A 71704-nucleotide genomic window follows, 5' to 3' on the forward strand; every position below is an offset into this window, starting at 1 on the left:
GTGAAAGGAGCTTCCAGATCTACTGTCTGTGTAATCCTGTTGGTCCACCTGTCAGTCACGCATGGCTGCGTCTTGGCTCCGTTCCTCTGGCTTTCACTCAACACACTGAATCACATTACAGGAGAACATGAACATGGAAAGATACTGAGAGATTTCATTAGGAAAAACTGCCACTGATGTTAAAGTCTCGTCTCCTGTTGTATTCTGTTATATTCAGTTCTGTTTGACTCTGTTCCATCAGGTGATTGGTGGCAGTGACTGAAAGGGAAAACTCAGCGTTTCTGGTCATATTCATCAAGTTCACTGAACAAAGAAGTGAAACTGCAAGCGATGGGAAATGAGAGAGAGTGAGAGAGAAAGGGGTAATGCATGTCACAAGGGCACTGAAGGACAACGGAGAGACTGATAGAAAGAAAGTGAGATAAGAAATTCGTTTTTTATTCAGACAGCAGTTTTTTTTCCTGACTCAATTTATGTTTTAGGGGCATTTCTTTTTTTATCGCTTTCACGGTCATTTTATTTAATCATCAAATAATTATACTACTGGATCACATCTCGGTAATTCAATTCTAAATTTATACTAATAACACTTACTTAATATTTAAATTACAATATTTACTGCACTCACAACTAAAAGTTATAAACTCTGCACATAAAGACGGGGAGGACAGATGAAGCAACGTGCAGACTGGGATATCTGGCAATAGAAGACAACTTAAAGAAATCTAGTTTCCACATATTGTCACCGTCTACATCGTATAGGTGTCATAAGTTGACTAAGTTTCACAGCGGTCTCCTGGAAGTCTTGTGTTTGTTTGACCCATCCATCCATCCATCCATCCATCCATCCTTCCATCCTTCCATCCTGACCTCCTCCCTGTGTGTTTTTTGTCGCTCTTTATACGTCACCTGATTTCCTTTGAGGCCGCCCTGCACATCCTGGCTCATGATTACGAGGATTATAAACACATTATTAGTGCATTACTTTTAGCAGGTATAAGTACGAAGAGTGGATGAGAATAGTCGTCAAAGTGTGATGCTACTGAACAAACTTCATCGGTACTGTCAGTCAGGTTAAGTGTGATCAGACAAGCAATGAGATGATTGTCTTTTAATAGCACCATATGAAGAGAGTTTCCGAACACTGCATACACGCCGGTTCATTTGCTTTACAGAACTCCATTTTTCTCCTCCACATGCAACCCTTACCATTCAACCAAACTCCATTCTCAATTAGTCCTACGTTTCGAGGAAAACATATTTCCTCCCGGTTTACGGTCACAGTTTAAAACATGTTTTTAATGTTTTAAATTGAACTAAAACGAAACAAAGAATGCAACACATCTCCCGCCTTCCCTGAGCGGATTCTCTCACTATTAATACTACGTCATTTGCTCCGACCGTCGAATAACGCAGCGGGTTGGATTACACTGGAGTTAGTTGAAAGCCCAGTTCGTCGCATACTGTTGCTACGCCGAGGGGGCGCTGACCAAACAGCGGTATTTGACGAGTTGGGAGTGAGAACAGGTTGTTCATGAAGCCTCTGTGGTGTGGTCTTGTTTCATAAATAAAGGTGCAACTCAACCCGTTCCACACAACTTGATTGGTTGATACCTTTATTCATCCTCTTATGCTCAGAAAAATCAACCTTGCAAAAGAATGTCGCTTTTTTTTTGCAAAATATTCACGTTCATATTCACAAAAACAACAGTTGTAAAATAATATACTGACGTGCAAATTAATCACACGTTTGGCGCGGCTGTTTTGTGATCAAAGAGAGCTCCATTCTTCTCACCTAGAATCCAGTGGAGTGAATCACTCGCTCATTCCTCTCTCATGAATCCTCCACCGCGGCCAACAGGACAGTCAATGTGACTACGTACATGTCAACTCAACAAAGTGACGTGAGCAGGGATCTTTTTTTTTTTCTGCAGCTGTGGACCGAGGAATTCTTCTACTGTTGAGGGTCACAGCGACTTCCTCCTATTGAAACGGTAGCAGCATGTAACACACACACACACACACACACATAAACAGAGCACTGTGAAAGCCCTGTGACCTCTTGCCTTCCTGTGGAGCCCAATGGAAACTAGTGACCAGTCCACAGCTGGACAACAGTGACTTCAACTTCACACTAACGGCTGTTGGAGAAACAACTGTGATGTTCAACTCTACTCACGTTATAATACATGTTTCAAAGTTACATTTAACAGTCACAAAATGAATCCTTTAACCTTTCCTTTGGTGCCACTACGAGGCCTAAATCCACACTTGTACATAAGAAATATCAAAAAGTGTTCAGTAACACACATAAACACTCAGACCGTTAAGGTAAACATGGACAGAGAGACAATGGCAATGCAAACACGCACACACATCGCCAGATTAGGGGATACTTGGAGGAAGTGATGGGTTGTTGCTAGGGAAACCAGAGGAAGGACTGGAGAGACCTGATTAAGGATTGGCTAGATGAGATTAAGTGTTTCTGTTGCAGTGGTTTTCCAGATGTGAGCAGGGAGGAAATCCTTTTATGGAAATGACGTTCGATGTAAGAATCTATCGTCATGTGTTGAAGATAGCAGACGGCCAGCTGACCGGCCTGTGACCGTAAATGTCACAACAATGAACTCACAGAGTGTTCAGGTCTGTGACACATTTCCTTTTGTACACAGCGCAACAATGAAGTGACCTCACTCGGAACATCAAAGTGTAATTTGAACCACCAAAGCTTTCAACTCAATTTTCCATTTTTTTTTGTCAGCTAGTGGCAGCGACGGAAAAGTTTGATAAAGTACCTCAAAAACTCAACTTGACTCACATGAAATCTGCTGTGGATATTCATTGTTTTAGAGATGACCAGGCCTTCCCTCCAGGTCCCCAAACTGGCCATTGTGTACACAACAAATGTCAAAAGGTTACCATGAAACTACTGAGTATATTTATGCTCCCCAGAGGATCAACACTTTCAATTTTGGACTGAATTCTTAAGCTGAAGTTATACATAGTGCATCCACGAGTATGCGTGGGTCCGCTAGGGCAGTGGTTCCCAACCTATTTCATTCGGGGACCATTTCGTAAATGGACAACCCCTGATCTAAGTGACATATTTTATGGATATTTCATATTATATTCAATGCATAACAATAACAATTACAGAACAACTGATAAACTGTACAATTAACCCAAATAGAGGATGCAGTAACTGCAGGACGTTTGTGTAAAACAAGTACATTTTGAGATGTTACTTTTAGGGACATTTAATACAATTTGTTTGTATTGTGTATTTTGTTTAATTGTTAACAATCATACATATTTAATAAGCTTCTTTTCTTTTTTTTTTTACATATTCAGTGTTTTCTTCACCCTGACGCTTGGCCATTGTTTTATCAGCTCTTTAGTTGTTTTAACTGCGTACTTTTCTAATGCAGGACGAGGCTGTTTAGCAGAGAGGGAAGGCTCTTTGAATAGAACTTGTGTTCAGGTCTACACTGTGACCTTATCCTGTTTACATCTTATACTGTATAATAATACAAACTTTACTTTTCTTCACAGAATGAGACACTGAGATATAAGCCAACCATAAAATAAACCAAGTCTGTATTTGTTGCCCCTTAAGATCAAGGTAGGTTGGGAACCAGTGCGCTAGGGCCTCGTCACCAGAGGGTGTATGCGAAGACTCCGTACGGACGTCCGCGTACTGCAAATTTGCGCAGCCACTGCAGTACAAGTGGTATTGTAGCAATCTATTGCACATGTGTGAAGCGCGTCCTCCAAGTGGACAACAGAACTACTACGCGGCATCCGTGGTGTCCGCAACTGTCCATGCACGCGTCCTAAGAAGCAGATTGCCATGGAAGCTGCACGCTCATTTATGGTACGTGTCCGGGCCGTTTTTTATCGTGAGGGGACGCGCTGCTTCCCAGCATTGAACGCTTGGTGGGCCGCCACTAGACACAACACACTAGGCATCTGATTGGACGAACGCTTTCCCTCCGTGGGCTGCTGCTCTCAGCTTTCAAACCGAAAACAACATGGAGGCTCGTTTGGAAACTTTCTTCTTTTATTTCATGAAAATAGTTCACTGAAATGTGTTTCTGAAAACATCTGAGGCGAGAAATAATCCGTACAGTTGATGAATCTGTCTTTATTTTGGATCGACAACGTTTATTTTAAAAGATTCTCGGGAGTTTGGAGAGGCGGCGAGTCGCGTCGGATGCTCGTGATTTACGTAAAGTAGACTAGACCTCAACTTTATGCAAATGAGGAACGACCATCCTGATGCTCCATCTCTCGAGTTGCGCTGCCACGCTACCAGAATGCATTGCACGGCTGCTTACATAGACAATGAATGGGAAGCGTGGAAGGGACGGATCCTGTAGACACGTACCATAATTTAGCCACAGCAGATATGACTGCTCATGGTAACTCAGATCCTCTTCTGTTTGGAGGAGAAACACTCATCATGAGGACGTTTCACTGGAAGACCTACCAGCTGATCACATCAAAGTTAGAATAAGTCAAAGCAAGGAGTGACTGAACAGACGGATTTGTGTTACAGTGAAAGAGATTTCTTTACTTGCATTCAGCTGGTGAAATAAGAATAAATTATATTTTTTGAAACAGTATTGTGAAACCCCCGAGGACCATCTAGGAGTATTTAGTGATTGTACCTGCATGTCAATTTGGATGAATATATGCATGTTTGTGTGAAAAGTGGTTAGTTGCAGCCGGCGGGAGAGCACTGAGCCGGAGACGCATTGCCTTCCTATTTGCATGTTATGTTCCAGTCGTTCTTATCTCTCCCTCCTCTGCTCTGTGTGCTTTTGTTGATTTGTGTGCATCAGACGCTTCAATAAATATTTTTTCGCTCTTTGCAAACACGCAACTTCCAATTTTCTTTCTGTTGTTTCTCTTTTCCGAGCCCCCTTTTTTTCCTCTAACACTTTCTGACACGGATTTGTTGATAGTTACCCTGAATAATAAGGTTCTGGTGGCATGTTAGCATGAGGTTGCGTGTGCACTAGCATATCTTTGTGTGTTTGGCAGGAGGCAACAAGGGCAGTAAGAGCAGAGTGGGGTTTTATGATGAAATTCAGAGGCAATTTGAAGTCTCCAATCATTGAACCAGAAAGTGAGAAAAATAGGGAAAGGGGGGAAAGAGAGAGAGGTGGGATGAGAGGAAAAAGGTGGGAAGAGAGAAAAGGAAGGAGGGTAAGAGGAAACAAGAGATTGCATGAAAGAGAGAAAGGTAGAGAGAATTAATGGCTTCATCATACAGTAAACTAAGAGACAACATGAAAGCATCGCCTCGGTCTATTTATCATAAAAAAACACTGTGTGTGTCTCTGATTGCACTGTTGCATCTCTCGCAAGCTTCTTCTGTGTGTTTATGTCTGTCAGTCTGTGTAATTACTCTCATTCCTCTCCACACAACAGCTCTATAGCTGCAGGTTTTTGCCAAGTTGACATTCAAGCGCTGGTGATAAACAACTCAGTCAGATTTGTTTGGCCCCCGCTCGGCATTCGGCGTGCTTCTAGGGAGGGCATTTTGAATCGCACGAAAAAAACACACCAATAAAGACGAAGAAAAAGGCACGCAGGGGAGAGACGACGGTCCTGGAGTCTGGGCACTAGTTAGCAGCGTTTGGCAAGGAGTGAGGAGAGGTTGCATCATCAGAGAGACGGAGAGAGGGGAGATCACCTGCTGAAAACATCAAAACAGTTTAACCTTGATGCTCTCCGTATCACAGCTGCAGAACCGCGTGTCAAAGGGAATCTCACAGTATGGTGACCTTGAAAATGAAATCATTTACATTTTTGAACTCATTTCAGAGACTAATCCAGAGGGACGTACAGTGATCCCAACAGCACAATACGCTTCCCAGACAGTCAAAACGAGAATATTCCTGTCTGTAGACGAATGATTAAAAAAGGTAATAAATAGTATGTGGTAGAAGGGAACACAAAGCACTCATAAATATAAAAGAAGACAAAGGAATGTTTGAAATATAGTGTGGATAATAAAAAACTAAAAACATACTTCATATATATTGTTTTCTGTATAAATGTGAAGTGTCACACAGACGTAGAATTCATCTAAAGATGCTCCATTTTCAAACCAAAAGAGAGGGAGGAATAACAAAAGGAAGCGTGCAGAGCATGTTTATTTCTCCCTCTTCTGCCTCAGGCGGTTTAAACTGAACACATTTTCTGTTGCACTGTGAGTTCATTTGAATTCACTCATTTGAAAATCGAGGGGCTCATTCTTTTCACCTTGTTTGCTGAGCGCTGCCCAAAATTCAAACAAATGGAGGGGGGGGGGATAAAAACGCCGGTTTCACGGTTTTTGCATTTTAATGCTCTATGCTGCAATGTGAGTTGGTTTTCTATTGCCTCATTTTGGAAGTCAAGCATCACTCCCTTTGCCTGTAAACAAAGTGTTGAGCTGCGCTGCTCACTGGTGCAGCCGTAAGATGCTGCAAGTGCCACGGAAAGAATGTTTAAACATCTATATATACATTATATATACATTTGATTAAAGCAATATGGTGATAGCAGAGGTATGGATGGTGAGGATTGGCATCTCACACTATTGTTAGTACTTGTGATTTATAAAACTATGACCACATTTCCCGTAAATCCTGAGGTGTTCTCACACAGACGTTTTTATCAGGTGAAACTCTGAAAGGGCACTGGATTTATTATGACAGCTGATATACTCCCATATTCCATTCCCTCCAATGAAAATTACTCATACAGTATATTATGCCTCCTGGTTTGCTTCTAAACTGTGTGGCCAGTTGGACATAAACACAAATAGTGGACAACAGACTTTATGATGAGAGGACCTGCACATAGAAATAGATTTTCAAGGCAAAATTTGACCCCTTCCTGATTTAAAAATGTTGTCACGTTTGTCATTCAATGTGTCTTGTTAACAGTTTTACAGACATCTCTTTTGTTAAAGTGCTGCTTTAACAAAGAGATGTCTGTAAAACTGTTCACACTAATCAATCGAACTGGACTTTGGGGACAAGTGTGCTCGGATCCGGTCCCGGGTCCCTAATGTGAAGGCACCTCAGTTAACTAAGAATTCTTCACGAACAGTGTTCCTCTGGATGAAAGCTTTGTGTTAGTTGGACCCATCCACCTCTCCTTCCGCCGCCCTTTGTGTCTCTTTTGCTCTTTAAACTACATCACCACAGCACTTACTTTGAGCTGCGGATGGTTTTACATTGTAGTTAATGGAAAACCCGGTGAATCTCATACCGGCGCTAAAGGGGGTCCTTGTGCAGCGTCTGTATCTGACGCCCTGGGAATGAGAACGAGCTGAATTAGCAACAAGACTGACTCGCTTTGTAAAATATAGCTTTCGCAGAAGAAAAAGAACAGTTCCCTCTTTTTGTTTTGTTGTTAGATTAGGCAGCACAGACTATTGAATAAATAAAATAAACCATCAAAAGCCCGTTCTTCTGAACCTCTCTCTTATATGTTCTCATGTCTCTGTCAGTTTCTATGTGTCTGGGAGTATCTTTGCATGTCTGTGTCTCTCTCTGTATGAACTGTGGTTTGGTACTAGTCTGTCTATCTGGTTCTGCCTCCGTCCATGTGTGTGTGTATACTGTGTGTGAGCGAGTCTCTCCAGTCCTGCTATTTTCTCCAACTTGATATGAATGAGGAGTGACTGTGTTAAAAGCATTAACATTTTCAAACCCCGAATCACTAATGGGGATGTTGTTGGGGAGGAGAGGCATTCGGCAGAGCGCTGCATTATTTAGCATCCACTAGTTAGCATCCTCAAAGAAACACACACAAGCACATGCACACGCACACACACACACAAACACACACACACTTGTAAATGTGTTTTTTTCACACTTTTTGATATATGAAATACCGAGATGAGAGCTAGGCAGAGCACATTAAACCACACAATCACAAAATGTCTCCATAATGAGGAAGAAATACACATACGCTCAGATTTCTTTTCACAACGTGCACACACACACACACACACACACACACACACACACACACACACACACACACACACACAGATATACTCTCTGGCTCAGACCTCAGATATACAAACACACCCAAAGACACACAGAGAGAGACACCCCGAGACATCTCGTCATTGATTCAACCTCTGATAGGTTTCGGCCACAGAGCGGAGGGAGTGATGAAAGACAGGAGCAATAAGAGACAGACAGGTGGGAGAGACAAGGGGAGACGGGGGAGTGAAACAAGACGAGGCAGCGGGGAGGAGAGCCACTTTCGGAAAATTTGTAGGTCGTTATCTCTGGATTTTAATAGGGGGTGTTTCATAGGAATCCTGTGTGCATGCATGTGACTAAAAGAGAACGTTTCCTCCTCCTCCTCCTCCTCCTCCTCCTCTCACCCACCTCTTTACTTCTTTACCTCCATATTTCTCTCCAATGTTCAACACTTACTCCTTTCTAATAAAGTCTTAAAGCTGCCTTTTAGACAGCATTTATCTGCCTGCTTTTGAGCCATGCTAGCGGCGTCGTCCACCACTTTGGTCCAGACTTAAATATCCAACACGTTCTCATCCCGACTCATCACATACCGCCCCTTGGCGTCTCTTTAGGATAAGGCGACTAAACCACAGTCAGGTTTAAGAAAGAACTACATGGTTGGGCTTAAAACTACTACGTTTGTACAGTGAAAATGACACTGAATGTTGTGGACACGGGACACGAATGTACAGCTGATTGTAACGTGAACAGCGGTCTCCTGGATGATGATGATGATGATGGATAGTCATCCAGCTAAAGCAATAGCTTGTTTCCAGACCTCTGAATCGATGCCCACTTCTCAAATTTTCACTCCAGAAAGTTTTTTATTCTGAAATATTTGCAGGACAGTGTTGTAGAACATGCAGTGACTTGCACGGTTCCATGAATGAATGAAGTACGGGTTTTTAATTGTGGATTATCACTATTATTTACAAATTACCACATGCTTATCAACCTTTTTCTGTCTAAAATAAATATAAATGACATTTATAATGAAATGAAATGACCATTATGAAAGGCAAACTCTATGTAGAAAGAAAGGGCTGACAGCAGCAGCAGAAACGCTGCTGGTGTGGATGCCACACGCGTGAGATACGCAACAGTTCAGCGAGGCAGTTGATGTTCCCTGTGTGGCCTGGGCTTTAGGAAACTGTCTGACGGACGACAACTCTTTGGGACTGACGGTACCAACGAGTCATGTGACAAAATAAGTCAACTCCTCTGTTAGTTTCACACGGGATGCCTCTAATGGTGAGGGGCGCTGCCCAGTCGGCGGTATTTGTCGAGTTTGGAGTGAGAATGGGCCGGATGTTGGTGGCTGATTTGACTCAGTACATGTTGTTTTGTATTCTACTAACCACATGATTTTATTTGAAGTAAAATCTGACGCATTCTGAGCGCTTTGCACTCTGAAAATGTTGTGAAAATTGAGTCATGGCGAACAAAGAGAAACGTCTCCCATGACCTCAGATTAAAATAATAATTAAAAAGAAAAACGTCATTTCAGTTTTTACCAGCTTAAATTGTTGCGACACACAGATCCGGAGAGATGGGACATTAACCCCTATACTGTGTGCACGTGTGTGTATGACTATATAATGCTTGCTTATATGTGTGTGTGTGTGTGTGTGTGCGTGTTGTGTAAATAGACAAAGATCCCTGAGGACAAATGATGAGGAGATGATATCTTGTGAAGTGTGCCCTTTAAAAATAGCAGGGTCGCTGTCAACATTACTCGGCTCTGGATGCGCTCTATGTTTCTGTGTGTGTGTGTGTGTGTGTGTGTGTGTACATTCCTGCATGCCACCATGATCTATGTGTGCACTGATGTGTTTGTATGTGTGTGTGTGTGTTTGTGTTCGTGAGCACAAGCCTTCCGCCGCGGCTTTTGTTTGCGTTTTCTGCATGTGTGTAGACAAGTAACAGCTATTAGGATCTGTCATCATGCATGACTGAGTTCTACATGACCTGTGTGTGTGTGTGTGTGTGTGTGTGTGTGCTCTAATAAACGTGTGTGTCCGCCGCAGAGAGAGGTATGAGGTGCATTTAAGCAGAGCTCCTATGACTGATGTACATGGTAATGTGGAATACCGCCTCAGGGTGACACAGACAGAGAAAGAGAGAGCGAGAGACAAAGATAGGGGGTTGGGGGGGTAATAAAATAAAAGAGGTAGATGATGAAACAAAGGAGCAGTATGAAACAAATAATATCAGCATTTACAGTATATAACATACATTTGCTCTGTAAGAAAGCCAGCTGTATCTCCAAAGACCCCACCCACCCTGGACATGTACTGTTTGCTCCCCTTCCCTCCGGAAGGAGATACAGGACAATTAAAACACACACCAACAGACTACGAAACAGCTTTTACCCACAGGCTGTCAAGTGTGTAGAACCCCCCCCCCCCCAAAGGCTGAGGACACTAGCTGCTGAACCATAATTTGCACTTTATGATGATGATCCACTTATTTATTGTTCTACTTGTGACTGAATGTTTTAATGTTTGTTTTTCACTGCAAAGAGCTGCTAAACTGTTTTTCGTTGTTTTCAATGACAATGACAATAAAGTATCTATCTATACATTTACCATTTCACTACTGCCAAATTAAAATCTAGTATCTTCGGCAACTAAGAAAACATGCATTTAGTTGCCACCTTTTAATTCAGGGTTCTTGTTTACTACATTTTGTGGATGCAGGAGATGATTTCGCCGCCACACGTCACTACTGACTGATGCATTCAACTACTCTGATATCATTTTCAGTCAGTTCTAAAGGCCTCACTATGCTTAAAGCAAAGCGCTTTTGGGACTTTTGGAGACTCTTGCAGTGTCTGAGAACCTCTTATCACTGACTACGCTTACATGCAAATATTCCACAATGACGCCGGGACACTCTGGGAACGTCAGGAGCGCATGGCGGCTGCGTGATTCACGCATCGGGTGTTCGCACCAGCTGCTTGTCTGCTGCGTTTTAGCTGCTTTCTTTGTACATAGAGTTTGTCTTTCATAATGCCCATTTAATTTCATTACACATCACTTATATTTATTTTAGACAGAGAAATGTTAAGAAACGTGTGGTATTTTGTAAATAATAGTAATAATCCACCATTAAAACACGGTACTATATTCATTCATGGAGCTCTCCAAGTCACTGCATGTTCTACAACACTGTCCTGCACATAGTTCAGAATAAAAGCCTCGTGTTAACAAATGAAGGAATTCTGTCCATAGAAAAAAAAACGCTGGAGGGCTTTTATTTTTAAATGAAAGCAGGAAGTGTTGATTTAAAAATAAGTCTTTACTTTTTTTCATCTCCGTAACATATTCTACAGATAGACATTGAAACTGTTGTAATGTTGCTGATATGATGTCAATATACTGTCAATAGATCACCTTCACTGTCTGTTGTTGCTGTGAACCGCGCGGCTCGCGGTAAAAATAGGCGAGATCTCGAATCTCACGCTGCTCCCGTGGGCCGTGTGGCCGCTCTAACCTGTCAACATGGATGCCGAAATAAAAAAACAACAGGTTCCGCCACGCCAAACTGTTTGTTGTGATAAAGCCGGGCGCCCACAGTTTGCCCGAGGCAGCCAGCAGTCTTCTGTACACCAGAGATCTTTCCCTCCTGTGGATGGAGCGTCCTGATGGGCCATAACATCTTAAAGGCATTTGGTTTATCTTTTGTCATTATTCAACCTCACCGAAAGAAGAAGAGTTTGATGTTAGCTGGTTTTTGACGCTCTGTTGTGTTTTGTGTCATTTTATCTGAGAATGAAATAAGGAAAAATACAATGGAGGTACAAAGGAACATCTGTATTGATGTCTATGGAGATCTCTGGCACATCTGTATCAGACTGATGTTGTAGCTGTTGGTTAGTCTCATTAGTTTGCTAACACTCCCCGCGGTGACTCTGTGACTCTGTACAACTCAGTCTCACTGCAGATTGAGATACAGTCACGAAGTGTAATCCATTTGATTCGTGTACATAGATATGAATTTCCCTTTTTTTCATGACGACTTTTAACAACGTATTTTTCATGTGTTTTTATTTCCGCTCCAGTCTTTCCAAAATAAAACTTCTTAGTTAGGCTGAGGAAAAGATAGAATAACACCGGAAGTGCCGTAACTTAAGTACGGAAATTAAGTTACAAAAGCTACTTAAAGGCAGGGTTGACGATGTTCTCCAGTATTCACTATCTGTTCTATTGGTTGAAATGGTCTTTACACCCCGACAGCGATCCATTACTGATGAACTCTGAAAAAGGACCGGAAAAGAGTCGTAACCTGTAGCTGCTGTAATCCTGTAAAAACGTCTACCGATCACTGCTTCGCGGTCCGCTTGGAAAGAACCAATCAGACGCCACCCTGCTCGTACTCTACCCTTGGCGTGCACCAGACTGAACTCAAAGCGCGTCGCCGCCGCACGTTTCCTGGAGAATGGAAAAGAAAGTTCAGCCCTGCAGTAGCACTGCCGCGGTTACTTGTCATGAGGTAGCGTTGTTGAGTTGAGGTCCTCTCTCCGCTCTGTGTCTGTGAAGTAGTTACGATGCGGCGGTGCTCGTCCATGTGTGTGCAAATTCGTGTCTATGTAAACGAATCAATACATCAAATTTTGTGACCATTTCAGGAACTGCTGTGCGACTGGGCTGCCTGAGCTAGGGTCAAAGGTTCCTGATCATTTTCCATCACCACAACTGGACCCATTGACAGAGAGATTGCTAACGCTAACTCAACCCCCTCCTGAGTATAATGTGGGACTAAATGTGACACTTAGTGGGAATCACTCGGAAAGAGGAACCTAATTATTCCAACTTGCTTGCTTTCATTTCCTGAGTGGAATACAAATGTACCAGTGTGATGTGTCCTCTAATCACAAGCATGATATTGGCTATTTCAATACATCTGCTCAAGTGTATATATATATATTGAATTGGTTATATATAATCCCAGTATGTTTGACCTAAATGCACAACAACAACTGCTGCGGATGAGGAAAGAAAACGCAGCTTTTCACTGGGATGAATGGAGCGTCTGATGCAACAACACACAGTGGGGAAGTCTGTAAAACCATTAAACCATTTTGATCACTGCGCTGAAATTCACTGACTGACATTTACATAAAGCTCTTCTAACAGCCTTTTATGTGATGGCGAGGCGATTAACAAATGTGTTACTGCGCGACTAATGAATCATGACTGAAAATACATGCTGAATTTATTCAGTGATTAGCTTGTGGACTAATAAGCATGGAAACATTGTTCTTAGGCATGTATGAGGTGGATGTAAGGCTCTGCTGTCTGCTCATGTAAGATTTTAGCAGAGTCTTGCATGTACGAAGTGGAAATCTGTGACAAAATAATTGTGAAATTCTGGATGAAATGAATGTTAAATGTTAAATGTTAACGGTTTCAAGGTGAAAACATTCACAAACCCATTTACACAACCAATTCCTTGTAATAAAACTTGAACCTTGGATTCATGGAGAAGAATCCAGGCAAGGCAAGTTTCTTCGTACAACACCTTTCAACAACATAGTTAAAGTATGAAATACTATAGAGGATAAAATACGCTAAAATAGAATGAAAGAGGAGAATGCAAATAATGCAATGAAAGATATGAATTTGTACCAAATTTGATTTAATAAAAGACGAGTTGGGAATAAGAACGAGGCGTTAAATCACACGTGAAATGCTTAAAATGCGTAGACGTGACACACAAAATGTCCTTATAAGTGGCGTGATATTTAAACGCCTTCATGAGATCACATTGTAATAACTGAAGTTTTTAGGAGCCTGTAGAAAATAGTGTAAAAATGTTGAAGATCTGATGCCATGCAGGTAAAACACCTTTAAATGACAAGGCTGCAGGAGGAGGATGTCAGCTGTTGCAAGCTTTCTTCCAAAGTTTGCTAATTCATAAGTTTGCAATAAGAACAGCTGCACTTAAGTTTTCAATCTCCTCATTTTATCTTTTTAAATGAAAAAAAATAGTTTCTACCTTCCTTTTGATTTGTGTAATTAAATTTTTTTATTTCCTTTTAATAACTTTGTGTGTTAAAGTTCATGTTCTCTTTTATATGTGAAATAGTGAGCTGACAGTAAACGTTAGCACGGCACTATGGACCAAATCATTCACCAAGGACACACGGAGGAACCACTTTTAAGGAACCACTTCACAGTTTTTCAACCTCATCTCGTGCTTTTATCACGTGATGACAAGCCTTTATATACTCCACTGCACTCGTCAATACTCTCTGTATGTCGTAGGCAGGCTCCGTTCACCACCCAAAAATCCTACACCTGATGATGCAAGCACCGGCCAAATGGCAGCAAGAAAGACTCACATCAGCCCCGAGACGTGTAATCGTTCTCTTTACCAGATAAGACGGCGAGATTTTGAAAAAGAGGGGAGCTAAAGTAAGATTTTAAAACCAGGAAAACTGCAGCTTTTCTTGCTTTTCCTCGTCCTCTGACTGCCTGATCAGATAAAGGAATACGGGTGGAGACATAAATGTATTGGTGTAGAACTGCAACACGGTCCTTTAATGTGTAGGTTGACGAGTGCTCCTATGTGATAATTAGGTATAATAATAATACCAACGCACCGGGTGGACAAAAGGTCAGATTTCACATCTGCAATCTGTTGCTCTATTGTGTGTGTGCTGCCTGCTGCTTGCAGATAACAATGTGTAATTGTTGGAGTCTAAACGTAACGCTGAGGAAAGAAAAACATGATCAGTATCAGTATGATTTGAAAATCAACACTGTGTTCTTCAAACCAGTCCACTTTCTGAATATGTTCCTGAGTCTATATATGCACGCGGTACGGTGCAATAAAACACAAGGTTTTCATCCAGGAGAAAGCGTGACAGTGACGTGTTGTGTGTCGCCGAGACGTGAATATTACACGCCTGCATGAAGGTGTTTTGTAGTGATGGAAGTCTAACTTCAGAGCTATGTTTACGTAGTATATAAAGTGAGACTTGTGGTGGAGAGGTGGGCAGGTCCAACAAACACTTTCAAACAGGAGACTCGTGTTTTGTTTTGCAAGTTACCGTAAGTTAGCGTAACGTTTATCTCGTGCTTTGTCGTGGCGGTTGTCACGTGTTTTCCGTACTGAAGTTACGTTGTTTCCGTACATGATTTACTTATTTTACCTACTTATTTTAAGCCCAACCATGACGTTTTCCATAACCTAACTAAGTGTTTTTTTTGCCTGATCCTAAATGAGTGGTTTTCTTATGGCGTTTAATTAATATCAAAACCCGTGAGCGCACAGAACAGTATCCGCGAGCAGAAAAGCATCCTCTCGAGGGAGCATTTCTGCTCGGCGTCTGTGAGTGCGGGGCTGTGATGAACGCTCGCTCGACCCTCTCTACGCGCTCGCAACTAACTCCACTCGCTCGCTCGTCGAGTTGACTTTTGAGACTTTGGAGGCAGGGATGGAACAGACAGTAGCAGAAATGCTCCCTCGCGAGGATGCTTTTCCGCTCGCGGATACTGTTTTGTGCGCGGGGTTTTGATACTAATTAAGCGCCATATTTTCTTGTCTGAAACTAAGTGAGTGACTTTGTTGCCCCCTGCTGGTACTGCACGTTCATACAGATGTGTAATATTCACGTCCGTGATAGCAAAACAGCTGTTCGCCGATCGTCTTATCGCCCGGCCCTACTCTGAATATTCTTTTAAAAATATAAATATAAAAGCACTGTAGGTGTTAATGATGAAAGCGACGTCTTTAGGCTGATGTGGCGCTGTTAAAAAAGATCTGGCATGTCAGACATTTGCCTCTCTCTCTCTGTCAGTCTCTCTCTCAGTCCTCCAGTCCTTGATGTTCCACTCCCAGTGGTCTTCTTCCAGTCAAACCACCAGTGGGGGGATATCATCCGTTTCCTTACATGTCATGAGCGGAGCGAGGATGCAATTTTTAGTGCCAAAGTGGGATTTTTTATTTTTTTTTAATTTTGAGGAAAGTAGGCCAAGAGCATGAGGATTTTTTGAAAAGACAGAATGACAGAGAGACACAGAGACACAGAGGGGGGAGAGCAAAAGAGAGAGACGTGTAAACAAGTTTCCATCATATTTGTGACGTTTTGTTTGTTTGTTTGTGGGACAACCATCATCTCTACACGACAGCCGACACGAGGACCAACTCTCTCTCTCTTTGTTATTTCCTCTCTTGTTCTTTTCCTCTACATGCATACATACATCACTGTCTCTGCCCAATTCACTTTGATCACATTTAACTCAGTTTAAAGGTGATTTAATGATCCATACTCAAAGTAACATGCACAATACAAATTACACATTATATAAGTACAGATACATAAACCACAGAGTATTAATTATGGTATAGTAAGTCAATAGTAGATTAGAATAACATCAAAAATACATTTTCAGACACTTTCCTTCAGGCTTTTTCTCTCTTCTCTCTCTGGTGTGTAACTGTCATCAGAAGTCACTCGTCTCTCCCTTATCTGTCTAAATTGACAGAAAAAGTTAGATGTTAGTTCTTTGTCAAAAAAAACAGGCGACTCTTAGAAAAGCAGGGTAATAAAAGATATCCAAATACTTTTTGGAATACAAGCTAACAGAGTTACCCAAGAAGGCTGACTGACTAGTAGATAAATGAGTTTGAAGACGGGGAAACAAAGCAGGTGAATTTGAGACGGGACGATGCTTGTCGTGTCCCGTTTCCTATCTCTCGTCAACATCTGTTTCTTTTAATAATTTTCCCCTTAACCTTCCAGGCTCACTGTGGAGTTTCAAGTCGCCAAATAAAATGTTGGCATCGTAACGTTTCTGCAAACCACGGATACGTTGAATCTCGACGCTAACTTTCATTGACTTAACGCCCACAGGTGTCGCTGTTAACAAGACATTTCTGATTCTTACAGTCCCTTTAACCGAAGAGCTGGCGGATCACAAAAAGGTCATATGAATCAGTTTTTTAAAAGGCCACAAGCTTTTTGTCCTTCAGTTTTAAGAACTTGTTGAAATAAAGTGCATTTTTGTAGAAGAGAGATACTCTACATACGGCACTGCTGCAATAAGGAGAAGAGGATTGAAAGTAAATGTTGATTTTTGTCATGTTGATGTTAGGCAGCGCTGCTCCCAGCTGTGAGGAAAATATTGTATGAAGAGGGGATCTGAAACTGCAAATAACAAGAGAGCGAGCAAACAGAGAGAGAGGGAGAAGAAAAGACAGAGAGAGAGAGAGAGAGGGATGGAAGTGAAAAAGAAAGACAGGACTGCTGTTGCCACAGGAGAGGTTTCATGTAAAAACACACAGCCGACTTTCCTGTCCAATTCGCCAAATTACTGACGACCAACTCCCCCCCCTCTGAAGAGAAGAGGAGGGGGGTGGCGAGATAGATGGAGTGTGTGTGCGTGTGTGTGCGCGTGTGTGTGCGTGTGTGTGTGCGTGTGTGTGTGTGTGGCGGGGCGTCCGACTCATCTCATTTACTGGCTTAGACGAGATCTCTCTGTCAGATACACTCACCCGCCGAAGTCAGCCCTCTGAAATATTTACTAGCCTCATGTGGGGAAATCTCTGAGGATTATCCCCAATAACCTGTTTAACTTAATCCTTATCTCACACACATGAATAATAAATCTCTCCCCACTCTCCCTCTCTCCCTCTCTCTCTCTCTCTCTCTGAGAAGGACTGAGGAAGTAACGCCTCTCTCACCTTACTCTCCATCACCCTCCCCTCCCTCTCTCCTCTCTCTCTCTCTCTCTCTCTCTCTCTCTCTCACACACACTCACTCCATCTGCTTCATGAACATGAGCCGGCTGCTTTCTCTGCCTCTCCGAGCGTCTTTGAGCTGTTCTGACATATGCACTCCCTCTCTCCGTCTCACTACCAATCCCATACCTCTCCCCATATCTCTGTTTGTCCCCCTCTCCAGGACAGGAAAAAGGAGCAGTAGCAGGGAGCCCCAGCGAAGAAGACTGACCACAATAACAGGAAGAGGAAGTGGGCAGTGACCTGTGTGAGAGGAGAGGGGACTGCGGTGGGACAGCTGTGGTTCAACACTTTTTTGGCTGCTGGATGTGAAAAACCACATCAGAGACGACGGGAGGAAAAAAAAGAGCCTCAAAACCTGTTGGACTTCTGAAGAAGAACCTCGACAACCTGAAGACATTTTTTGAATAAAAACTTTGAAGCTGGAGCGGCTACACCCTCCGGAAGAAGAGTGATATCTCAATAAGTGTTTGTCTTTGGAAATCAAACTCAATCAAGATACTTCATCACAGACTTTTATCTGCTCCACAGTCCAGAAAAAGGATTTGTACAGACACCGAGAGAGAAATCACTGCACCTGCTGCTCTCTTTCAACATCACAAAAACCTGACGCACACAAAAAGAAGAGAGACGAAGTGGAGGTGGTTTTACACGACCACCTGCCAGCCTCTAGTTTCTACCACAACCTGCCACATTATTAAACTATAACCCCAGTTTGAGTGAGCAAAGAGAGCACCTTGAAGGATTTGGGCTTCAATTTGCACCCAATTAAAGGTCTAATCAACAGATTCTACGTGGCTTGGATCATCTATCTGTGTGGTAAGTTTTCTTTTTCTATCTTAGAGAAATTTAAAGGTGAAATACTGATTGTGCAGGTGTGTTATGTGTGTGTGTGTGTGTATTATGCGTGCACCTATAACAAGTATGTGAGAGACAAATGTACATCCGAAGCTTTCCGGTTCAGCAAATAGGAGTCTGAATTACAATTTCCCTGTTGATTGAAAAGCAGCGTACAGCAGAGAATGTAACCCAGATCCTTTAAAAAAAAAACGCTCCAGGCTACTTCCCCAGTCACTCCAGGGGTGAAACGCTCATGAATACCGGTCAAAACTGTCTAGGAGAAGGTACCGAAATAACTTGAAATGATGGTTATGAGCCCTTTAAGGAAATGCTGTCGGCCACCGTCACTCTTCACATATGTTATGCCAATGACCTCGGACAGCTCGGCGTAGATTTGAATGCTGTAATTGAGCGCTGTTTTTCCCCCCAGAGGCTGGACTGTCATTCCATGAAGACAGACACGGCTGTGACCATTAAGACGATACAGGATGATCTGGACAGAGCAGGGGGGAAAATAAGAAACTAAATCCACCAGGAGGTCTTTAGCTGTTCATTTTGAAGAGTTACACATAGATAGCTGTCAACTTGATGACTATAAAGTATTGATGACGCCATTTAATATTTCCAAAGTGGCGAAGATCTTGTCAGCTGAGTGGTGTCATTTTGTCAGCTGAAGACTTGCCTGATATATATAATATGCCCCTCCTCAACAACATTTGAGAGGTTATTCAGATCATTTCTGATGCGGTGAAGTCGTCCTGGATCCCATGAGCTGTTTCTGTTATTTCGTCCACCCTGTGCATGTGAGAATAATAGCTCCTCTGTAGTGATTTTTATTCTTCGTTGGATCTGGATCCGTGGCCCCGAGTGACAAGAGGTGATTTGATTTGGTTGTTACGCAGAAAGCCTTTGATGCAACTAAACCCAGTGGTCTAATTCCTGGAGAGGGAACTATCAGTGAAAATCCTTTGGGTGCCATCTGGGTAGACTTCAACACACACACACACTCACACACACACATACACACACGCACACAAGATTCATGATTAGAGCCATTCATTCAGATATATGTCAGAGCGGTTGACAAGCTGTCCAGCTGTGGCGACGTTAGCTCAGCCGCCGAAGTCGCTGATTACAACTGAAAGACCCAGTTACCGCTTTATTTTCTGACCTGTATTCTGCAACTTTACATAATAAACCACACTTCACCTTGTGTAGGAACAAGTTTAAATTCTTTAATTTAACGTGCTTGTGAAGTCTTCCCTGATTGGTCCAACCCGGTCCCGCTGAATGGCGTATGAATGACACGGTATACGTCACTTTGCATGAAATAAGAGCGCCGTTCTTGCTTTTTGCACGTCATCTGTTCGTCATGACGGCGCAGTCGCACAGCAGTTCATGAAATAGTCACAAAATTTCGATTTTTTTCACGTGATGGTCTGCACAAAATCAATCTGTATGTAATCCAGGTGATTGTGAACCGTGTGGTAAAAAGCGGCGAACGCTGCGGAGGGAGGAGGAAAACACAGGACTATCGCCCAGGAGTCAAAGTTGATTTATTCGTCACGTAACTTCTGTTCTTAATGCTGCCTTCAAATGAAACTCGTGAGCTTGTGTTTCCAACACGGGAAGTCGTGTACACGGTGTGTTTGGAGTTCAAGTGGTTAAGTCGTGGCAATATTAACGGTACTGTTGGCGTCTAGAAGCCACAGAGGCTAACGAGCTAGCAAGAAGGTAACATAATGCAGGAAATGTAAAGGCATAATGACAGAAGAAAGAGATGAGGCCGTTGGGAATATCAACATTCTCCTCAGACATATTATATAATTACGAAGAAAAACAATATACGGCTAAAATTACAATATGTTAACTTATTATGCACCGAAAAAATAACTTCCATAACTTCCGGCATTTCTGTCAACATGAAAAAACACGTCACAAGTCGTGAACTCAGAAATTTCAGAAACTTTCCACTTCCGAGGTCATGAATACGACACGAGGGCGGCGTTCATATGGACCCAACTCGTAAACACGGTAAACACGACCCCATTTGAAGGCACCATAAGTTACAGCACTTCCGTAGTTACTTAAACCCAAACCGTGATCTTTTCCTAAACCTAACTATGTCGTTTTGTTGCCTAAACCTGACCAACCCGGTCTATTAGTTTTATTATGAAATGACTGAAGCGGAAACTGACATGGGCGTCACGTCAAGGGAAATGTGTGTCTTTGTACACAAATCAAATTTATAAAAATTCGTCACTATTTCATGATCTGCCTTGAGACTGTGTTCGCCATGAAGTCTGCACCGACTACGATGTAAATGCAGCCGCGTAAATATGCTACGCTCAGAGCTAGTGACCCACAATAAAAAGGTAGAGGGTCCAACAAACACAGGGCTTAAGTTACGTTAGGGATGTTTGTGACGTGTTTTCCATACTTCTGTTACGTTGCTTCCATATGTATGAGTTTGAAAGTTTACATACTCATTTTAAGCCCAACCATGATGTTTTTCCTAAACCTAAGTGAGTTTTGTTTTGTTGCCTCAACATAACTGCGTCCGTTTTGTTTTGCTGCATGGTGTAAAAATGACACGCGGAAAGGCTAAAATGCGTTTTCACGACGCACGTAATGATTGTAATGTTGTGTTATTTATACTAGGGGTGTATCGATTCTCAAAAACACAGAATCGATTTTTAATTCATAGTTTACATGCAAAGATTAACTCGATCAATGCTTTCTTTGATTTGCAAAGAAATGCATCTTCTCAGTGTATGTTCCCTCTCAGAGTAGTGCTATGTTGTTGGATGTTAGAGTCGCTGTGATAAATGCAAATCCCACTGTTGTGATTGCTCCACCTCGGTTCAACACGGAGGACGTGTGGCTTTCAAATGGACAGATTGGACACATTGAGAAAAAAGATTTTCACCACCTGCAGTTGTGATGTTTGAAATAAAAAAGAAATAATCAGCATTTAAATAAGAACATGAATTATATGATAGTTCACGTTCAGATCATTCAGACGGGAAACATCTTAATCCCTCATATTTGGGCTCCTTGAACATTTCCACTGATGCTCCGAGGTGCCCGAGTTGGAAAATGTTGCCTTCGGCGGAGACGGGGGGCTGACAGCTGAGCCAGAACCGACGAGGATAACACGGCTAGGCTTTAAATTATTTTCAGATGGTCTGTTGGTCATTACTGTCAGATTTAAAGCCGCCCCACATCATTCATAACAGGCTCGCTGGAATAAAAATCACATTTGTCTGATTGTGAAAGAAAATAGAATTAAGTGGAAGAACACCAATCAGAGCATGAATGAATAAACTCTGTGACATGACAGTGTTACTGAGGACACAGTGTGTGTGTGTGTGTGTGTGTGTGTGTGTGTTTGTGCGTGTGTGTGTGTGTGTGTGTGTGTGTGTGGTAGCGGTTCCTGGTGTGACTCGCTGGCAGACAGATTGTTAGAAGCTGCTCTGTGATTAAACCTGTTTTAATCTCAACAACACACACACACACACACACACACACACACACGCACACACACACACACACACACACACACACACTGCAGCGTTCAGCCGTCGAACATCACAGATTTGAGGCGGCAGAATCACTTCCTGTGCTACATACACACAAATAAACAAACCCCCTGATTTTCAGGGTGGTAAAAGTAGACTCAAAGACGTCCTCTGGAGATTTATACAGTATGTAACCAGACTTTTCTATACCGGCGCTCCTCTCTGGAGCTCGTATGGCTGATATGCTCATAATAAATAGACATGATTTAGTTCTTCTCTGAGCCTTGTTATCGTAGCAGCCGGCCCAAAATTGGTCAAATCTGACCTCTGACTGGCTCTACAGAACAGGTTCTTCCTCTGGGGAGTATGAGCAAATGCCAGCCTGTTCCATTATGCAGCAGACTATCTGGTGTGCAAAGTACAAACGTTCATATTCAGTAAGGGTGGAGCCAGAAGAGGAAAAGGTCATGTGATCGTCAAAGTCAACAGGGTTCATCCTCTGGGGATCATGAGTAGCCTTAGTAGGTATCTCCTTTAAAAATGTTGATATTTTGGTGGCACATTTGCCTTGATTGTCTTGAATGGAAAAGGTTCATCCTCTGGGGAGCATGAAGGAGCTCAATATATTACATGATTATCTGCACAGGTTTTGATATTTCTTTTGGACGTTGTGGCCTCAGCATGCTGATAGAGCTCAGGGGGATCTTTAGGAATCATCATCTAATCCAGAGGTCAGCAACCTGCGTCTCTTCAGCTCCTCTCCAGCGGCTCCCTGGGGATTTATAAAAATGGAAATGAATAACTGTTTTTAAGTTTATATTTGTTGTAGGTCTTTGGTACGATGGTACGATGGAGTATTAGGGCCACATTGAGGAAGTCATATGTAAAGACAAATGTAAAGTGATAATTTGAAGAGAGAAAAAAAGTCGTAGTATTATGAGAATAAAGTCATAATATTATAAAGTAGTAATTTTACGTGTTTTTTTTCTCGTTAAGTTCTGACTTTATTCTGGAAATCTCAGATGTTTTTTCCCTCAATGTGGCCCTAATACTCCGTAGTACATTGTCTCTTTGGCCCTCACTGCGTGAGACTTATATACTATATACTTAGACTATAAACTGTGTTGTTTTGCGGCTCCAGACAGATCATTATAGATATTTTTCTTTGCCTAAAATGTCTCTTTTGATAGTAAAGGTTGCTGACCCCTGATCTAAGGCAATCCAGTCTCACGAGAAGGCGTATATATAAATGATGTAAATACCACAACATCAGACAGTCATTCTGCGTGTCATGAGAACACATTTTAGCTTTTTCCGCGTCTAATTTGTACGCCACGCAACTAAACTACTGTAACGTCCGGGTTCAGGCAACAAAATCACCTATTTAGGTTAAGGAAAAACATCATGGTCCATACATCATGGTGTGGCTTAAAATAAGTACGTAAACTAAGGAAAACATATACAGAAAGAACGTAACACGACCAGGGAAAACATGTCACAGAGTTCACAAACCAATCGGTGAAGTCACGGTGACGACGTCCACTTCTTATATAGAGTCTGTATGTTACTCAAGTTTATGTGTGGATGCTGTTCACCAGCGTCCAATGTATGATTAACAGATGGACAAAAGACATCCTTTGTCTCTGCTCAGATTTCATCATGGAGCTCAGAGCTCGGGAGTATTTCTGTTCATGAACTTCAACGACCCTTCAGCGACCGCCAGAATTATGAAGTCTCGTCGACTCGTTTCTCTGCTTTTAGCCTTTGGTTGAATTAAACTAGGTCAGACCTGTCTGCCAGTCACAAAAACATCCCGGAGAATGACAACTGTATCTCCGCGTCTTGTCTGTTTTCTGCTCCTCCGTCACACTTACGCACACTCCCTAGCCTGCGGACAATGTACAGATGTAATTACAGATATTCCTGGATGTTATTTACTCTTCATACCTCTGAAAGATGCCTTTGATAAATGATGCCATAAATAACTTTTGAGTAATCCTGAAGTGAAGTTTGAATGCATGACACTTGAGAGGAGTTGAGAGGAAAATGAAAAAAGGTAATTATCATAAGATTAACAACAAATAGCATAAATACAAATGACAATTGTATGAACAAAGATCTAAACTTTAAACACATCTTCTTGATCATACTCGAGACTCCTGTCGCTTCCTATCCATCAGTCTATACTCTCTACGGAAGTAACAGTTTACAAGTAATCTGGAGCTTAATTGCGAGTTGTTAAATTGGTGTTTATCCTCCAACAGCATCTCTAAGGTGCTAAATAAGGTGAGGAAGTGAGAGTGACGGGGATGGAAAAAAACAGAGAGGTGAAGAAGGAAAGGTGCAAAAAGGAATAAAGGTAGAATGATAGACAGGGAACAGAAATAGACTGTGTGAAAAAAAACAAGATGCAGTTTTCACCTTGAGAGATTCAACCGGAGAGATTTAAAGAACGTCAAAGTGAGACAGCAGACGAGAGAGAGCGAGAGAGAGAGAGAGAGAAAGAGAGAGAGAGAGAGAGAGAGAGAGAGAGAGAGACGGACGTGAAGTCAGCAGGGAATACCAGGAAGGGTGTGTCCACTCACTAATGATGACCCTTCATTAACGGACCCCGCGGCATTTCCCAGAAGGCATTGTGTTTACGCTTCCTGCTGCTGATAAAAGAGAAGGAGTAATACGCTGCTCTCTGACGAAGGAAACGCCGTTTTTAAAAAATGCCCCTTTTAGGGAAAATGCCCCCAACGGATTTGTCATCACAGGAATAACTTTGTGTGTGTGTAAGTGTGTAATCATAGGATGTTGTTGTGTGTGTGTGTGAGTAAGATGTTAGTCTGGCTGGAGTCTGAGTCAAGCTCTATTTCAACTGTTCTTTGTGTGATGACATAATGAGGGTGCTCTTTGGTAGAGAACACAGAAGTTCACAAAAGAACGAAGGTCTTCTAGCAAAAAGTTAAAAAGCCTTTAATCAGACGGCTATTACGGTTACAACCATAATTTATCTTTTTCATCTGGAGAGCCTCTTCTGTGCACAGACTTTGAAATATTGCTGTCAAAGTTGTTTCTCTTTGACTCGGCACTGATCTACCGTGGACACGGATCTCTTCTCCTCCAGGTTATCTCCAATAACTTTTTAAACGCTTCTATTTTTGTGGACTTTATTTATCATATTCTGTATGTTCTCTTCGGCCCAGATGTCAGGGAAACATCGGACTTCTGCAGAAGTCCAGGTCCGTCCTCTCCCTCTCATGTTAACCTGACGTTTACCTGTGTCCATCTCAACAAATACCCGCACAGGCAGCCTGTGATTTGGTTCATTTGTAAACGGTTGCTTTGGTCCGAACCAGAGTACGATTACTGTGTTCACAACTACCCAAACAAACAAAATGGACTAAATGTTGGCTAAAGCCATAATTTATTCAAACAATATCTATTATAAATCCAATAACAATAATATAACCATAGCAACCCCCTAAAAAATGAATTGGAACTGTTATTTTGTTTTCATGATGTTGTAGATACAAATGTTCAGAGCCCAGTGGCGATATGAAACTCAATACAGGTTTGAGTTGAGTTTTATTGACTTACATGTTTGTACGTCCCGTTGGATTAGACCAACCACCAACAACATGAGCAGCAATACAACTAGAAACAAACATGTCCAACCACAGACAGCAAACCCATGGAAATGTCTGATTTACAGTAATAGAAAGCCAGCAGCACTTATGTCAGTAAATATGTATATAGTTAGAAATGGTTAACTTGTAATACCAACAATCTTAAACACACTTAAATGAGTCTCAGTCAGGTTTAACCAATTATAAGAAATATATTTGTCTCACATGATTATGACTAAATAATAATGAAGTTATTCTTAAACAGCTTCAGTTATGTTTCAGCAAAAATTAGACGACTACATATTTAACCACATAGTTTGCATTCTTACATTCAAATGTTCCTCAGTTTGCTCAAAACATTTTAAAAAGGTTTTCCTCTCAATCTCTTCAGGCTAATTTACTACCTTATTATTGGTCTAGAAATAGAGATAACAGACTCTGCTTGTTCTTTTCCTTGAGAGTCATTCAAGGACTCCTGTCTTCATGTTTTTGGAAGCCACTGCGTGAGAAGATACACGTACAGCACACGGGGTGGGATTGATAAGTTTGTCCAGAACATGTTGAGGAGGAAGGATACGAGGTGACGCACGGTTAAGGCTAAGCATGGTGAGGAGAAGGACACAGTCAGGAAACATGTTTGATTTTAAACAGCAGCCGTGTCTCTGTTTCACTCTGCTACCATCAACATCAAGAACTAAACTTAACTTAAAGTTTGGGTCGGCAACATTTGAGAAACCACCAAGAGTACGCTAGGTTTTTAAAATTATCCAACTTAACAACCCAGCCCAGCGTTGCCAACTCTTTTCCAATCAAAGTATCTAGCAGCCCTATAGCTCCAAACAACCCGGTCTCAAGGGAAGGCGTATTAATACCACGACATCACACTGACATACAGCACGTCATGAGGACACTTTTTAGACATTTTCGTGTGTCATTTGTACGCTTCGCAAACGACTGTAGTTAGGTTTAGGCAAGAAAGCCACTTAGTTAGGTAACACATGTTCTAAAATACATTACCAAAGCAATACCAGCTTTAAATGAACTTAACGAAACAAAATTATTCAAAAGCGTTGCATCAAAAGAAGATGTAACAGCTGAATGAGCTCAAACACACAACTCATGTCAAAAGAAAGAAATGACCATTAACGATTATTTCCATTTGAGGAAGGAGACCAAAGACTGTAACATCTCACCAATTTGCTATTTCCAAAAAATATGATTCATCAGTTTTATTCATGTGAAATGTAATATTATATCTATATGATACACTTTGAATCAGAGTTAAACCCTGTTTTCATTTCATCATAGTTTTCCTGTTGGTGTGATGGTTTAGACTCGTTTTGGTTCTTCCATAAATGGTGGTTGTTGGTAGAGGCGATATTGATATATGAGGGGGACGCACGGAGAATGGGAAATAATTCACTTGGCCCTTATTCTCAGAGTCATAACTCACACAAATATGAAAAATCACATGCTCACAAATCTGCTTTGAAATGATATAAAAAAGAGACTTTTTAAGGATTCAGACATTGCCACATATTCCTTGTTCAGATGTTCTCTTCAGTATTGACAGTAATTCAGTCAATAATTCAGGGGTTTAGAATATCCCGTCAATACGGCTGAATGAAAGCCGTCTATGGCACAAAAACATCACACACCATCACTGTTTTAATCTGTTACATTCAAGCTTGTGCTTCTGAAGTGTTATGATAGTAGAAAAATATTAGGGATGCACCGATACCACCGAGTACGAGTACTTACATTTGGGTACTCTCCGATACCGAGTACCGATACGAGTACTTCTCTGTGCCTAAAGACCCTCGTTAACAGCCAGCTGGAGGGTGTGAGCGACACACGGCAGGCTGGGGAGTCCCGCATACGAGGCGGTGCGCCGCGACCGGCATCCACAATTTGTCAAGTATTGCTTTGAAGTAATGAATCTAATGGAAAACATCAATGCTTTTGAAGTTATTGAATAATAAGAAGAAGAAGAAGCGTTAAGTAAGAAGCTTATTATCAAGTACTTTGTCATTGGCATTACGTTTTGATTCAGTAGATGTTTACTGGCGTTACACAGAAACACTTCCATTCAGAAGTCCACAATTGCAATAAAAAAGATGATGCACTTGTGTTTAATTAATTTAGTCCTGAAAGGAAACCGAACAAAGAAGAACAACACAAGAGGAAAAATAAAACCCAAACAATAAAGGATGTGAACTGAAGGCCTGAAAAGCACTGTTGAGTCTTTGTTTGAGCTGATTTGTGGGGAGCCGTGTGAAGAGGTCAGCGGAGGTCAGCAAAATACGAGATTAGGCCATTAGAGGGAGAAGACTTTGTTCCAGTATAATCCCCTCATCATAATCTCTCTCTCTCTCTCTCTCTCTCTCCCTCTCTCCCTCCCTGCTGCTAATGGCTGGGAGACAATAAGATGCACTAATCTGTCTACGGGGATGTCACAGGGCTGCGCTGAGATATCTGCCGGAGTGCAGGGCACATATAGACTAAAATGTTTTGAAGATTATTTCCCTGGCATTTCTGCTTTATTAGATAGAGTCCAGTGGGGGAGGCAGGGACCATGGGGGAGACAGAAACAAGAGAGAGTGAGATAGTAGGAAGGAAAAGCTAAAGTTTACTGGACTGCCTTATACATGTATATTTTGGTTAAATAGTGCTAAAACGGCTCGCAGGCACGAACAAGTGATGCAAGAGAGTGAAACGTCTCCTGACTCGTAATCAATCAAAGGTCATAAATCAGATGAGGCGCCAGTTTGATTTAGATTTAGACCAAATTTCAGCTTTAATATGAGTCAGACTCAAGTTGGTTTGAAACATATTTTGGGCTTCCAAGATTGGGAGAAAAAAATAGAGTAAATTTCTGTTGTGACGCTGCTTTGATTTTGTGTGTTGGTCGTTGGGTTCATCACTTTGGTCCAGACTGAAATATCTCAACAACTATCAGTCGGATTGGCCTAAAGACATTCATGTTCTCCAGAGGAGAACTTTATGTAACAAGGGTAAAAGACAACGTTTACTTTTGGTTTCACATGTGACACAAACCCAATCAACGTGTTTGATCACAAACCCAATCAACGTGTTTGATCACAAACCCAATCAACATGTTTGATCACAAACCCAATCAACCACCACTCCCACCCGCCCTTAGTGGACTGTGTTGCTTGTAGCTTGTTGTTCAGTCTACGGGTGGACAAGGCAGACCCTCCTACCCGAGCATACAAAGAGCAGTGGTGCGTAAGGCTTTTAAAATTAGTAATAAATCTCAGAGCTCCGTGGTAGACAGCATCCAGCGTGCGTAGGCTCTGAGAAGATGCATGCATGTATATAACATCGCCATAGTCCAGCACAGACATAAAGGTGGCAGCGACAAACCTCGTTTTGGCCTCAAAGGAAAAGCAAGACTTGCTTCTAAAATAAAAACCCAATTTCAACTTTAGTTTTTTCACCAGCTGCTGAATGTGAGGCTTAAAAGACAGAGATTCATCAATCACAATTCGAAGGTACTTGTATTGAGATACAGACTCAATTTCAAAGCCCTGAAAAGTGGTGACAGGTGGGAGATTCAGTGAAATAACGTTATAATAACGTATCAACGCAAATTCTTTTTAACGCCAAAGACCAAAAATAGACATAAAAAAAGGAAGAGTCTGTACTTTTTGCTATAGGTGAAGGTGAGAAGACAAAATACAATGGAAGTTATATATCCATGAGTTAGACGGCTTATCTGATGCCAAAACACGGCACACTGCAACTTAATCACCACAAATTGTTTTACCCTCCATCTCGATGATCTCAAGGTAAAGAAGAAGAAGAAGAAGAAGAAAGGCACTTTATTAATCCCCGAGGGGATATTACATTTTTACACTCTGTTATTTTACATAGAACATACACACATGCACAAACAGGACATATGTACATGCATTAATGGAGAGATGTCGAGGGGGGGGCACTCTGGCATCTCTCCAGCTACCAGTTCACACTCAGTACTTGGTTCATGCGGGGACTTGAACCAGCGACCCTCTGGTTCCCAAGCCAAGTCCCTGGACTGAGCTACTACCGCCCCCAACAGGAGAATCACGACGGTCATGTTATGAAGTAACCTACCAGGAATGTGTGCTTGCTTAGGTCTAATTGTTTTGGCCGCAGCAGTGCAGTTTGTTGCCAGATGATGTTGCATTACATCACACGGCAAAAGTTGAGCCAGATTGTAATTTTGTTGCCGTGTGATTTGCCGTCTGTGTTGACACCCTGGTCCTTATTGCTAATGTCTGTTGTAACACAATCGTATTTATCAGCAAGCCCTCACTGAGTTAGACCCAAACTCTTTCTGTTTTACCACAAGTTGATGTGCCGCATTAAAGAGGAACAAAATAAATCAAAAATTCAAAATGTCAACCAGTCCCTTTATGGTAAATGGCCTTTCTATAATGGCTGATAAAGACAGACATCCTAAGTGGTTTTAATGTCAGCTCCTCTCTCCGTCTCTGTCCGTCTGTCTCCGTTTCTGTCTGTCTCTCTCTCTCGTGCTCCACCAGTGGGTCAGGACCTAAAATGGGTCACAGGCCTATGTTTAATAGATCCCCATACGACCACATTAGTGATATGCCTCAGCCCGGGTCCCATGATGAGAGGCTAAATGTTTCATTTGGGTCCCAGGCTGAAAAGGTTTAAGAGTCCTGGTCCTAAATGATAGCTATAGACCTCGAGCTCAGCGGCGGCCTGTGAGGGGACAGCGAGTCCTTGGCCTTCACTCTGAGTCTCACCCTGGCACGGCGAAGGGGTCTGTCCACAGCTGATAAGTGGTTTTAATGTGATCTCCTCTCTCCTTCTTCTTCTTTGCTCCCTCTCTCCTCTCTGCATCCTCACATCGCCCTTATTCATTCTGTTTAACCCCTCGCTACCCCCTCATCCCTGTCTGTCCTAGATGATGGCTTGGCTCCAGCTGTGGACTACGGGGTTTATGGCCGTTACGGCCTTGTTCGTCTCCCTCGCCGTCGCCGAAGACCTTCCTGTGGTGGAAGCGGAGCAGCGAGGCCTCGTCGATATTGTGAAGAAGGAGACCCATCCTGTCCTGTTCAGGCAGAAGAGAGAGTGGATCTGGAACTCTCTCTACGTGGAGGAGGAGAAACCTGCGCCCATCGCCTACAAGATAGGACAGGTATGGAAGCTCATGTTTCTGCTCTACTTCTATACAGTTTAGTCTTTAAACGATCAGTAATCTACTTGCCATGGCAAATGTGTATTTTTGTCTCTTCCATTCAGTTTTAATGCTGCAGCATGCCAAGAATCTGGAGCATTAACTTGTTGCGGACCAACTCTTTGATGAATATTTGAGTGGTTTTGCTGGAATACTCAGTTTATTTGTAGAAGATTTGCTGGAAGGTTGTTGATTTGAGTGCTTACTTCAGCTGGGTGAGAAACTACGAGACAGTCAACCGTCTTTCCTTGTTTCTTCTTTTTCTGTCACAGCTGAAGTCGAGCCAGCGAGCGGAGGTGAAGAACTTTAAAATATCAGGCGAAGGAGCAAACACAATCTTCACCGTGGATCGCAAAGGAGACCTGTTCGTCACCAGATCTCTGGACAGAGAGGAGAAGAGCTCGTACCATTTAACCGCCACGATGTTTGATGGGAACAACCAGCTGATAGAGGATTCTGGGGACTTTGTCGTCCAGGTGACGGATATCAATGACAACACTCCAGTTTTCCCAAGAACATATAATGGATCCATCATGGAGAGGTCTACCATAGGTGAGTAGGGCTACCGTCTAAAAAATAGATCATCATCAGGTGGCAGCAGGTTGAAAGGTTGTGCTCAGTTTTAGTTTTTCAGTGTGTGATGGAATGAGTCAACTACAAGGCTCAGCAACCTTTAATATCAAAAGAGACAATTTAGGCAACAAAAAAAAATCTGTCTAGAACCGCAAAACATCTGATTATTGTGATGAAGGTAACACAGTTTATAGTCTAAGTATATAGTATATAAGTCTAATGCAGTGAGGGCCAAAGAGCAGATGTACTGCGGAGCATTAGGGCCACATTGAGGGAAAAAACATCAGAGATTTACAGAATAAAGTCAGAATATTACGAGAATGAAGTCATAACTTTATGAAAAAAAAGTTGTAATATTACGAGAACAAAGTCATAAATTTACGAGAAAAAAAGTCATAATATAACGAGAATAAAGTCATAACTTTATGAGAAAAAAGTCGTAATATTACGATAATAAAGTCATAACTTTACTAGAAAAAAAGAAAATAACGTTTAAAATTACTACTTTGCGTGCAATAAGAACGCCGTTCTAGCTTTTGGCGTGTCATGTGAACGCCATGTAGTCTGTATTGACTGCAATGGAAAAGCATCCATGTAAATATGCTACGCTCGGAGCTAGTGACGTAGACTAAAAAGGGAGAGAGAGACTGCTGGTGGTGGGTGAGGACACAGGACTTTGTGAAGTGTTGTGGAGTTATTCTGAAGTTACATTAGTGACGTTTCTGACGTGACTTCCGTTATGTTGTTTCTGTCCGTATTTTACTACGTACCCGTACTTTAAGTTTTTCTTAAAACTAAGCGAGTGGGTTTTGTTGCCTAAACTTAACTGCATTACCGTAGTTTTGTTGCGTATAGTGTAAACTTATAGTGTAAAAAGTAATCGTTGACTTAATGTTTTTTTATGTAATGTTACATAGGAAAGTCTGCTAAGGGCGATTGTTATTATACCATGACCTTTTTTTCCAACCATAACCAAGTAGTTTTATTGCCTAAATCAACCAATCGTTTCACAACTTTAATAATGTGTAATAGTGCCTTTCTGTAAGTGTGACACCAGGCTGATATGAAACATATTTTTATTTCAGACACTTCGACATTCAACGTATCCCGTGGTTTGCATTATTCCCCTGGCAACAGGCTTGTGCGTTCCAACCAGTCTAAGCCCGTTGCAGACCATGTTGCAACACCATAAATGAAGCAAACTCTTGCAGGAAAAAAAGTTCATATTGCTGCGAGTATTTGACATTTACCATCCAGCGATAATTTAGATTAAAAATAGACCGTACTGTGAAAAGTCTGGGAGAACAACATAATGTCAACACCTGTCACAATCATTAGCACATTCTTCTGTGACAAGAAGGCACACTGGCGACTCGAATAACACAACCTTAGCACATAATCCCCATGTGTTAATCAGTTAGAAAGTGTTCAGTACAAGAACATTCGGGTTGGACAGCATGGTGCCTTATTGTATATTTTTACATTCATGTTCTTCATCTAGGAACTAAAGTAGTGGAGGTGAGGGCAACCGATGCCGATGATGCCAGCACCGCTAACGGAGAGCTCAGGTACTCTTTGAACCAAGACGGAGACCTTTCTGCCTTCCAGATCGACAGTATCACAGGTAGGCTCGCTGCTCTGATCTCCAACATGATCCTTATCCTGCAGCAACACTGTCTTTTTCTTCTTTAACAAGTCAATGAAGCTATTTTTACTTGAATATGAATCAGAGCTGACCTCAAAGATAACACCCTCTCCGTCTGTCCGTCTCTCTCACTGTCTCTCTGCAGGTGTGATCAGCTGCAAGACAAGCACTCTGGACCGCGAAACCAAGAGTCAGTATGTAGTGGTGGTTAAAGCTCAGGACATGAGAGGAATGGCCTCAGGCAGCACATCCACCACCACTGTCAACATCACCGTCACCGACACCAACGATAACATTGCTTCCTTCACCCGAAGTAAGGAAATCTTGTTTTTAAAATCAGGGTTATTCATACGAACATATTTACTGCAGCTGTCTTATATTCACACGGATCGTCTGTTTTGTGTCTGCAGAGACGTACGAGCTGCACGTTCCAGAGGACCACAAGCTGAATGAGAAGATAGGCACTCTGGAGTTGGAGGACAGAGATCAGATTCAGAACAAAGAGCCGATCTTCATCATTCCAAATGAAAACAACAAAGTGTTCACTGTTGAACTCAGCAGCCCCAACAAGGACGGCAACCTCATGCTCAAACAGGTAGGAGGCTCATGTGGCAACGTTATCCAACCATAGACGATATCTCAAGGCTAGAAGTCTTTTTTCCCCTGAATTTATAAATCAGCCATGGCATTCCTAGTTTGGTGAGTCAAGCTGATTTTCTAGAAGGAATACTGACTCATTTGGATTTTTAACTTTTTCACCTTTAGTGAATTTGCTGCCATGTTTGCTGTCTGCAATTTGTGTTTGAGTTGAACGGTGGTTCCCACAGCCCTTTTAGATAGTCAGCTAATCTCACATACTACTGGACCCATTGGGGTCTTAGTTGGTCATGTTTGTATTCATACTACTGCCACTTGAAATGGCAAAAACTGGACATTTCAGCCATTTCACCCGATCTCATTGGAAGGCGTATAAATAGCAACACAATACAAGAACATGTCATGAGAACACCTTTTAGGCTTTTCGTGTGTCTGCAGTTTAGGTTTAGGCAACAAAACTCTTTAGTTAGGTTTTAGAAAAACATCCTGGTTCGGCTTAAAATAAGTACGTAAACTAAGTAAAATTTGTACAGAAACAACGTAACATAACTACGGAAAACACGTCACTAAAAATAACACGGAACAAATGTCTTGAACACCGGCCTCCTGCTTGAAAATCCTGCCGTTGTAGTATCCACCTTAAGCAGTCTCTCTCCCTTTTATTCTACGTCACTCTGAGTGTAGCATATTTACGCCGATGCGTTTACGTTGCAGTCGGTACAGAATACAATGCGTAAAAATGACTCGCCAAAAGCAAGAACGGCATTCTTATTGCACGCTAAATGCCTGGTGTAACTGCTGGTGGTTGAGACAATAAATGTTCTATAGATTAGCATTAGCAATTTGTTATCCTATTTCTACTTTTTCAAATCTGAGCATACGGATGGAGGCCACAGTGACAGGATGTGACTGGATTTCCATGTCTTCAAGTATGTATTGATATTAGCGGTTTCTGGTTATGACTCGTGCCGCCACATGGCCACCAATTACATAAAAAAATGAAAGTTGCAATGTCAAATGTGAGGACAATGATGCGTAACACAGAATTCAAAGCCCTAAGTGGTGTCCTCCTCCTGGTGAGGAGAGCTATTTATGCCTGCAGGTTTACTTCACTGGGTTGTGCTCTTCAGATAAAGTATTTGGGACATCAGAGAGCTGGAAATGTATTCTAATGAAGTGAAATGAGCTCTGTAATAGGCTGGCCTGGAAATCGAATCGCACCACAATCTTCTCTCTGCTCAACTCGCCCCTCAGCTCTGTAGCACCCTCTCATCTTCCTCACCGGCTGTGTTTACATGTACGGAGTATAAGCCAGCTATCGGCCACACCGCGGTTAAGGTCTTATTCTTGTTAAGCTGTTTACACATGCCTTTGATACCCTGCGACTGAGTATCCCTGTTACCATGAATAATCCAGTTAACAGAATATTCCTGCCTACCTGTGGTGTCCCATCCACAGATAAAACAACATTTAACTGAACAGTAGGCTGTTGCTTATACAGGGGAAGGAAATGATAAGCAGGAATGTGACGGTAAGCAGCGCTCGCTGCCGTATATTTGTTGACATGAAAGTCTCAGTTTATGCAGACTTTGAAAGAGTGAAAGGAAGGAGGTATTTTCATGCATGGTAACATGTTTAACATGGAGGGGACATATGGCACTTTACTGTGTTTCTTAAATCCTAAAGTATGAGCTCAACCAGGTTGTTTCAGCTGAGTTGTGACATTTAGAGCCTTTTTACACCTGAACATCGACTCCTTGGTGAACAGACGCAGGTGTGAATGCACCGAGGATGAAGATAGGAGATGCATTTGAGCAAATAAAAAAATGAAGTGCAAAATGCACTTTATTTTGTCCCCGGTCTAAAAATAAGTGGAAATATAAACTTCGGAGGAGGAATCAAAATATGACAGCCCGGTCGCACTAAATGGTATATGAATGATATGATAATTCGTCATTTCATGTGCAATAAGAATAAGTTTCAACTCAACCCAGTCGCCAGAAAAAACGTTGTTTCTGCAAAGCACAGATACGTTGAATGACGACGTTTCATATCAGCCTCGTATCACGCTCGCAGAAACGCACAATGCAACGAGGTTAACGTTGTGAAACGATTGGTTAAGTTTAGGCAACACAACTACTTGGTTAAGATTAGAAAAAAGATCATAGTTTGTGCTCAAATAATAATGTAACAACGCAAAACCACTATAGTTTCAACTACATGGTTGGGCTACTATGTTTGTGCAGTGAAAATGACACTGAACGTTGAGAACACGGGACGCATCGGACAGAAACAGCGGTCTCCTGGATGAGAGCGATTTGTTTGTTGTTCTGAAGTGACGTCTTCTATAGAGATGTTTGTGATGTATTTTCCATACTTCTGTTACGTTGTTTACATACATATTTTACTTGGTTTCCGTACTTATTTCAAGTCCAACCGTGATGTTTTATTCCTCAACCTAACTGTTGTGTGGGGTAAAAATGACACGCGAACAGAGGCTTAAATGCGCGCTTATGACGTGCAATGTCCTTGTAATGTCGTGCCATTTATACGCTTTCCCAAGCGATTGGATTGGATATGAAGTGTTTTTACTAAAGACAAAGTTAGACATTAAAAACATTTTGTTAATGAGAGAAAGTGAGTGAGTTTATTGCATTTTGGTGAGAGAACGGAGACATTCAGGATTTACAGCTGCAACAGATCGAGACATAGAAATGAGACTTGGAGGTTAGTTGTGTAATCAGGATTCAAACTCTAAATATCTTAGAAGTCCAGCGGAGCAACTCTTTTAAATATTGTAACCTACAACTGAAAACACTGATCTGTTGACAGCATACTAATAAAACAATGTTTAGCGTGCAATAGGTAGGAGGAGTCCGTCTCTATTTTGCGGTTCTTAAACCTTTTTGGCCCTTTGGGGGTTCACTTTTCTCACCACAGGGATAAAATCATTTGAGCATATAAACCAGGATGAGAAGAGCTCATAATAGGTTGTCTATGTTCAAAATGAAATTAAATCCTAATCTAATTATTAATCTATAATTATACTCTATATCTATACTATACTTATCTATATTAATCTATGCTTACAGGCTCTGGACTACGAGACGATGAGCAGCTACACCTTCACCGTCCAGGTGCGAGAAAACCTGAAAAACCTGCGTTTTCCTGCCGACAACGTGGACAGCGCTGTCACCACAGCCCAGGTAAATATCACACACAGGTACATCTGTAGACTCTAAGCCTAACCCTCCACCCTCCAGGGGGTGTTACCACCTTCAGCTCTTCATTCATTTCCTACTAAAGCCATATTTAAATCTTTAATGTTGACCAAATGTCGCACAATTTACAAGCTGTCTTTCGACTGCTATCCGACAGGTAAACATCAAGGTGCTGGATGTAGACGAGGCGCCGCTCTTCTCTCAGCCCATCTACACGTTCACCGTGGTGGAAGAACGTATCGTGAGCAACATCGGAACGATCACGGCAAAAGATCCTGACAGAGCCCACAAGAGCATTCGGTAGGACGCTGTGCAGACGTCTAACAAGAACAAATAATGCTGCTAATCCGGCACACTGATCTCCTGCTTTCTCTCCGTTCAGGTACTCCATCCTAGACAAGGACTGTCCGATCAGTATCAACCCGTTCACAGGTCAGCTGTCCACCCTGAGGATGCTGGACAGAGAGCTGGAGGCCACACACATGTTTCAAGTTAAAGCACAGGAGGAGCCAAGTGGTACGTCACGCACACACACACACACACACACACACACACACGTTTATTAATCCTGTTTCCTTTAAACAATAGAACCTCAGATGAATAACTGAAACCACGTGTTTTCTAATAATGTGCATACAGAGAGGGAGTTAGAAAGGCCAACAAAGACAGCGTGTTCTCTTCTCGTTGTTCACTGAGCAGCTCCTCTGGATTTATTGAAGGATGGGAGTGTAACACATTTTATAGATTTAACACGTTGCCTCAACACCTGGTCGACCCACACGGGAAGGAGAGAGTATAAGCAGGAAAATCACATTAGCGGGCTCTCTTTGTTCGCTCGCAGCTTCCCAACCAAACTATATATTTTTAGACCGGCGGTGAATGAAATCCAGAGATCTATTTTGGTGGCTTGTCACCATGTTTAAGGAACACAATGGTCCCCCGAGCTTGACAAGGTCCTCGATATACAGTACATGTACTGTACTAAAGATAGTTTCAAAAATCTCAGTACAAGAGGAACGAACACATTTATCAAAAGATGAATATTCAAAACATCAAAATAAGTGTAAAAGCTGCTTTAATGTGACGAAGAAACGGCCAAAGAAAAGCTCACAAATAGAAATCCTTTCAGGGACTCGACCTTAATCAGTTCCACACACACCTGATCAGTATCACGGCTGATCGCTGTCATATCTACGTTCTTAAGTTAAAGTACAAACAAGCTGAGTAAAGCTGAGAAAAATAAGAAATTAAGGAAGCAAAAATGCTAAAAAAAATAATGCTTCTGATCTGGATTTCTGAATATTTACAAAAAGAAAAAGAAATTGAGAAAATAGAGCGACCAGCAAAATAAAACAATGAATAATTGACTATTTGCAGTGTAATTGTTTTCTCCTGTTGGCACACCTGTGTCCCACAATCTCTGTTTTAACAGGAGGATTTATTTCCTGTCAACATTCAATCAAACTTTATTTATTTAGCACCTTTCAAACAAGTCAAATGCAGTTCAAAGTGCTGGACAGACGATTGTCAAAAATATAGTGTTAAAAATGGATTTAGAGATGCATTAATGCACTAATGCACCGAAACAAGCAATATGAAAGTCCACTGAATAAGAAAGCAATAAGAGATGGGTATTAAAGATAATAAAAGATAAATAAAATACAACGAAATAAAAATAAATAAATAAAAAATTATGAAACTACACAAAATAAGCAGATTGTATTCAAATAAAAAATGTTTTTATAAAATAAAATAGAATAAAAGAGATAATATTGATCAGCAACAAAATGTTTATTAAATAAAATACATTGAAATAAACACTATAATGATGATGATAAATAAAATAAGTATTAAAAATAAAAATGATACAGTTTTAAAACTATAAAACGCTACATAAAAGCCAGACTAAATAAATGGGTTTTTAGTTTACGTTTAAAAATATGAATATGTTCAGCTCCTCTCAGTTCCTCTGGAAGGTTGTTCCAGCGGCTGAAAGCAGCATCCCCAGATGTTTTTGTTCTGCTTGGTGGAACAACTCAAAGAGAAGAGCCGGAGGATCTGAGGGGTCTCAATGGTTCATAAACCAAAAGCATTTCTGCACTTCTACATTGAGTTCCACATATGTGTTAAATAAGATTACAGTGCATCATAAGATGTACATGAAAGTATTTTGTTTGATCCGCCAGCATACAGTACGTTTTGCTCTGAAGAATCCCTGCAGGCAGAAATGTCGCTGAAATATCCTTTTGACTATTTTCATCATTTTGTCTTTTGACTGTCATTGTCAGCACACTGTGACGTTAAGACAAGATCAGTCAGTGCTACAGTACTAAATTACAACATTAGCTCCTGCAGCAAACATCCATCACTACACACACTAAGCATGGGACGATATGAACATGTCCTGTTGTGATCATCTGGTCAAAATAATAGTGATTCACTATATTGTTATCCCAATAATCAATCAATCAAAAAACTCCTAAAACATACTGGAATCAGCTTAGTTACATTTTCTTAAGAAACAAAATATTTAACATAAATGACATCACAAATAGGACACACATCTTTTTGTAGTGAATATCTTTTTTAGTGAAAAACAAACAATAGAACAATCTTAAATAAGGAAATCTTAAATCATAATGTCTCCCCTGCATAAATAAACAAATAAATAAATAAACAAATAAATAGCAACATGTTTTGAGTCTGTTCTTTTTTACATGATCATTTCTGTACTTTTAAATCAGGCTCTAGCGAGCTAGACAGTTTTTTCAGGTCACTTATGTGACACTGACGATATTCACGGTTATCGGGATAGTGGAAATTCACCACCATCAACTTATTGTGTGTTTTTTATCGCGATCTGCTATTGCAGGACGACAACCGCTCCACACGACTTCATCTTTGCTGAGGTGCTGGAAGAACCAATGAGTCCAGTAGATGATAGAAAAGATATCCGCACACTTAGATCTATGCAGTATTCCACTTTATTCCAAACTTTCGGTCTGTCAGACCTTCATCGGAGCATACTGTACGTGATTCAACAAAGGACAGGCTGGTAGAAGCAACCAATCCCATTCCAATCATTGGCAGAATATGCAGTATTTTCTACTGGGTTATTTCTACCAGCCTGTCCTTTGTTGAGTCACGTGCGCGTACATTTTTTCTATCATCTGATCGTGATCTGCTATAAACTCCTTGTATACGGTGACTCTGGAGGTAATCATGTGTTGCTGTCTCTGCTCTGCAGGTCTGGAGTCATTTGTGAAAGTTAACATTATAGTTCAGGACATCAACGACAACAAGCCTGAACTGACTGTGGACGAGATCTTCGTCTGTGAGAACGACCCCACTAATACGGTAAGAAAGACGCAGCATTCATCACAGCAGGATTTCACCTGAATCCACCATTGTTAAAATAGATAGATATTTACAGATCTTATAGTCACTTAAAGGAACAGTGTGTAACATTTTAGGGGCGCTATTAGCAGAAATGGAATATAATATTAACAGCTATGTTTTCATTAGTGTATAATCACCTGAAACTGAGAATCATTGTGTTTTCATTAGCTTAGAATGAGTCCTTCATACGAGCAGGTCCTCTTCATGTTGCTCCACCATGTTTCTACAGTAGCCCAGAACGGACAAACCAAACACTGACTCTAGAGAGAGACTTTCAGGTTACTTTGCAGTAACGAGAGCTGCAGAGTGCAAAACCGTGGTACCGTCAGCCGCTGCCTGACTTCCGTTGCTTCTAAAGTGTTCGTTACGACAGTATTGAACTCCGGCGGCTCTTGTTACCGCAGTCTTGGAAAGGGAGGAGTGAGCGGAGGGGTACTCAGTTGGTTGCAATCTACAACCACACCACTAGATGTCACCAAATGCTACACACTGTACCTTTAACTGTTTGCTGATTTATGCCTGATTAACTACCTGAGAATGTCATGTGATGAATGCTACACAGAATCTTTGAAAGATGGATGAATATAAAATGTCAACATGACTTAAACTCTTAAACAATATATGCTGTATACATTTAGACTGAATTGGGTATAAACAGAGTTTTGTGTCCAGGATGGATTAATTAGATTGTATTTTGTAATCTCTCCTCAGGTGATAGGAACCTTGCGAGCCACAGATAAAGACGACCAGCCGGCCTCCTTCATCTTCAGCCTGGCCAGTCAGAGCTCCAACTTCTCCATCAGAGACTACGGCAGTAAGTCTTTGTGTGTGCACCGAGCACATATTTACCTTTTTCTCGTCTCGTTGCTTGTTGCTCTAAACGGCGCTCGCGGGAAGCGCACTGGCCTCGGCACTTGTTGCTATGCAACCGCCGAAAACTCCATTTGAGGGGCTCAGTGCTTTGTTGCTGAAAGTTGAAATTATTTTAACTTCTCAAAGCATGCTTTGGTTCTCTCAGCCAGACGGGGGGATTTAGAGTGCCCGTCTGGGACCGTAAATGCTGTCTAGAATGCACAATAGCAAATATTGAAAATAATGAGCGCAAGTGGCTCCGTTGGACTTGCAGATGACTCTCTATGTATTCTAAACTCATCCCAGCTAAGGATGTTAAAGGAACATGCCACACGCAGGGCCGCTCTTGTGCATGAGAGGATGCACATTTATGATTATGTGCATGTAATAGATTCTCAAAAAAGACACTTCAATCAGCAGCAGCAGCTGAAATGTAAAAGCTTTACTGGTTAAACATGGTGGCGCTATAGAGGATCAGTCAGGATACATCATGTGTGTATATAATGTGCCATCTGGTAGGTGTTGAAATATTTCACTGAATAATTGAATTGTGCTCAGGGCGGCAGATGAAACGTCTTTATGATTGATCTTCTGGGCACCGTTCATATCTGTGCCAAATTTCATGGCAATCTGTCCGAAAAATATAATTATTTCAGTACGAACCAAAAACGTTAGAATGACAGACAGACAGACTAACATTTTTATAATTTAATATACCATGGTATGGTTTTAATAAAATATTTAATCACAATTAATCATTTTTTATCTGTTTGAAAATGTACCTTAAAGGGAGATTAGTCAAGTATTTAATCCTCTTATCAACATGGGAGTGGGCAAATATGCCGCTATATGCAAATGTATGTATATATTTATTATTGTAAATCAATTAACAACACAGATCAATGACAGATATTGATCCAGAAACCCTCACAGGTACTGCATTTAGCATAAAACAATATGCTCACATCATAACATGGCAAACTGCAGCCCAACAGGGAACAACAGCTGTCAGTGTGTCAGTGTGCTGACTTGACTATGACTTGCCCCAAACTGCATGTGATGATCATAAAGTGGGTATGTCTGTAAAGGGGAGACTCGTGGGTACCCATAGAACCCATTTACATTCACTGATCTGGAGGTCAGAGGTCAAGGGACCCCTTTGGACATGGACATGACAGTTTATCCTCTCCAAAATTTAAAGACGTTATTTAGCCTCCTTCAAGACAAGCTAGTATGATCGGGTTGGTAACAATGGATTCCTTAGGAATAATAATAATAATAACAACTCTGGAAGTAACTGAAGTACGGGAGTTACATGACAAGTCAACTTTCACTTCTGGTTCCAGTGTTTTTTAATGCTTTTTATACTTCCTGGTTACCGATTACATGGATTATATACCAATTCATTTTGTAGGATACATGTGAATTACAGTGCATTACTTTTAGGTAGGTATAGCTACGAACGGTGTGTGAGAACAGCCTGAATTAACTACCTGATAGCTCATAAAAAACAACCAGCTGTGTGTGGAAACAGCTGATCTAGGCCATCCGTCGCCACCCTGCGTTATTTTATTGCACTTCAAGGAAATCACAGAAACGAGTTGATTTGCATTGGAAAGAAGAGCATAATCTTATGCTAAAAAAATGAATCAAGATGTGGTGGTTCTTGCAGGTCTTGGACTCAGATTGGGCAATGACTCCATATTTCGATGCACCTCTTCTCATATTTATGTGCCTCCATTGTAAACGCTGGTGAACAGAGATTCTGCCTTCAGCACATTGTAGTACACATATCTGGAGGTCAGAGGTCAAGGGACCCTTTTGAAAATGGCCATGACAGTTTGGAGGGTTATTTAACTTCCTTCTAGACAAGCGACATGGTTGGTACCGATGGATTCATCAGGTTTTATACATTCATATGATACCAGTATTTTAACTCTAGCTTTAAAACTGTGGCATTAAAACAAATTTGTGTTAATGCTTTATTGTTTCGTTAACTTTGACGCCCCCAGTAGTTCTATAGTGTTCTATATTTCAGTTGTATTCACTCTTTGCCACAGTTAGCTCCGTACTCAAGATAAAACGAGAGCTCTCTGTTACCAAAAGATGATTCTAAATTCAAAGCAGCGTCTACAGTCGGTAGACCCGTTGCCATTTGAGAGTATAAATGTGTAGATATAAATATACAAGTTAGAAAATGTCAGCTCGAATAAACAGACTGTGACTCCGACGATGGTGTGAAACTCGACGGAGACATTCGCTTTGATCCAGACATTGATATTTAGGCAAAGGTTGGCGCTCCGTTACGTCAGCCTTATTTGGGTTATTCAGCTTAGGACACAAAATGGCACAAGTAAAACAGTTTTCATCATTTTTGATCATCACATGCGGGTTATAAAACATGAAAGCCAGAGGAAAAGTGTTACCAACTGTTCTAGTCAAATATTAAAAGTCTGAATAGATGAAAGCCTGAGGTAGTCAGATGAAAGATTTAGGTGAAGTGTTACTATTTAATTTAAGTGAAACTTGAAACGTACTGAAAGGAAGATAAACAGAGGCATGAACTCATCCATTTCCTCCCTGCTCGTGCCTGGAGGGGTTGACATGTTGAACCGATGGGGGGGGGGAGGAAGAGGGAAAGATGGAGGAGAGCAAAAGGAAAGACAGATGAGGCAGAGGTGGAAGAAAAGATGAAAGGAGGCGAGACGGAGAGATCGGGATTAAGGGAGACGGGCGAAGTGAGACTGTGTTAAATGAGGAGGAGAGGAGGTAGATATAAAGGAGAGGGAATCATAAAGAATGATAAACAAGAGAAGAGAATATATGAATGAGGAGAGAGTGCAGAATGAAGAATACTTAGTGAGGAGGAAGAAGAGAAAGAAAACAGGAAAGAGGGGGAGGAGAATAAACGAGGGGAGAGAAGGAATTGATGAAGGATAAATGGAGGAGATGAAGACATGATAAATGGAGGAGAGATGACATCAGAAACATTAAAGGGACTCTATGTAAGAAAGAGAAATGATCACGCTACGTAGACGCGAGCGAGCATCGGTCAAAACAGTGAGGCGACACACACGACGCTGTGATTGACAGCTAAAACCACAAATATCACTAGACTGTATATCTCACATGTTTGGCAGTAATGTTAGCTTACCTGTCCAATAGGGATTTTGCCAGCTCGGCAGAGCCGGCTTAAGGCTTAAAGATACAGTACGCCACACAGACGGTCGCCTTGAGGTAACTAATTAACACATGAACAAAATAAAGAAAGAAATACACTGTTCACTCCTGTAAGTCTCGGTCTCACACTTTTTCATCTGCCCGGCTGCACTTGAATGCCACACTGTACCTGTGTGCACTGGGGGCCCGGGGTTAGTGGGCACGGTGCCGTGCACATCACAACAGACGGGTCAGGACGTAAGATTGCTAGACGGACTGATGTCAAGAGGTGCAGATATCGATTGTATTTTTCACATTTTATTTCTTCATAATGATCAGGTCCAAGCCTTGTGGTGCGCAGAAAGAAAGCCTCCGGGGCGCTCCAAATCTCAATTCCGTCTAGGGCACCAAAAGGGCTACAGCTGGCCCTGCAGCTCGGGCTCCGTTTTGATTCCCAAAACCAAACCAAGGTCCCTCCATGAAGCAAAGACCCGGCTGATGTTGATCCTAGTTTTCCCCCCGACGTCGGTCACATTCCTGTTTTGCAAGACGGCTTCACTAGATGGAGTCTGAGTCGTGGTGGGGGCTGGTCGTTAGTTGGCGTTAGCGGACTCCATTTCTAAAGCGTTAGCTATTGTTGCACACTGTTAGCCCTGTAGCGGAGCTGAAGACAGTAAAGGCACTCACGAGCGTGCATGACGTCACACGTTAGATTTTACCGGAGAAACGACCCGCAGCAGTCTACAGGCTGATAGAGGAAACACAGAGAGTTGCAGAAGGTCTCTTTTTTTAGGTTAGGTTACAAACTGTTCACAAAACGTTTATATGTGTAAAAACGTACATACTGCCCCTTTAAATGAAAGGGAGTAAAGGAAACGGGTAAGAGGAGGGAAAGAGAAAATAAGAGGAAAGAAAGATAGTAGAGATATTGGGAAGTGAACGAGGACGAGCGAGGAGGACAAAAAGGACGAGAGAGGAGGTGGATGGTTGTTTGATAAGTGCTGGTTGTCAGTGTGAACCTCTGTTCTCCCCTGTGCCCCCCAAAAATCATCTGACAGCTCCTCACCTCACACCACTTACCACACATACACACAGACATGCAACAAGAGCTGCAAAGTGAAGGCTTTTAAAATATTTATCCACTACGGGCTCTTTAAAAGTTGCAGAAAACAAGCATGCTTTCATTACGGGATGCTGAGAGACACAATAGTCAGCTAGGCTGCAGAGCGAGGGGAAGCGACAGGACTCGGTGTTCAGACCGGGCGGCTACACCGAGCTCACTGCATTAATACCAGACAGACAACAGAGAGGAGGAGGAGGAGGAGGAGGAGGAGAGGGAAACAAAGAGATGAAGGGCGACTAACGAGATGCAGGAGGAGAGAGATGGAGGGAACAAACAAAATATAGAGAGGACAGTGAGAAATAATACAGAAATCCAGAGAGACAAATTCAAACGTAGAAGGAGCAGGAGAGGGACGAGATGAAGGGAGGACAGGAGCTGTTTTCATCTTTAATTCAGTTAGTTAAGACTCCTTCTGTACTCACGTCCTCCCACACACACACACACACACACACACACACACACCTTCATGTTGTCTTGAAGACAACAATGGAGACTGGATCACAGTGACGTGGTTTTATATATTTGACTGTCAGACATGTTGAACTTTCATTAAATGGGTCAGACTCAGAATCTTGACATGCAGATAGTCTGACAACAGGATTTGAGAGATCCAGCGGTGAACTCTTTGTGCCGTAGGCCACCGAGCTAACGAGCTCGCTGACTGGCAGTTGGCCTGTAAGGTTATTGTGGACGTGATTTTGACTGACTAGTATGTTTCCCAGCTGGCTAGCGTGTGGCTAGCGCGTCAGAATCTCAGGATGGATGAAATTGTCGAGCCAAGTGCATTACTCCTTTCACAAGACCGATATAACTTGTACTCAAAGTCCAATATGTGCAAATGTCAGCAACAGCCAGGTTGTTTTTCCTTAAACGTGCCCTTAAACCTGCAAAGCTCTTCTGTATGTTTCTTTGTCTGAGCGTCGGAGTGTGTCTCGGTATGTTTGAGTGTTCGCAAAAGGTCTTTCCTGCCATTGTGTTAGTGACATTCCTCCAGCGGCGGGGTATTGTGGAGAAAGGCTCTCCCCGTCGTCTCAGCAGGAAACTTGTGCCTGCCGGTGAATTGACTAATGGTTGTATTGTTGGTGGGGCCTGCAGGGAAGACGTTGCTCTGTTCTGCTCAACATGTTCGCTTCTCTTTAATTCGGCTTCTTTTTGTTGTTTGGTTTTGATTCCCTTCTGGTGCTCTGGGACTTTGAGCTCATTGTGTGTTTGATTCTTCTGACTTTCAAAACCTGACTGGCCACCAATTGACCACATTCAAATGATTAGAGGCCATGTCGTCATAACATCTGTAAAGGAGATAACAGTACAGTGATGCATGTTTGGCCTCGTGTAGGCCACGATTTCAGGTTTTTAAGGTGCTGCTGCCATTATCTATAATCCTAACCGACTCAAATCCTAAATGCAGCGAACTGACAGATAATCACAAATGATCTGTCTGCCTTCATGTAACGACTCTGTTCTTCTTCTTCTTATATCTGTGGAACAGACGCCTGCAGTATAAATAGACTTTAAAGACTCTATATACAGAGCAGGTGAGCATTAGATCCGCTTTAGAGAGACAAAGTGATGAGTCAGACAAATCAGACATGGATTTTGTTTGCAGAAAGGAAAGGTAAATTTATGTTGAAGGTGAAGCTGGTTGTCATTTCTGTAAACTCACGGTGTGTATATATTTATACGCTTCTTTCTTCAGACAGCACAGCAGACATCATGGTGAAACAGGGTCCGTTCAGCCTGGACGACCCCAAAGACTACAGCGTGGACGTGCGCATCAGTGACGGAGGGCAGCCCATCCAGACCAGCATCACCAAACTGGCAATCAAGGTCTGTGTGTGGTTTTGTACAGACTGTTCTCATTCACTCTCTGAACTTATACCTACGTAAAGTAATGTTAATTTGTATATAAACCACGTAGTCGTGAGGATGTGCATGGCTGCATCTAAAGGTCCCGACACACCGAGCTGACCGTCGACCGTCGGACAGTTTGTCGCCGTCTGGAGCGTCTTTCAGCCTAGTTTCTGTGGTGTGTCCTGCACCGTCGGATCTAGTCTGCCCATGTCGGAGGTTTTTTGGGCTGATTCAGCATGTTGAGTCGGCGGCGGAGCTCGTCAGTGAGAGAAATCACTCTGAATGGATGATCAGCTTAAACGAAGGCTGTGAAAATGGTCGCTTTATTTCATGTTCGCATCATAACAACAGCTTGTATATCCGCCGTCCTCGCTCCTCCTGTTTTCCTTTTTGAATGATGAATGCAGACTACCGCCGCCTGCTGGTGTGGAGAGTTATTTCCTCTCACGCAGGCGCAGGACGTACGTGCTAACTGGCCATCGGCTGGAGTCTTTGCGGTGTGTTCAAATGCAACTTGTCGTGACGTGAGGCAACGTGAGGCGACGCAACCGTCGGCTTTCTTTGCCGCTAGTTCTCTGATGTCGGGTTGGTGTGTCTGGGCCTTAAGGAAGTCAGGTGACGTAGCATAAAGATCGACATAGTTGGTGTAGGAAGGAGGTCGCGGGACATTCACTGAGGAGTCCGCTGTTACTTCGTCCGACCGCTTGCTACGTAACTTGCATACTTAACAAACGCCACCTACGCAAGTTAACAAACGTAGTTATTTTACATAACAAAAGTTCTTATTTTAATCAAAACCACAATCTTTTCCTAAACCTAACCGGGTAATTTTGTTGCTTGTAACGCTCGTGTTGCTGGACATTCGTAGAAGAACGCACGAAAAATGAGGAATAACTTTTTGTAAGATATTATGTGAACCGTTGTACGAGGTAAAGCACAGACTATTTTAAATGATTGCATGGCTGAATTGCAAAATGTATGTAAAACCACCAGTTTGAATACAGTATAACTCAGAATATCCAATAACATGCAGTGTATAGTCTAGATGGACATACAGTAAATGAACCCTGCTTAATAGATCAGTTCATTTCACTAATTAAATGTACTGTAGTAAATGTAGTTATTGTTTGTACCGTCTGTTGTAGTCGTGTCGGTGTGATGCCAGGCGGATTCCTACGCAGTGCAAAGCTGGCGCTCGGAGGATGGGAGTCAGTGTTCATGCCCTGATAGCCATTCTGCTCTGCATACTGACCATACTGGGTGAGTTCAACTCTCTTTACTTCCTCTCTTTCTTTCCTTTTTTATATCTCCATCTTTGGTGGAAACGCTCATTGCTGAGGTTTTCTGCACATCTGGTTCTCATCAGGGTGGAACTAAACTTTTCTTCTTGATATTATATTTCTTGCCTGAAGAACTTTTGTTTTTGGTGTCCATTTTTTTTCATCTTCAAACGCTCTAACAGTTCTACACATCAAAGTCTTCTCCAGGTGTAGGGGGGGGGGGGGGGGTTAACAAGGCATGTGTGAAAAAAGCCTTTTGTGACTCCAGAGGGAGCTGTGTTAAAGATAATATATTGCCTCAAGTGATGTCACTTGAGTCGGCGTCAGTTGGGGCTACAAGTTAGAGAGAAGTGAGCTCACCAGACCTCTTCATCTCTACTCTTCATCTCTGCTCTTCATCTCTGCTAGATGCTCGAGGCTACATTAGCCAGTGATCAAGTTGCATTGTGGGTAATGTAGGCACCAGGTTTTGACAAGCAATAAGAATGCATGGAATAATAAAGACAATATCTCTGCCATGCCAACGGTACGTGTCCACAGCCTCCGTGCTTTCCACGCCCCCATTCATTGTCTATGTAAGCAGCCATATCGCAATGCATTCTGGTAGCGTGGCGTCGCGATTCGAGAGACTAGGCGTCACGACGCCCGCTCCTCATTTGCATAAAGTTGAGGGCTCATCTACTTTATGCAAATCACAGGTGTCCGACGCGACTCTCCGCCTCTCCAAACTCCCAATAATCTTTTAAAAAAAACGTTGTCGATCCAAAATAAAGACAGATTCATCAACCTCATGGATTATTTCTCGCCTCAAATGTTTTCAGAAACACATTTCAGTGAACTATTTACGTGAAATAAGAGAAGAAAGTTTCCAAACAAGCCTCCATACTGGTTCCGGTTTGAAAGCTGGGAGCAGCAGCCAACGGCGGGAAAGCGTTCGTCCAATCAGGAGCCGAGTGCCTTGTTTCTAGGGACAGCACACCAAGCGTCCAATGTTGGGAAGTGTCGCGTCCCCTCGCGATAAAAAACGCCCCTGTGGACACGTATCTTAAATCAGTATTACTGGTTTTACTGCATGTGACCAATTGGCCTCTGCATTTCTTTGCATGCTACATATCAGACTCTCTTAATACCTGCTGTGCTCTGCACTTTTTTGAACTTGCACCTGATGTCCTTTATTGATTTCCCAAATGATGCCTTTCATGATGTTTTTATGATGCTCATGCTTTATGTTATAATACGTGCTTTCATGTGCTTCTTGACCTTCTTTTGATATTCATTCTCTTTGTGCAAAGCAAATTCCCCTACAGCGGCTATAAAGGCTTCATTCTAGTTTATGTTATATATACATCATTCCCAGTGTCTGTGCATTTATACGACCTAAATGTCTCGGAAGAATTGTGTTCACATCGAGTGATTTGGGGATTTTACATTTAGCATGTACAATGCCAAAGCATGAAATAGTGTGATGATCATATATAGCACAGTAAAACGTATGAATGTGGAAAACAGGGTGTTGGATGAGAGTGTACATAGTTCCATTTGACAACAGCCTGTCTGATAATCCTTCCACCAAAAAAGTGTTTTTTCAGTGTAAACCAGGGGTCTCCAACAAGTAGCTCGCTCGCTGCCCGTGTCTGAGTGGCTCATTAAAGGTTATTATTATTTGACAATCAGCCGACAATTAAACAAGTTGCGCTGCTTTCAAATCTCATGACATCAGCGACGCGGTAACATCAGGCGATGTTAGCAGACCAGCAGGAGTATACCAGATTTGACAATGACCGCAGAACATAGCCAGGCCTATATAAAGCAAAAAATATACTATTTTAATGAGGAATGGGTGATGACAAGTGTGTGTCTCGTTTGCGGTAAAAGCGTGTCAGTCTGTAAAAGATGTAACGTCGAGCGCCACTTCACTAAAGTCCTCTGCAACTTTTCACGGGACTTTCCGGCTGGTAGCAGTTTAGGAACGGAGAACGTAAAGGAGCTGAAAACAACGGTTTAAAGACGACAGTCTCTGTTTACCAAACTGACGAAGAAGGCCAACGCTGCAGCAGAGGCTTCGTTTAGTGGAGCACATCCTAATGAAACACAAAGCCCTTCACCTATAGAGGGATTGTAATAGAAGCGATGACTGCGGTGGCTGAAATGTTATTAAAGGACCACGAAAGTAAGACAGAAAGTATGATGAACAACTTGGTGGCGCTATGAGGAGCTCTCGGACACTTTCATTTCGTCGAATTAGCTCTCAGAGAAAAAAAAGTCAGAGACCCCTGATGTTAACGTTACCAAACCATGACAATAATGCTGCAATGCAATGCTGCAAAGCTCGTAGCAATAATAAATAGATCAGTGAACAATCAAAAACATTTTGCAGAATGATTTAAAACCATTAATCAGTTTGGCTCGTTAGCTGCAACAGCTGAGTGATTTAGAAGCTGAAAGTCTTTTCCTGACCTCCACGGGTTTAATTCAATATCCACCTTCAGTGAGAAGGTGATGACCGTCCACGCTGCGTTTTTAAAACATTACTTCCTGTTTTATTGTGTGGACAGCTATTTTATTTTCATCCTAAACTGTCGTAAACTCTTGACTTTATTCGATTTTTTTATAGTTGGAAGTAGGAAATCTGTTGGAAGTAAACAAATCTGAGTCACAATCAAGTGTATTCTAAACAAGCAGGACAAAATAAAACACAGCACTTCCTTGTTTAGGGTTTATCAGACACTAATATACAGGTTTTCATGAAATGTTCCTAGTTTGAGTCGGTGACAGAGAGCAGGAAAACAGACATTTCTGAGGAAATGTTGATTATTGATGAATCAAAGTCTTGTTTGTCGTACAGTCTGTTAACAAACAGGTGCGAGCGAACCCTCTTAACCCCACAGAGGTTTATTCTCTGAGAGGAATTCATGACGACGGCATCAATGATGGATGCAGAACGCCTGCACGCTGTGTGATCGGGGGCGTGTGCGCACACACACTTGCCCTTGCTTTTGCGATAAATAATGTTGGTGTTTTGTGGGGAGCTTTCGCCCCTCCCTTTTGTTGTTGGTTTTATGAATAATGCAGCGACGGATGTGGAAATAATGCCTGCGGTTGTGAGCTCAATATTCTCTTTGATACCTTCGCCCCCTGCTCCCTCTTTTTTCTGGGGGAAAAAAGAGACACTTGTCATGTTGGATGAGAGGCACGTCAGAGATAGTTGGCCAAACAAGAGGGATCTGGGATGAGAAGTGCCGAGGAAGAAAGGCGAAGAAGAACTTAAAGATGAAGAGGGACGGAGGCGGAGTGACAGATGGAAAAAAAACGTTATATCTCGACTTAGATACGGGAGGTGGAGAGGGGTGAAACAGTCAGACAGACGAGAGGCGAGTGAGACAGGGAACTGAGGTGGAATGAGTGACGGAGCGAGACAGAAGGAGGTTAAAGAAGAGAGATGGCGAAGAAGAGGAGGATTGTGGGAAAAGCAGCAGAAGAATAGGAGTGGTAATGAGGAGAGTTTATCAGCTCTTTAGGTGCCGTCTGCTTATCAAACACCGCCAAACACTCAACCTATTAACTATTAATACACTCCTTCACTATCACGCCTTTTCCCCTCTGTTTTTTCCTTCATCTCTCTCTTCCTCCTTCTCTCTTTCCCTCTGGGTCTCTCTCTCTTTCTCTTTATCAAACACCCCCCAACGCAGGCCAGATTAACTATTTAATGCACTTGTCATTATCTGCCAGGGCCCAAAGCAATTTACCGCGCTCCCCATTCACAGACACATTTTCTCACAAGAAGTCGGGTTTGACGGAAAAGAAGAATTTTCTCAGTCGTTTTTCTACAAAGAAAAAGGGCTTCTTCTTTTTTCTCTCCCTCTCTCTCTTTTCTCTCTCCCCTCTAAGTCTGATATCTCCAGAGCTTATTAAACTGCAGAGCATGTGTTGTAAAAGATTAATCTGTTGGTTTCCCAGGCAAACTTAAATTAGTCCCGCTCGCCCTCGACTAAAAGGCATGGCTAATGCTGCCCGTCCGCTGAGAGAGAAAGAGGTTCATATCGGGACCGAGGCTCGGGGCCTAATCTAATGTCAGACGGATCCTTCTGCTCCTCATCTGTCTCTTCTCGCTCTTGATTTCCTCAGACTCCACTTCTCCCATTTCTTCCACTTTCCTCCTTCCTTCAATCGTTGACGGCTCTCCTTATTTGTTTCTCTTCTCCTTTTTCCGACTTCCTTGTCCTCATTCCCTCATCTCTCTATGGCGTACGCAAGAACAAGAAGAACTTTTCTTTCTTTTACCCGACTTTCTTATCTTATTTCTGAACTCGGACAGTAAGTTTAGACAAAAGAAATGCAACAAAGGTTTTATAAAACTGCAGTTTGAAGCAGGTTTACTGTTTTCATATAACCTGTAAATAGTTTATGCCTCTGTTAGTGTCAACATCTCTTGTATTCCTTAGACCTTGTCTTTCAATGCACACCTTATGATGATGACTGATGATTATGATTGGCCTATTATACGACCGCCCGCTGGTGGTGATTATTTTAAACATGTTTATAACTTTGACTGTTAATGTAAAGGTTTAAAGTTTACAGTCCTTGTTGCCCACACAGCCTCTTTTTAAATCAGCCAGGCGAACTGCTTGTGATGAATGTCCAGTTCTGCTTTGTTACAGGAACATGCAATAATCAGTGTTCTCAAAAATCAAAGTCTACCTGTTGTCCAGTGTATTATATGTCCAGTTTTTCTATATGTACACGGTTATTCAATATCTGCTTTTGAGGTCTTTGTAGGTCTCAATAATCTTAAAGTATGTTCCCACCTTTGTGCAAGATCTTCAACATGTTCTCCACATTATACAACAAAATAAATCATTAGTAACTGCACACAACGCACAGATATGAGCGTTTCCTGATCTACCGCCCCTATCGGCAGGAAGATACACGAGGTCATATAACAGAACATTACAAAAAGAAAATTGTTTTCAGATCCAACGCGATCTCATTCCTACCCGTCATTTCAACATTCACGATTCAAGAGTTTCATTTGTCACGTACTCATACAGGATGTGCAGTGAAATACAAAGTGGCAGTGCTCACAAGATTGTGAAAACAACAACAACAACAACTACACAAGCATATTTAAAATGTAATACAAATTAAAGGGATATATTTATATTTAATATGTTGCCTTTTGCGTAGTATCTTGACACTGAAGGTTCACGCGTGGTTAGGGCTATAAAACGGTCACGGTTAGGTTTATGCAACAGAAATACTGAGTTAAGACCTTTACACACCGGGGGAGGGAGGGCTGGGGGGGTGACAAATAAACACAAAAATGCAGAACATACGAATATTTTATGTCTAGGGCTTTTATTGTGAAAGGTAGCCGCCTTTGTCAAGGTTGAAAGGAGTAATAGAGTTTGGTCGGTTTTGGTTTGGACTACGGAGCCTCTGAGTTTCATAAATATAGACGCAACTCAACCCGTTCCACACAACGTCGATGACTTTATTCGCGGTGCGACGGCTCGGAAAAATCAACCTTGTTCTGAAGAAAAGTTCAGTGTTCAAAAAAATATATTGGTGTGCAACTAAAAAACACCCCCGGTGTGCAAAGACTCTTAGGGCTAGAAAAACAAATTATGATTTTGCTCAAAATAAGTACGCCTGTAACGTAACATACGTCCTGTGTTTGTTTGACTCATCCACCACCTCTCCCGGTCTTAAACACTTTGTCCGCTGCCCTGCGGATAGGTTTATATTGGAGTTAGTTGAAAGGCCTGTGCGTCTCATTAAAGGATCCCTTGTGCCTGGAAGTGAGACCAGACTGTCTGATCGAATGCTGCTGTGGTTCAGGTTTGGTTTAGGTGTAAACTAACTTGATTAGGGTTTGAGAAAGATCATGTTTCTGGTTAGAAACTAGTGTTGACTGTCAGAGGGAACAGGTCCAACTACCAAAACCTTCTTCCGCTGCGGATTTTGTGGCTACGCCGACATAATTCCTGCAGATGCTAGCGATTTCTTTCACTTTAACATAAACAGATGTCAGTGTTAATTTTCTAATGATTTTATTTTCTTATCCTTACATTCTTGTCTTCCTTTCCTCTGTTTCCCCTCTTCACCCTCTTTTCTCAAGTTGTTTATTTCTTCATCATCTGCCAGGTCCAACTTTCCTTCCCTCTCCTTTCTCTCTCATCTCCCTTCACTTTGTTTTCTGAAACTCATTCCCGCTTCCCCTCTCTCGTATTTACTGAATCTCTCTTCCTGTTTCTTATTCACTCCCCTCTCTTTTCGTCTCCTCTGTTTGTCTCTTGGCTGAGCAGATTCATCTGAGGTTTTCATGCTGGAGGCTCGAACGTCTCAGACACCTTAAACCAAACGCTGCTCATTTACTCCCCTCATCCTCGCTCTGTTTTCTAGTCTCAATCCCTCGTTAGCGTTCCACTTTCACTCACTTGTTTCTTGGCCCCATTCTTTTTTATGTTTCGGTTGTCGTGGCCTAATTTTCCTCTCATGTTTTTTAAAATTCATAGAAGTGTTGGTCCAGCAGGAACGATGGCAGGACGATCCGATAGTGGATGAATTCAATTTTTACCAATAAATGCTCATTTCTTTAGGGGTTTTTAACACTTAAACTCTTTTACATATGGCCTACATACATTCATTTATTCTCATGTTCAGTTTTGTAAACCTCTGCCCCTTGTTGTCTATTATGAGCACATTATTTCAACATCTTGTGTGTGCTATTCTGCATGTTCTAAAATGAGCTTTGCTGTTGTTTTTCAGTCATAGTGATCCTGTTTGTGATGAGGAAACGCTACCAGAAGGATTCTCTGGCCAGTATGAAGAACAGCGGAGAGATTCACGAGCAGCTGGTCACGTACGATGAGGAGGGAGGAGGAGAGATGGACACTAATGGGTATGTAGATGAAGAAAAAAACTACACTCTAATAAACCTTTAATCAGAAAACCTGAATATAACGGAAATACGTGACACGATTCATCAGACTCCTCATTGCATCTTGAGTTATAGTTGAAAAAAAATTTGATACCTTCCTTTTTATCGATGTGCCTTTATTTTGCACTTGTTCACTCCATTACCGCTCCCCATTTGCAATATTTATTGTCTTTGCCATATCTGTCAATTTGATGACCCAGTTCGCCCTAAAGAAATGATTAAAGTTTAATCTAATCTTATGTATGTTTTAAGAGTATTAAAACCATACATAATCCCTATACACTATCAATAATAACTGCACCATACTGCATGCGGTCAAAAGACATGATGTCCTGGGTAAAGTAGTGACCATTGGAGTCAAGAATGGATAAGAAAGTAAAATTATAAATGACATTTCTTGACATATATATACTAGATTGAAGGTTTTCTGAATTATAAAATTTTAAAAAGATAAACTACTACTTCCTAGTTATGTGAAATAGGATTGAATATTATATTTTATAATCTTGGACTATGTTTTTATTCCCTCTGATTAGTTTATTTTACTTATGTTGCCATATCTAGGACTGATATGAGTCTGTGTTTGACAACAGACATGACATGGTTCAACGTGTCCTCATACAACGTGAGGTTCTTATGATATCTTACAAAAGGTTATTCCTCATTTTTATTCACCTACAAATCTCTACAAAGTCTTTTCAAAATAAACTTTCGTCTTGTGAGGAAACAACTTTGTTAAGTTCAGGCAACAAAACTACTTAGTTTGGTTTAGGAAAGATCGTACTTAAAGATAGGGTGGACCTACATACAAATGAATTCTGTGGGATATACTGTATACACATTACGGTGCATTTGCATTTCGTAGGTATAGCTACGAACGGTGGAAGAGAACAGCCTGCATGGTTGATATGACTTTAACTCCCATGATCCCATTCTTAGATGAGGAGTTCACCAGTTATTAATAAGTTGATATTCTTCTCTTTTAGCTACGATGTCTCCATCCTCACTTCCGCCTGCCACGACGGCTCTCTGCTCCGCCACCCAGACCGCCACCCCCACCCCCACCCGTCTCTCTACGCCATGGTGCAGAAGCCCCAACACCACGCAGCACAACCCACCGCGTGCAAGGGCGACATGGCCGTGATGATCGAGGTGAAGAAAGACGAGGCGGATCACGACAGGGACGGCTTCCCGTACGACACTCTCCACATCTACGGCTACGAGGGACCGGAGTCTTTAGCCGGGAGCCTCAGCTCTCTGGGGAGCTCCTCCACCGGCTCGAACTTGGATTACGACTTCCTGAACGACTGGGGGCCGCGGTTCAGGACCCTGGCCGAGCTGTACGGCGTGGATGCACCTGACTTCTACCATCAGTACTGATGGAGACCGTCTGCTAATAAGCATATACGATGCCAAAATACACACACACACACACATCGAAAAACAGCCATAAAAATACACTCACACATAGCCAGAAGCATGCAGGAAATATCCACATCCACACACTCATAGAGCCGCGCTTTGATGCCGTCCATTTCTTTAGAAGAGGTTTGGTTTTTGGAGAGCTCTTTTTTCGTTGACATGGTGCCCTTCGCCTCCTCCGAGGAGACCGCCAGGACATGACGCCATACGGGAGAAAGTGAGAACTAACTGCTTCACAGATGTGCAAGAGGATTGATTGTTGGTGACAGCGTGAGATCCACACCGTGAGGATGCTTTTTTATATTTCCGTCACAGTGAAGTGTGAAGTCTGACATCATAACCGTTTTATTCCACCTGAAAGTCCGATCAGATGAAGCTCCACGGCGGATAATCGAAGGGTTAATCAGGTCACTGCTGGCCAGCGATGTTGCTCCATATTCCTTATGTCCGTTTGCATTCAATTCATGTCTCAGCTCTTTTATGCTGCACCATTTTGCATCCCCTTTTTTTACCACTAGTGACTCTATTGCAGATAGAATTTTGTATTCTGTCTTTTTTTAAATGTGTTATATGTATGCACCTATATTCATCTACATATACACCTTCCAGTGATGCATATTTCTGAATATATTAATACATTTGGACAACTAAACACACAACGTATCCTCATACAACGCTTTGTATGATATCTTACGAAAAGTTACTCCTCATTTTCCGTTTATTATTATTTCTGTCCTACTGGGGATGCAAAATGGTGCATGTAAAAACAACTCCTTGTGCATTTTTGCCATACTTTTTCTGTCTTATGCTTCTCTTTCATATCGACGGCTTGTAATCTTTTTGAACTTTGATGTTTGTTTGTTTTTTATATATTAGACAAAAGAGCCATAAACACGGCGAGAACGGGGTGATTTTATTTTTTTATTTTTGATCTGAAGTTGATGGTTTTGATTTGTAAATATGATATCGCTTGAAGGGGTTTTATTGTTTGAGGTGAAAAACTTTGAGTTAAAACTCTGGTGGCTGCTCAAAGAGGTTTTGAAGTGTTTGATCACAGCGAGATGCCGGTTGTGTTCGCTTCATCTGAAATACTAAACAGGGTCGTCTTTAAGGGAAGTTCACGTCTGGAAAAACTCACGCAGTTCATCGGCCTGTGATGTCCAGTGGGTTATTTTCTGATATACATATTGCAGCAATTCTTGACCTAAGATCAGTTGTAAACTTCCTGATATAGTTTTTCCAAGATGGAAATCCTCTTTCTGTTTTCTGAAACCAACCATCTGATATGAATGAGTTATTTTCTCAGTTATCTCCAGCGCTGAGGAGAGAAACGACGACAGCAGACAGCCTGAAAGGAAGGAAAGGAACACTACTGCTGTTCAGACAGAATTACAGCATGTTCCCAGGTTTTGTTTGACAGAACCTATCATCGCAGTTATTGTCGGGATGAAAGCTCAATCCTCGGAGGCCCACTAGAACAAAAAGTCATTCAACAACTCAGGAAACACCGAGCAGCCGGTCGGGCCGTGGCGATGACTCTGAGGTGGTTTGAATAACTTTAACCTCTCATCCTATATGGCTACTGTCAGGTCACAAACCCTCGGATCTAAAACTATGATAATCTTTAGATGATTTTTAGCATATTTATAGACACAAAAATCATCGCTGACCATTCATAAACAAAGCTGGAATCATTTGACTGACAATCGTACAATCTTACAATCAGGCTTATTGATTTGTCAATTATTAATATGAGGTCAACTTGTTTTAATCTGGTGGTTATTTTCTTCCATATTTGATTATTTTTTTATCTATGAATGTCCAAAAAAGTTTATCCCATAAAGCCCAAGATGCTGCTTGAAAAATATATTTAAGAAGCAGCAACATGTTTGGCCAATTTGCTTAAGAAGTGACCCATTAGCGTGGTTTATCACATACATTGTTCATTTTCTTAATTCACTTGGGTTGCCAGGTTGTTAACGCCCATTTAAATGAAAGATCCCTTTGGTTGGTTTATACTCTGATAATGTGGAGGATGTGATATTCCAGCCTGGTTTCACTCTCAGGGCGTCAAATACCAACGCATGGGCAGTACCGCTCGGCGTCTTGATACCGACGCAGAAGGTCCCCTATTGAACGCACCGGGCTTTCAATTAACTCCAACGTCAACCCAACTGCATCGTTATTAGACGGTCAGACCAACGACGTCCTATAAAGAGCGAGAAAGTCCACTCAGGGCGGGAGAGAGGGGTGGTGGATTGGTCAAACGAGTCCCGTGTGAAACCAAAAGTTGAGTGATTTTTACTGACGACTTTAAGTTTGACGCCACGTTGCGTCGGTAGCTTCGGTTTTGTTACAAACCAAACCATGAGGTTTTTTCTAACCCTAATCAAGTAGTTTTGTTTCCTAAACCTAACCGCCACTGTTTCACAATACGTGAACATTCAGCACAAAATAAGACAAGTAGGGATGAGATCATGTTGCAGAACAACGGCACCCATGAACTGTTTGACCCCTGGTTATCTGGGAAAAGGCTGTCGAGCAAAGATATTATATTTGCTATATATCAGTGACTGAGTAACATTTAGACAATACCTACAGGCATTTTGGCTTATTGTATAAATGCAGGCTTTTATAAAAGGTCATCAAGGTAAAAGGTCACTCATTGTCAGTAGTGACAACGTATAAATCAGTACAGTAAAGTGGTGCCCATTGCTATTAAAATAGTCCAGTTAATGACACACATTGTTCTGCTGAAGACACAGCCACGTGTCCTCAGGACAGTCCCTTTGGTTTTTTAAAATATTATTTCATTCCAGTTTAGAGAATATAGTTTATTTATTCTCCTGTTTATTCTGTTTTGTTTGGACTTGAAGTCGCTCCGGCCTCCTTGGAATGCCATTTGATAAAATACAATAGCTGGAAGCCCTCTCAATGCTTTCCTGTTGGGATCATATATATATATATATATATTATATACACTTAGAGCAGCCAGTTCCTCCACCTCACTCTCAGTCTTTCTCTCTCTCGTTCTCCGCCACTCCTTGTTTGCCTCAGCGTATCTCCACCACCCTCCGTCCTCTAATCAGCTAAACCAAACAGTGGAGTCAACTTCCTGTCCATCTGGGGTGCTCCCGCCCCTTCCTGTCTGCGTTATCTCTCCCGTGGGCCAACACATTGTGCTCAACTTCCTGTTAGCCCGGCGTGGGAAACAACCTTGGAGAGGAGGAAAAGGGAGCGAGGCAAGGAGAAACACGGGATGACAAGAACCCCAGAAAGAAAAAAAGATGAAGAGAACAATGCGGAGCGGTGATGAGTTCTCCGGCTGAGCAGAAACACTTCAGAGCACAAAGATGTGTGTGATGAAACGATGAGACACTTTGCAGACGCAAATGGTGTTATCATCCTGTTTGTGAAGCTAACGCTAACATTCAGTAATCAATAATGATTAGCCACAGGTGAATCTTTAAACTCACGATAGGCAACTCCTCACCGCGTTGGCTCCGAGTGTCGGAAGAAGAAAACCTTAGCCTCTGTTTAAGTTTGCACTGATGATTATGTGCTTAAGCAACCTCGCTGGAGCCGCTGGAAGAAATGTTGGCATTGTACATTTCTGCAAACCACGGGATGTGTTGAATGTCTCTGAATCAAAAATATGTTTCATATCAGCCTCCTATCACGCTCGCAGAAACACACAATGCTACGTGGTTAACGCTGTGAAACGATTGTTTAACGTTAGAAAAAAGATCATAGTTTGTGTTAAGATAGTAACGTAACAACGTTAAGTGTGAATAAATAACCATCGCCCCTTAGCGGACTTTCTTACGTAACGTTACGTAACAAGTCAATGTTTACTTCTGGTTTCACACGGGACACGAACGGCTCTCTCCTGGGTGAAAGTCCTGTGTTTGTTGGACAGATATATTACATCAATTGCAAAAAACTTTCAGATTCAACGTATCCATCCCACTGAGCAAAGACACGTCCAAAATACATCAATTTAACGTCTCTGTCGACGTCCGAAGACGTCCACTGATGAGCCTGAATGAACGTTTTTGCAACGTCTTTTTAACATTCAACTATTGATGTCAACCTGATTTGCATGTTTGCAGACGTCCAAAAAGACCTCTAACCAGACATTCAAATATTGAACCCATTTTGCACGTCCACCAGACGTACACCAGTGGGTCTGGACTGATGGACGTTACGCAGACATGATCTGAACGTCTTCCTGACTTCACATGTTTGCAGAAACGTACATGCCAAGACCTTTTCCTGGCGACGGGGCTGGCTTTTGTAAAAACAGAAATAGAAGACAACTTGTCTAAACGTATCTTGTGACAGCTCTTATTACTGCTGAAGACATTTCCAAAATACAATCCAAAATAAAGATGATTTTAACTTTTAAGTCTAACCGATATATTTAAGAAATGATGGCTTACTTTTCTTGCCATCTTTGTGTGAGTCAAAGAATTGAGACAATGGAGGAAACAGAGGAATCTTTCAGACCTGTGGCTCTCAAGAAACAATATTAAAGTTGTGTTTCTTGCATTTGTTTGCGTGTTATCACCATTATCATAATTCACTGTGAACATCTGTGTTGTTGAAATCAGCGGCCTGTAGAAGATAATGGAGCAACTCTAACAGCAACAAGTGTTGTGTGCACTTATAGAGAGAACATCTGAGACATTTGGAGGGATAGATGGGTAAACTTGCCAACAATCATAGCCAGCAGTGGATCCATTTTTTAGTGCTGCTCCAAAACTGTATGTAAAACAAACCTTACAACGTATATTTATGCAGCTAAAAGAGCCATTAACAAAATGCATCAATCATTAAACTCGTCCAGAATATGAAGCATGTGGTCGGACAAGGACTAACGTTGCATGTGATTCCTTTAGAAAAGTTTATTTTGTGTGCTGAATGACGTGGACATATTGTTTTGAAATGAAATTTGTTCCTTTTATTTGCTAATTTCTAGGCATCTGCAAAATCCACCATGATGCCATTTTGGGGAGTTCTTTAATATCCGAAAAAAGTGCCATTTTTTATTTGTATTTGTTGGCCATCAACGGTTGTGTGAGAGCATCCGTCTCCTTTATCAAACGCAGAATCACTTTGGATCCAGACAGTGAAATGAAATCTCTCAGGTTGGGATCCAGGCACGAAATAAAAGTTACTCACCTTTATGTCAAGAAACGAATGCTCCGTATGTATCAATATGTTAGCTTAAAAAAACAGACCTTTAAGTGATTTTGCTTTAATTTCATCCGTGTGTACCTTGAGTGAAATGTATATAGGAAAAAAAACGTGCCTAATAGGGATTTTCCTCCGGCCTCACCTCGTTTATTTTTAACCTACGTTATTTAGAACTTGACACCATCTGTTTTTATCGCTGTAAAAAATAACAATAGATTTGTTTTTCTACAAATGAAACGGAGTCGTGTTCGACTGGCTGCCTGAGTGAAGATGTGATTTTCTGTTTGTGTGTCCACTTGTGTGTGTGTTTGTGATTGTACCCGTGTACTGTACATAAAACTGCATAGAAGTACATTTTGTGTAAATACAGTTAAGGGTCTTGAAGGGAGCAACATGTGCCTTTATTCTTTAAAGAAGAAAAAAAATACTGTAATTCATTTTTTTGATGGCGAACACAATGTTTTATATATTGTTTTTATGGTGTATAGCAACTACTTTTTATTACCTGACATTTTTGTAAGTGTAGAATAAAAATAAACACTGAAATAAGCTTTGTTGTTTTGTGTTTGGTGTTTTGAAGTTCTACACCACTTTGAGACTTTGAGAAGAAAACTGTACGTCAAGTCAGGCTGGTCTCGTACACTGTTCGGAGCTATATCTACAAAAAGTAATGCACTGTAATCTCTGTATATCCCACAAAATCAATTGTGTGTAATACACATAAGTGTGAACCAGGAAATATAAAGAGTAGCGTACGGAGGAGGTTGGGGTGGATCCAAAAACCACAGACTTTCAACCAGGAGACCAGTGTTCGTGTCTGGTGTGAAACCAGAAGTTAATGTTGAATTATTTGTCACGTAACTTGCGTACTTAAGTAATGTCACTTCCGTAGTTATTTTAACCCAAACCACAATCTATTCATAAAACTAACTAAGTAGTTTTGTTGCCTAAACCTAACCAAGAAGTTTCCTGTGAAGAAGGAAGTTTATTTTGAAAAGTCTGTATGCATGTAACGAGCAGAAATTGCCACGTGTTGCTGGACATTCGTAGGAAAACTCACGTATAATTAGGAATAACTTTTTTGTAAGATAGCATACGAACCGTTGTATGAGAATACATTATTGTATGAGAATATGTCCCCCTTCTTATTTCTATTGCATTGGAAGAAATAACATCCTTCAACTACCTCGGGAGCATCATTGATGAGCAGGGTGGCACAGATGTAAGAGAACAGCATCTATACGGCTAAACAACATCTGGAACTCACTGCAAACCAAGGTCAGGCTATTAAACACCAATATAAACTCTGTGTTATTGTTCGGATCAGAGACGTGGAGAACAACTGGGATGACCACCAAGAAAGTGACGACATTCATCAACATGTTTGAGAGAGATTCTCCAGATTCGATGGCCTGACACTGTAAACAACAACAAGCTTTGGCAGAGAGCTTACCAACTACCTGCAGATGAAGAAATCCCCAAAAAGACGCTGGAGATGGATATAGGTCACACACACCGTAAGCCTACAACGAACACCAGGCTTTATCCTGGTACCCCACAAGGAAAAAGGAAAAGAGGAAGGCCAAAGAACACCTAACGCCGAGACCTCGAGGCAGACACTGAAAGAACCAGCTGGAGAGAAAGGCCCTTAGAGATGGGAGGAGAAGCCTTGTTGACGGCCTACAGGGGTAAAAGGCCGAAGTAAGTAAGTAAGTAATGAGGATATGTTGATCAGTTTCATGTTTTCATGAATTAAAACAGTTAAATAATAGCCAGAAAAGGTGAGCTTGTGTTCAGAAACTGTGAAATTTATGAGGTTTTAATATCGTGGCCATGAGACCAAATAAATATAATATTAATAAGATATTAATTTACAAAAACAAGTGTTTCAGAATATAACAGTACTGTCTGGGATCTGGATTTCAAGCTTGGTTGAGAAACAATGACATCATGTGTTGTTATGACAACAACCATCCCTCATGCCCATAAAAGGAGAAGGTGGAATTTTGCTGATAACAATAAGTCGGGTCAGGTTTATGGTTTGTAGCAGATAAAGTCTGAGCGTTGAAACGGATCTTTTACACAGTCGGTGTTTCTGATTCCATGTGGTGAAGATCAGCTCCGTTCGTCTGTTGTAAAACGATCCAACATGTCAAATGTTACACATCGTGAGGAAGAGCTCTGATCTCCTGCACCTTCATCTCCGACATGTCGGGGGGGGATATCCTCTGGTGTAAATTCACCACAGGTTCAAGCAGTTTTATTATTATAAGGGGGTCGGTGGACGGAGGGGTCAGACCTGCAGATATGTGATCATCTCCATATGAGACATGACGAGCATGACGACTGACTGTACTAGATTACGGGGGGGGACAGAGAGAGAGGGAAATACCAATGTGACTTACGTCTTGGGTTGACACCCTGCTGGGAATACACACACACACACACACACACACACACACACACACTAAAGATCAACATCAGAGATTTTGTGATTTTGATCTGACTGACAAATTTCACTTTAAAGTAGGACCAGGTGTCCGTACACCTTCAGGCTTTGTTCAATGTAATATCATTATGAGAGGCTACACATATATAGGTCAGGAAGCTCAGTTTCCAACAGGTCCTAATACCTAAAAGTCAAAGTAGCTAATTGGTTTTACTGCCTTACAAAATGATCCGTATGATATCCATCAGTGCAGACCTTCAATAGTGAGTAAATACATGAAGTTGAGGGTCATAACGAAGCTGCTAACTCAGGCTGTAGCTCTCGGTGTGAGCTACAGAGACACTTTAAAGGGCACATATGATGAAAATCTCACTTTTTCAGTGCTTGTGTGCATACATCTGGGTATCTAGAGTTTCTACCAACCCATCAACAGTGAAATAAGACAAAGCAGTCAGTTTTTTATGGGCTGTCTAGATCAGAAAATGTGATTCAACGAGTCATTCAGATTTGTCTCCCCTTCCTATGTCACATCCAGGCTCATTGGAACATATCTCCTACAGCTTGAGAACTAGGCAATAAACCTAGATTATGTAACAGCAATAATATTGTAAGTGGTAAAATTACTGAACATGGTATTGCACATTTAGCCTCGAGTGTTTCCTACATTAATTAAGGTGATTTTTAGGCCTTTCAACAGACTTTGAGTTTTTCAATTTTGCATGAAAGCATGCAAGATTTTAAAAACAGGACTATTTGAACACTGAATATCCTGCTACTGAACAACACTTCTTGATGCAATTTGGTGTTTGTTGTAAGTCTTGTTACTTGTCTCTTTTATGTGATTTTCTTTTTTTACTTTTTAGTTTTTAAGTCAACTCTTAGTGAGTCTACAGATATTGCAAAACTTTACTGAATTCATGAGGATTCATGTATTGTCTTTGGCATTATTGTGCATCTGAAAAACCCATCACGGTAACATTTTGTCGAGTTATTTAATATCCTAAAAAGTGCCTTTTTTGATGTGTATTTGTTGACCATCAACTGTTGTGTGAGAGAATCTGTCAAGTTGTGTGTATTTCATGTAATCGGAAATGTAAATATAAAAGAGCAGCGAACGCCACGTATGGAGGAGACCGGCGTTCGTGTCCCGTATGAAACCAGAAGTAAACGTTGATTTATTTGTCACGTAACTTACTAAGTTAAGTAACGCCACGTCCGGAGTTATTTTAAGTCAAACCACAATTTTAGTTTCCTGTGAAGACGGAAGTTTATTCTGAAAAGACTGTGTGCATGTAACGAGCAGAAACTGACACGTGTTGCTGGACATTCGTAGGAAAACAAACAAAAAAGGAGGAATAACTTTTCCGTCAAATATCAAACGATGGGTAGGGTGTAATGCCAAATTCATCCAACCTGGAAGAGCATTTTCAAAAAACGACTTTACCCTTTTGAGCATTGTAAAAGACATCAGAGAAAGTTCATGCATTTAGATGATACTCTAAATTTGTGTGTTAACATTCATAACGTCCATAACTTTACATGATACATTTCCAAACCACGAATCACCATCCTCGTCATACCTCCATGGACAGGACACACACACACAACTCTCTCTTAATATTTCCTCATATTTCCTTCATGATAACACTCTCTACCCTCTAATCAGAAATAGGGAATGCTTTTAAAAAGCTTTCACTGTGAGCTGCACAGACACCAGATTCACTCTGTCATCAGTTATTCAGGCGAGGAGGATGGCTGGAAGATGTGACGGATGTCTGCAGGAAGGAGTGAGATTGAGAGGAAAGAAAGATGGTGATGGAGAGAGAGAGGAGAGGAGAGAGGCATACTTCCATCTCCCCTCAACCTCAACCTCAAGCTCAACTTTAGTCCGCTTGTGGCGAGGACGGGGCGGGACCAGCTGGCGGCAACGTGCTAAACATTACATTATGGTCAAACTACAAAACCAGACTATTAAAGTGAGGCATGCTTTATCCTTGAATACGATTACATGGCGACTGCGAATGGATAATCCTTTGAAGCCTCATCAAAGAAAGTCTGAATTTTGAAGTGGGCCGCAGTACGTGTTTACATGCAAAAGGAGTTGATACGGGCGGCTGTTTACATGACTACAGCATGTAATCCAGTTAGAGAATAACTCTGCGTCCTGTCACAAGCAGTTTGTGTCTGTCAGCATGAAAAACAGCACAGAAGGATGTGAGAGAGGAGCACGTCTACCTGTGCACGCTGCAACAACAGACGTTTAATGTATTACATGCACGTGTCACGTGATTGTGTGTAAAGGCGTTTGATAAGTGCAAGTTTTTAGGGGTGATTTTTACAACCTGGCATTCCCTTTTGTTAAAATATGTTTTTGCGTCAAAATGCTATTTTCCCGAGCCCCTCTAAATATGTTTTCTCACGTGACCTGACGTAGGTTTCTGCATAATAACGTTGCTCGGAAGCTAAGCAATGTACTGCTGTGTGGACGCCACGTTAGTTTGGATGCAAGTCACTCAATAACACAAACAAAATTTTTAAAATATTGTTATTTTCAAAAGGAGTCTGGTGGCTTTGAAGAGAGCATGGATAACGGCTTCGGTCCCTCGTCAGAACGGGCTGACTTACGGCGAGGTAAAGCGGTGAAAATATTTGAAATATAGTGTACATTTAAACTGATATTTCCTTTTTCAGGTGGACCTTTTTTGAGGTGGGAAAAAAAATAATACTGCTCTCTTCACAGCCACCAGACTCCATTCACAAAAACAGTAATTTTACCTCGAAGAATGCGGGAGTATACAGTTCAACCCCACTTCAAAATATCCAAACTAACCCTTTCAATTAGAAGACAATGGAGAAGAAATGCTGCTGGGTCTTTGTGGTAATCACATACAGGTGCTCTTAGGATCCTTTAGGAGTATTGTCCTTATTCAATCTCGTGAAGGACTCGTTGCATGGGTGGAATATGGACTCAAAAAAGCACAAAATGCAAGTCTCCCTCAAAAATTAACCGAGGCAACCTTTCAGTTATTTCCAAACTTAGCACAGCTAACGTTGGCTCAGCTAGCTCTAGTGTTCACATTAATCACAACCATGGATGTATAAAGAGAACTGGATCCAGCGTTGGAGGCGGGGCTCCGTTCATTCCTATGAGAGTGTCAGTGGAGCGTGAAGCCTAAACAGCTCGACAAGCGTCTGCTTGGTCACATGACTCGGTCACAGGGTCCCAACGTTACGCCGTCGTCACGGCTTGGCGCTCCAGCCTCGGTCTGGGTCTCATTCACATGAACGGAGAAAGGGAAATAACTCTGGATTCAGCTATTAGTGCGTTTTACAACTTTAAAAACTTAATGATTTAAATCAGGGATAATAAATGTTTGAACTGGGAAGTTGATTCACCTCAAAATAAATGATCCTCTGCGTTACAGACGTCTCTTTCCCAATGGAAGTCCACGGGAAAAAGTATTTTTGGCCCCAACGGCATCACGTGACGGAAACGGAAGTTGTAGTACCGCCGTTTGGCCACTACGAAAGTCTGGATCGACGATCGGTGCACTTCCTGAAGGCTTGTTCATAACCTTATTGATTAGCTCACTTTGGTAAACTACGTCACTGCTTTCTGCTAACGGCTGAGTGGACGTTAACATTTGAAAAACCCGGAAAAGAATGCAGATTGAATTTCCTTCATAATGTGATGCTGCAGATATAAAAACCAGATCTTGAGTTTATGATGCATCCAAAAAAATAAACTTCAAATTAAAAATATAATTTTTCACACTAGATGTCCCATAAAGAGCAAAATATAACACTGCTGTTTTATGAACCATTTCAGTAAATATTTCAATTTGATGCACATTTCCCGATCATAACACCTGGAGTATTCGGGATCTTTGGAGTCTCATCAAGAAGTCTGAATACTTTTCAACCGGTTTTAAACAAGAAACCAGGTTTCTAAAAATGGATTGTAAAGTTTAAAGACTGAATTCAAACAGTCTCTCCGTCCAGTTCAACACGAGGAATGTCTTCCATTGTCAGAGACAGACTCGTGTTGTTTCTATAACCTGCCAACTCGTCTCCTTCCTTTGCCCACATCTGTCGATAAAATCTCATAAATAAAAACTCACTATTGTTATTGCAGGAGGAGAAATAACTGTTGTCTTTGGGTTGTCTGTGCAAATATTTCACTGTGGTGGAACACAAACATGTACCGACCAAACACTGCGGCACACACACAGGTTCTGGCCTCACGCTGTGTACTATCAGGGGGTTGCCTTTGGCTCTCTTTTGTTTCATGTTGGTCTGTGAAGCAGATGTGTTTTTGTCTTCATGAAAAGGCAGAAATAAAGCTGTGGCATGTACAGCTAAGAAGGTAAGACATGGCATCTCCAGATTTAGTGGTTCAGCTCCCCATACGTGTAAGTCACGGTAGAGCAGGATTACTCCAATACACCACCAGCACCACCCCTCCCGTATGGATGCCCACTGGAAACAGGCCTGGTCCTCATTCCTGGGTTTGGAAAAGCACCGCAGTCAACCATCACAAAAGCAGAGCTGCATCAAACATCCCACTGACACACTGACAAACAAACTGGAGTCCTAAACAGCCGCTACAAAAGCAGGAGCTGTTGCAGATGTAGACACCGCTGAGGTTCAACATCTCACTGAGAGTGTTTGATGGAACCTGTTTGGGAACAGAGAGACATGCTCGGGTAACTAATCAGCTGGGAGATGTTGGCGTTTTGTGCTACAGCACGGAAAACATATACACACACAAAGGGTGATTTCAACAATGACTGTTGCTGTAGCTGTTTGACTAACGTCCTGTCTGTGAACGGTAAATACTGAACAACAAAGTGAAGAGGAGGATATCCCCTTCCTCGTCTACTCATCCTCTTTGTTTGCCCCCTTTTGAGTAGTAGAAGGGCAACCAGTCGGCGGAAAAACATGTTGGCATTGTACTCAAACTATGGGATACCTTTCATAAATGTGTTTCATATCAACCTCGTATCCTGCTTGCAGAAACACACAATGAAAATCAAAACAGCGGTCTCCTGGTTTAAAGTCCTGTGTTTGTTGGATCCACCTCTCCTCTTGTCTGCCATAAGCAGCCTTTCTCCCTTTTTATTCTAGGTCACTAGCTACTTTGAGTCTATGTGGAGGTAGAAGGAAGTTACCGCTTTTATTGTTGTAGTCTGAGAAACGTGACGTCATATCCGTTCCGTATCCGTCAACCAAAACAAACCAATGAGCCAAAATGACAAAACAGAAAACGCTGGAGGGTCGTCGTGGATACGACCTGCACCCCCCCATGTTAAATCCAGCGTGGTAAACACTACGCATCCAGTAAAGGATGGAAACACTTTGGGTTTCACACATCGACAGGAAAAGCAGAGCTAGACAGAGCAGAGCTAAAGCTGCATGCTAACTCTGTCACGGACAGGAAACGTCATCGTATCGGGGTGTCTTTATTATTATTATTGTTATTATTATTTATTATTATTATTATTATTATTATTATTAGTGTTATTATTATTATTATTATTTATTATTATTATTATGTCTTTATTCTTTGATTTTAAATAAATAATTCTTGACAATGACTGATTTATTTGACTTCAGGACATCTCTGCTCAAACATTTTTACTGGATTCATTTAGATATTTTCCACAGTAAAAGTCCCTAGAAGTGTATGATTCAACTTTTCCCCTGGTCTAGTGATAAAAAAGTTAACAAAAAATCTCAATAAATAATAATATCAAATCGCAATACATATGAAATCTGCACCCAAGTATCGTGATAGTATCGAATCGAGAGATAGGTACATTTAAAGTAATTTTTTCAACAAGACAGAAGACAAAGAGTTTTCTGACTAAACTCTCCACCTAAGGATTTAAATGTGACAGGTCTGTTTGTGAGTTTAACTTAGTGAATTAAAATGTTAATTACCATCTCTGATACTCATTATGTGCATGAAAGAAATGAGATAACAGATCATTTATTAATCACCAAAGAAAGAAAACTGCACGACCTAAAAAGAAGCCAAACTGACAATTGGATGAAACCCGGCAGAGCTCTGTCGCCACTCTGTGGCTTAAAGCACAAAATACACCCTCAGTTCTATTCATGTTCAGGTTTTAGCTGATTTTAAATTAAAACAAATGCACTCTGTTATAATAAATATGTATTTTTATTTTAAGAATCTGTGAAAGAGAAGTAAATCATTAATTTGTTGTAGGAAGCCGACAGAATGTCAAACATGTCAGAGCAGATGATGACTTTCATCATCTCAAAAGTGAAAGTACTAAATTTGAAGAAAAGCCCAAGTGTCATTCAAAATAAAATAAACAGATAGATAAATAAATATATAAATAAATACATTTGATATCAGTGGAAGCATTAGAGATTGGAACACTTCTTTCCTCTTTTAAAATGATTTAGATAAAGTCTAGAAGTCAGTGTGTCCTACTGAAACACGGCTTGGATCCTGAAACATGTTTACATTAAAACAGCATCATATTAGGATATCTCACCTTTAACTTAAATCATGAACAATAACTGGAATAACTGTATAAAGTTAAGTATATAGTAATTGTCCGTCATCAATACTGCCAGTAATGTACTCTGACAGTGGCGTAATATATAAAAGTGGGGGAAAAAGAAGGAGAATACACTGTTTACCATTGGCAGAGCATTTTGGCAAATTTTTCTTGGTTGCTCCCCACATAATCAGCTGTGCTGCTCATCCCACAAATGCATGATCCTTACAAGTTGGACATCATTGTGAAGGTAACTAAACAGGCTTTCCAACCGTGTAAAATACAATGACCATTAGCATTGGAACAACAGAGAAATAATCCACCAAACACAAGTTTACTAACTTTTTTTCCCCAGTTTATTTACTTTTTATGTATTTATTTTATTTGTTCTTTCTTAGCTAGGTTGACAATAAGGGGGTTTCCGAGCAGTTTACGCAACACAAGTGCTCGCAATCCAATCACCGAAAAATACAACTAATGCAGAA

The 71704-nt window shown here is 41.5% G+C and overlaps 1 protein-coding gene across 1 annotated transcript; it reads left to right on the forward strand.

Annotated features, from left to right (window-relative positions):
- The first annotated feature begins 17807 nt into the window (after positions 1-17807).
- Positions 17808-57941, forward strand: cdh5 (cadherin 5). The gene is made up of 15 exons (XM_074647391.1): positions 17808-18608; positions 30704-30937; positions 31249-31528; positions 33051-33173; positions 33340-33507; positions 33605-33789; positions 36884-36997; positions 37170-37312; positions 37395-37528; positions 40260-40369; positions 41123-41225; positions 47242-47372; positions 48542-48656; positions 55445-55577; positions 56603-57941. The coding sequence occupies exons 2-15, from the start codon at positions 30704-30706 to the stop codon at positions 56994-56996; spliced, it is 2367 nt and encodes a 788-aa protein (XP_074503492.1). The 5' UTR covers positions 17808-18608; the 3' UTR covers positions 56997-57941.
- Positions 57942-71704: the final 13763 nt, after the last annotated feature.

This window comes from Sebastes fasciatus, chromosome 9 (assembly GCF_043250625.1).
Source record: "Sebastes fasciatus isolate fSebFas1 chromosome 9, fSebFas1.pri, whole genome shotgun sequence".
Lineage (NCBI taxonomy): Eukaryota > Metazoa > Chordata > Actinopteri > Perciformes > Sebastidae > Sebastes > Sebastes fasciatus.

Bases quoted from the DNA above. Each gene is read 5' to 3' on its own strand.
- cdh5 (XM_074647391.1), top strand. From the start codon at position 30,704: ATGATGGCTTGGCTCCAGCTGTGGACTACGGGGTTTATGGCCGTTACG. The intron at 36,998-37,169 runs GTAAATATCACA...GCTATCCGACAG, and splicing joins GCGCTGTCACCACAGCCCAG to GTAAACATCAAGGTGCTGGA. The intron at 47,373-48,541 runs GTCTGTGTGTGG...CGTCTGTTGTAG, and splicing joins TCACCAAACTGGCAATCAAG to TCGTGTCGGTGTGATGCCAG.